This window comes from Rhipicephalus sanguineus, unplaced genomic scaffold (genome assembly GCF_013339695.2).
Source record: "Rhipicephalus sanguineus isolate Rsan-2018 unplaced genomic scaffold, BIME_Rsan_1.4 Seq358, whole genome shotgun sequence".
NCBI classification, from domain to species: Eukaryota; Metazoa; Arthropoda; class Arachnida; order Ixodida; family Ixodidae; genus Rhipicephalus; species Rhipicephalus sanguineus.
The window spans coordinates 16554-80001 of record NW_023615094.1 but is presented as its reverse complement, the minus strand read 5'-3'; the positions used below and the strand labels follow the sequence as shown (position 1 = coordinate 80001).

The window sequence follows — 63448 nt, the reverse complement described above, 5'->3', positions numbered from 1 at the left end:
GTGCAATAAATGCAGGCGGCATGGCTTCATTAACTTCACCACGTTTACTATGTGAAAAAGCGGCTGACTGCTGTCAGTCACTTGTTCATGTTCGTTGCAGGAAAAAACTTGGGGAGTGTCCATACGGTCTGTGTTACAGCTCTAAAGGGTACTTGTTTAATCGATTCCTGTACTACAGCATACCTGCAATATCCAATACCTGCAAAAATAACCTGCATACGATTCAAAACATTCAAGCCCAAGCTCTGAGGATAGGTCTTGGCTCACCACGCTACATGTCAACGGCTGAAACCATTCCCATTCTTCAGGCTACTCGATCACGACGCACATCACTGTTCAGGCGATGTGTTACTTACTTCAGGTAATATGTCATGACCCCTTCGCACCACGTTCTGAGCCTCGATGCTGAGAGGCCCCGTACGACATTTAGTGCAACTCTCTGTGCACATCGTGCATCATTGATTTCGGAGTATTCGCCTGCTGCCAAACCGGTGTTGCATCCGTGGTGCTTGAACCATCAACCAGATCTACTGCATCTGCACTAAAGTAATTGAGCCTACGCTTTATGTACGAAACCTACAGTATTCACGTGCACATCTACACCGATGGCTTGAGCATGGCGTCCAGTTCTGGTGGTGGGGTAGTGATGCCAGCAAGAGGAATAATACTGCGACTAAAGACATATCACATGTCACTACGTCTACCAAGGCAGAACTAGCGGCTCTGCGCAGTGCCTGCCCTAGAGTTCATCGACTATAATAGACCTAGCAAAGGGTCGTTGCTTTCCGACTCGAAAGAACATTCAGGATGGATCCCTGTGACAACTGAGATATTTTCTCTTTCGGCAATTCATGCGGATCTCAAAACTATGCCAGGACGCAAGGCCAGGGACTCAGTATATCACTGGGCGATCTTGAAGACAGATCCAGACCAGTGGCGCCACGAGGAAGTGGCACACCGGACCCGTCCCCCCCCCCCCCATCCCCAATTTTTTTTACCATGGCATACAGACCCCAAAATGGCGCTCAACCACATCTGCCTGCCCGGCCCCCACTTCAGATCAAGGAGGTGCCCCCCCCCCCCGAAATAAGTTTCTGCCTACGCCCGTGGTCCAGACGAGATTACTTATCGTTCTTTGGTATACTGGACCACCCTACTGAGATGTGGGTTCAGTCCGAAGAACTTGTTAGCGATGCATTGTCTCGTCACCTTAACCTACATATTTCTGACCCGGAAGCTTACCGAGCGCACAGGTTAGGCACATGCGCCGATAAAAATACTCCATCAATTATCAAAATTTCGCCGTCGAAGGCCAAGGATGCTCTCTTGGCGCAGAAACATAAGTTCAAAGGAACCGGTGTATCAGCTAGCGAATATTTTTTTACAGAAGTACGCGAAACTCAAGGAGGAAACTAACGGAATTCGCAAAGGCATCAGGGCAACCGTATTTGCCACGCATTAACAAACTGATCATGGACAAAGAAAAAACGTACGTTTGCTGCGCAGTAACTGACAGCATTAGCGAAATCAATTCACCGCGAGCACTGAATACACAGGACCATGCGGCCACTGTATCTGCACGTGCTGGCCCTTCTGGCGCTTCCTAGCTACGTGCGTCTCGCTCCTGTGCGAAAAACGCTTCTTTCTTTTTCTTTAACAATGTGTGAAGCATCCTGAATAAACGCGTCGAATTGTCTTCTGCTATTGATTCCTGCTCCGCTGATATCGTTGACTCCTGCTCCGCGATAAGTTGTTGGCCTGATGGAGACTTGGCTTTCTGCAAAAGTTAAAAAAGAAGAAATCCTGGATTGTGAGAAGTGCTCCCAGTTGTGACCGTGATTACCTGTCTCGCGCTGGTGTTCTGCTGGTGGTTGCCGATACTCTTGTTTCTCATATTATTCCTGTTCAAACTTCACATGAACTTGTGTGCGTACGCGTGCTCATTGATCCTCGCGAAATAATCTTTGGTATTTGCTATCGATCACCAACTACATCATCATCCTTCTGTAATGACCTACACGACGTTGCAAATCAGGTTTTCGTCAGATATCCAAAATCGCCTTTGTTCATCCTTGGCGGCTTCAACTTTCTTAACATCATGTGGGAAGAGACTCGGTTTCTTGCAAGCATAGCTGAGCTGAAAGTAAACAATTTTTTTACTTTCTCACGAATTTAACTTAACTCAGGTCGTTGAATTTCCCACTCACATTACTCCCACTTCCGCTAACATATTAGACCTATTATTACCACTGCACGTAACCTCGCTTCGCCCCTAACTCATCTACCGGGAATTAGCGACCACTCTATAATACTTTAAAAGCACGGGTTTCCGTCAAGAAAAAAAGAACTTGTTATCCAAGACTATAAAAGGCACAATAAAAAGAAGCTGGCAAGGCGGACTTTGCTGGAGTGAACAGGGAACTACAAGCTTTTGTTGACTTATTTTTTCGCTGGTTTTGAGCAGCGATCAGTTGAGCAGAACTGGTTAGAGTATAACAACAAACATTATCCATAATTGATCGCTTTGTACCTAAGAGAAAGGTTTCATCAAATCCTCGTTCTCCATAGTTTGAAACGCATTAAAACGTATTCGCAATAAAAAGAACCGGGTATTCCGACGCGCAGAATTAACAGCCAGAACTGACCATTTGCCATCCTATCAGATATTTAACCGTGAACTCTGTATTGCGCTTTCGAAAGTCAGAAATTTAACCACCTTAAGTTTTGGACCATTATTAAACTACTAAAACGCGACATATTCAATTATTCTAGTCTTGTGTCCCAGTTGCTCTTAGCGAGTGCTGCAATGATCTGAATGATGTCTGCTGCACACTTTCATAAGAGCACCTCCACAGTATTTCCGCGTTTAACAAAAATCAGTTTCTTGCAAATGGACCCCATCGTCATTGATGCAGTTGGTGTTAAAAGGTTGGTTGTCAACTTGAAAGTGCCTTCATCGGCCGGTCCGGACTGCATCTCATCAAAAATGTTGAAGTGTACGCAAGTCTATTATTTATTATTATTGCCAAAACTTTTCGAACAGCCATTACAGACGTTCACACTGCCATCTGACTGGTAGGCTGGCAAGGTGGTCCCTCTGCATAAATCTGGTGATGTTCATTAGCCTTATAACGGCCGTCCGATATCATTAGCATCCATCCCAGTAAGAACCCTAGAACATGTAATATACTCACACCTCGTTGAATACATTGAGTGCAATTCCTTCTTCAGCACTTACCAGCATGAATTCTGTTAAGCAGTTTCGCACGAAACAAAGATGCTGCGTTTTATGAACGACATACTTGTTAACGCAGAACTTGAACTTGATACTGCATAAAGTTGGATTTCGCTAGAGCATTTGACTCCGTCTCACATGAACTACTTGTTTTCAAACTTAGCCACTCAACAATGACTCCAGTGTACTTGCACAAATTAAGAAATTTTTCTCTTACCACCGCCAGTATGTGACAACTAAGCATTTTTGCTCGCCTAATTATGCTGTGACGTCTGGTGAACCACAATGGTCCGTTTTAGGCCCGCTAGTTTTCTTCATTTATATCATTGATCTTCGAATTTGTGTTTCTTCTTACACTGTCCGACTCTTTGTAGATTACTGCGTACTTTGCCAGAAAATTACTAGCTATGCCGATCATCTTAACCTGCAACGCGATCTAGATAGAGCATTCTAATGGTGCAACAAATTGCTTATGACACTTTTTTCAACTAAATATTGGAGCATGCTAGTTTGACGCCACACTACTGCCAGTTAATAATAATATCTGGGGTTTAACGTCCCAAAACCACGATATGATTATGAGAGACGCCGTAGTGGAAGGCTCCGGAAATTTCGACCACCTGGGGTTCTTTAACGTGCACCTAAAGCTAACTACACGGGCCTCAAACATTTTCGCCTCCATCGAAAATGCAGCCACCGCCGCCGGAATTCGATCCCGCGACCTTCGGGTCAGCCGTGGAGCGCCATAACCGCAAGACCACCGTGGCGGGGCACACTACTACCAGTTGTCCGCGTACTTAACTCCCTCAATAACATTTCATTACCATCTGTTGATAATTATTATATCTGGGTATTCACATCTCTTCTAATATTTCGTGGAACATGCATGCAGAATATGCGACTAACAACGCGAACCTCATGCACAGTTATCTGCGCCGAAACGCTTCCCGGCACACCTTCATTGAAGTTAACACTTTACGAAACATTGGCATTACCCAAATAAGAGCACGCGTGCACCGTATGGGATACAACTCATGCCATTTCATTCAAACTCTCGAAGCCATTCAGAATCATGTAGCACGTTTCATCTCATCCAGTTATTCACGTCATATCAGTGTCACGCCCATGAAGAGCACTCTCTTGGCCGCGAGACCGAGCGGAGTCACCACCTAGCGGCTTCTGGCTGAACCGCGCCTAGTGTGGATTGCTCCATGCGTCGTCTGCTAGCCCCGTTATATTTACATGTGCGCGTACGTCACGCAGATCCTCAAAAGGCGGTTTGTTTCGTTGCGTTAGTGCAGCTTTAACCGCTCGTACGTATGCCTAACACGATGTAAAGAAGCATTTGGCCTCGATCGGCTGTATATGTTCTGTAATAAGATCAGAGAGTGCACTTGGCGAGAGTGCTGTGTGTGGTCGTCGTACCCTCCGTTCACGAGAGCCATATCAGTGTAGGTGCCGCTCTGTGGTTCAAGCGCATTACAAAGTGCACTAGGCGTTGCCCTAAAGATGAGAAGTATTAAATCTCATGGGAATATAGCGTTTTAGCGGCGCGGTTTAAAAAAAAAGGCTCGCATGTACTCGAGCGTTGTGGTTAGGTGTTTATACGTTACGCGACGAGCTTTAGTTGTGTACGGTGCTGGTCTCACTAGAGAGAAATATTTCTGTTAAGTCACGCCTGACACTTCGGTACTTAAATTGTTCCCTAAAAAGAACAAAAAATGAAATGACAATTAAATCGCAAAATGAATGAATGAATGAATGTTTATATGATCTTGAGTACAAGTTCAAGAAAGGTACAGGGACAAAAGGCGAGCGACGCCTGACAGGGGCCCCTGCACCCAAAACATATTAGGACATCATGTTACATGGTAAAATGATAGTTCATTGGCAGTGTACAAAATACGCAAAATCGTTATACATTTACATACAGTACATTAAGACCACAGGACTTAAACAGTATTAATTTGACATAGTTTTTCGTGCAACTATTGATTCTGAGTTGCCTTGCGCAACTTGTGACGAAATTTATACAAAAACACCCGTGTACTTAGATTAAGGTGCACGTTAAAGAGCGCTGATGGTCAAAATTAATCCAAACGGCGTAGTTTACATTTATGCCGTAGTAATTTCACGCGAAGCCACATTTTTTTTCTTTACATTATCTTGAGCGTTTGTGTTGCGTTGTTTAGGTTGACGGAAGGCAGCGGACGTTATTCGTATGAAAAACCGTACTTTGGTCCCGTGAAATAACCGGACCTTCGTCCTGTTACTGGAATAAAAACAAGCGTTTTTGCTCCGACGTGAAGATCCTCGAGTTCGATGGAAACTGCACGGCGGCGAGTCGAGGAAGATGGGCTGTGGACGCGAGGACGTAGAGTCCTTAGTTTCTGTTAATTATATTCTTCAGAAATAAACACACCGCCAAAAGGAACCTTTATTTCGCAATAAGTCTTACAAGGCATGGAAAGCATTTTCAGTGATAAAATCGGTTACATATTGGTAAAATTGAGGAGAAGCGACAATGCTCACATTCTGTTGAGTGACATCGCATACCTTGGCTGCATAGCCGTGTGTAAGAGTCCAGTACAATTTCAACCATCAGGCTCTTGTGATGCCGGGGAATGCTTGTTCGGATGGTACACTTATGCAGCTCACCCACCATCAAAATTCTATAAATGGCTTTAGCTGGAAGCAATAACGTCGTAGATTTCATGGACATACCAATAGGGCAGCACTGCGTATTTATCACCAGGCTTGCACGAAATAATCCTTTTTCCTTGAATGTTCTCCTCGTTCAGGCGGTCGAAAATCAAGACTCTGAAGCAGGTCAAAACACAAGGGGTTGTAATTGGGTGCAACCTATTTCTGAACCGTCCTCAAATATATATAGCAGAATTACAAAAGCTTTTATAGCCATTTATTAAATGCTGTTCCAAAATTCAATTAGACCTGACAAGGTATAAGTTGACTTGTACCCCGGTATTCCGCACACTGCTTCTACAGCCATCTATGCAAATGCGCCTCACAGAAGCACGTAGCTAAAGCCAGAGTTGTAGCAACATTAAGTGAGCAACGCCGATGCGCTAATTATTTTCAATAGAAGGTGTGTCTTTGCAACGGTGATTCTTAATGATAACTTAGACACAGCGTTTTTTTTTGTCAGGCGTAAAATACTGCTCGGAAATTACAGCGATAGAGTTCGACAAAAGCCTGAAGGAGCAAATGCAGAGCATTGCTGGAAAAGCTTTTGTTTTTATGGAGATTACTAAAAGTATTTCCGACAGGATCATATCACTTTTCAGTGCCAACCAGTGCTTTAGAGCAGAGGTAGAAACTCTTCTAAAGAGCTTCGCTATATGGTCATATTTCTAATGCCTCATTTGTCCGCTGGCAACTTTAGCCAGGGAGAACGAAACCTTTTCGTGCTTATTAATGCGAAAGGATTATATGCCCTATGAACCGCAAATCCAGCGAGCATACGGCGTCCGGAGTGAACATCCGATGGCGAGAAAACTCATATGACCGAGATGACGTCACTTGCGTTTTGATCCCAATTAGAAAATTGAGTTAACCGACTTACAAAGCCGACTTGGCCTACTCCCAGAATGGTTTTCGCCCACGCGCCACATTTGCGTGGCCCACTCCAAGAATTCATTTAGCATCATTCGAAAATTGTGTCCAATGACTTGGCCAACTCCCAAGATTGCCTTTGCCCACCCCAAAAATTTGGTTGGTCCACCGTAAAAATTCGCATTGCTCAATTCAAGCCCATGACCAAGAGATGACATGATATGACAAGTTTCAACTACGTGAGACTGCAGCAGGACGTGTACGCCAATGTCATGCGGACCTGTCAGTCTGCTCCGTGCATGTATGTGCACTGCTTCCACATTCTATGCACCTAAAGATAATTCAGGGCTTCTAACTTTATTCGCAAATACATTGCAGCTCGAACAACGGCTTTGGTAACGGATTTGGTAACGGATTTACCAACAACGGATTTGGTAAGTGTGTATTCACAATGTTACTTTTCATATATAAAACGGCCCGTTAAAAATGAGGTAACTCTTCTTAGAGTATTGTTTTAGAAAACTTTACCGAAAACTTGTATTCGTTTTCTTCGGCTGTTGGCATTTATAATACAGGGAGAAATGGTAGAAAGGGTTAGATAAATGAGGTGCGAAAGGCGATTAGGTCAACGGGAAGGTAAATATCCAGTCTTCTAAAGTGCACTGTAGAAAGGTTGAAAAAAACGCAGAGAGTGTTGAAAAGAAAATCGAAAGGAGAGAAACCTGGAGCTCAATAAAATAAGAGCACACACAAAATATCCGAGAGTCTGGGTCGTTCAACGAGTTGATCCTATCATCCAGTATAGCAACATTGATTCGTAAGAAAGTGACTGGTCGTCAAGGCGTGCCAAGCCAACGCTTACGAGGGATACTGTTTCTGGTAGCTGTCGCGACGACCACGACGTAGGAAGAGTTAAGATGCTTTCCGTGCGGCTGCAGTGGACACAGGCAGCCTTATCAGTCACATTCCGACGGGGCAAGCAAAACATTTCCTGAATGACACTAAGTCAGGGGCTTGCGAAGTACAGTCATCTCTATTCAATACTGCACAAACGGTACGATTCATTTGGACTCTTCCGAGTCGAGACAAGTGTACTTCGCAAGCAACCCGTCAGAAAGACGGGTGGAGGATTTAGGTAAAGGTGGACATGTGGGAAACTGTGAATGTTCAACATGCAATCGACGCGCAGCCAACGACCGAGCAAAGCTTTCTCCACATGTCGCTCGTGTCAGAGCGGCGGGGTGCAGAAGCGCGGTACGAGGCACTGGCGAAGTCTTCCGAGTTCGGAGGACCTCCGAGCTTGGAGGTACCCACACACTACGCGACACCCGCGACAACTGCGCGGCCAAAACCGCCTCCCCATAGGGCCAACGCACCGTTTTGTAGTGCAGAGGACCAGTCTGTGAATTCAGTGCTATGTAGCGTTTCCCATGGGCAACATTACGTCACTTCGCGCGTGAAGAGCAGGACTGGACAGGCGCTGGAGAGGGGTGCGGGGTTTTTCGAAACGGACCTCTGTCTCTTCCCTCCTCCCGAAAGAGTAGGCAGGCGTCGTGCCCCTGTCGGTGGCAGTTGCGAGCTTGCGCTCTCCCTCTTTTATCTGTCTCCTTGTGTATATGTGTATGCAAATCAAATAAATAAATAAAATCTACTGCGCAGCGTGCATCGCTGTGATATTCGCAATATGTCAGAGCCTAGGCGTCCTGTACGAATCAGCGAGCTTGTTTGAGATGTGCAAAAAAGTCGGTTCCTGTTTACTAGCCCTTTAACTTTACCCTTTTTTCTCACATAGCGGGACACTTATTTCTCACATAGCGGGACAGGAGTAGAAAAAGCAAGAAGTAGTAGGTTACCACAGCTACACCCTCAAGCCATTTGAGGCTAACTACATCACTACTGAAAAGTAAGCACTCGCACTCTTTAAAGAAATTATGTACTTCCATACATAACAAGACGGCACGAAGTTCACTTTACCAGTTTCCAGGCCCTCACTTCTCTGGAATATGACCGAATCCAAAGGGCTGATCGCCAGATGGGTAAGCAACTTTCAGCTTTGTCCCCACCATCTCCCACCGACCTGAGCCTCTTTTAGACTGATGGAGATGCTTTGTCAAGGCTGGAGACGTAATCGAGCACAGAACAATGAGAATAAATAAATAAAATAAGATTGTGGGAAGCCAGAGCACAACCGATTTTTTATCGAAGGTTCGTATCAAGTCACCAAAAGCTTGACTGCAGGGTGCTTTCTTTGGACCATGATAATCCAGAACCTGTAGGACACGACAGATTTTAGCACACCTCCGGTAATCTAGTTTGGAGATTTACGCGGCCTCACGCGAAGTCAGTTCGTTCACGCCCTGTTTTTCATGACAAAAAAGTGAAATATAAGTAGCCTACGTACGCCATGGTATTACTTGCCACTCGAACCTGCCTTTTAAAGTTGTACACCTCGAGTTTGCCGAACTGAATAAGAAAGTAAGAGTCAGAAAAAGGCAAGCTTTTTTTTTTACTGAGCATATATGAATTTATAACGGAACTATGGCGGCACGAGCAGCAAAAGTAGATGTATTACACAAAAAGTCATCGCTTTTCTGAAAAGTAACATGTTTAGGACTACCCGGGAGATTGTGTGCAGAAACTGTCCATCTTTCAAGACAAAAATCAGTAAGATCACAATGTACCGATTATGTTTTGTGCGTCGTACCATACCACGGTGAATGGGCTTCCAGAGCGCGCTAAACGGGATGTCAAACGGTGCACAAGGATGTACCATCTCTCTACTGGTGGATGGAAATTATTTTTAGCTCTAAAACAACTCAATCGCTTCCACACCAGTGGATTTCGATGCAGCGCACAGTTCACTACTTCATGAGAAGCTCTCATAGTGCAAGTGGACCTTGTGTTGAGACTCTTAGAAAATGTAAAAATCGTTAAGTAGAAGGAACAAAAACCGCAGGAGGAGAGGTAACCTAAAGGAATAAAAAAAAATCGTCAAAATGCATCCCTCTGGCATCCCTGAGGTTTAGGTCACCGACCTCGTCCTAGTTAGGAAAGTAATAAGAATCCACCGCCAAACTTTGTCGTTCCATACATGACCATGACACATGAGACAGTGGATGAGCGACAAGCCGAGCCCCTAAAGTGCTACGCACTTATAATACGGCGGTTGCGACTCACGCACTGCCTGGACATGCGTAATAGATGTGGCCGAAGGTTACTGGTGGTGCTTCGCAAGAGCAACTTGAGCGACCCCTTCAACAAAGACAGTGCGGTGAATTTATGGCAAATTGAGTGAAGGCGAGCAAAAAGAAAGTTGGCAGCCAACTTCCTCGCACGCGAAGCCTGTTGTGCCTAAGCATTGAGGACTCATCGAAAATGATAGCAAAATTGGATAACGTCTTCATGCCCGACGTAGGCTGTGTAGTCAAAGCGTCATGTTTCTTCACCTTACCATTGCTCCGACGTGAAGTACTGCTTAGGGTCATCCTGAATGTGTCTTCATCGATGTAGTTCTGAATATGCTGGGTATTATGAGGTTCGGGCATACTGGCTCTAACGCGTTTAGAAACTTTATCGATGTTCTACCTCGTGGAAAATTCTGCAGTTTGCATTGCGCAGGCGAGCAAGCGCCGAAAAGCAGGTCGATCACTTCAGTGACGGACGTTTTGAATGAAAGTAGGTTATGTTGAGATGTGCCATCAGTTGTTATGGTTACAGAGGTAGGTCCGCCACTAAGGTAAAATGTGACGTTGGTAAACTTGGTAGAGTTATGAAACTTGTTATGGGCGCTCAACCGTTCGTACGCAAAAGATGATGATGATGATATGTGGTGTTTAATGGCGCAAGGGCCAATTGATGGCCAAAGAGCGCCAGTTCATGAGACAAAGGATGTGAGCAATGGTTGCGGTAAGTAGCTGTAAAGGGGCCTTAATATTCCTCGCGCTAAAGGCGGGTAAAACATATATATATATATTAAAATCATGACAGTGACGTGAAATATGTGTAGTGGAATGAATGGCAAGTGGTCGCAAGAATAAGACTATGAAGATATGACATCAGCACGAATGCCTCGTCAATGCCCTTGAGTCCAAGGGCCGCGAGGCAAGTGCTGTCTTTAACGTATTCACCGCAGCAGCGACCTCTGTTTAGAGGCCGTGCTACGGATCACCTTGATGTATGACATGAAAACTCTGTACGTCGTTTAAAAAAGCAGACAGTGACTGATATGTAAAAAGCGGGTCCCTACCGATGAACATTGAAGGATGAAATGGAAATTGCTGCCGGTAGGGTAATAAAAAGTGCTTTTTTCTGATAGCATCGAGTTCCTTGCACTGAATGAGGACGTGAAGGACAGTGAGTGGCTGACCACATCTATCACACAAAGGTGGCTCGCCACCGGACAGAAGGTGTGTGTGTGTACTGTATGTGTGACCGATCCTAAGTCTGCAGAGTGTAACTTCTGTGTGGCGTGATTTTGATACTGGCGGCCAGTTACCGAGATGCGGTTTGACAACGTGTAGCTTATTTCGTGTATGCATATCCCATGTGGTCTGCCAAAAGGCTCTGAGCTTTCTTTTCAGGAAGTGTTTTAGGTCTAGTGGGGGAATAGCTAAGGATGTATTGTGACTGTTTTCGTGGGCAGATGCTGCTAGCTGGTCCGCCAACACGTTGCCTTGAATCTCGCGGTGCCCTGGCACCCAGCACACTACGACATGTTGTTCGAGTGCGTATATCGTGCATAAAAGAGAATACAGCGAGACAAAGACGGTGTTTTTGTGTCTTTTCAGAGTTTTTAAAGCTTTTACCACGCTTAGAGAATCTGTGTAAATAACTGCCTTTTGTAGTTTTACTTTTTGAATGTGTTTAACGGCCGCAAGTATCGCGTAAGCTTCTGCCGTGAAGATACTTGATTCAGGGTGTAGAGTACCGGAATCTGTAAAGGATGGCCCCACGGCTGCGTAAGACGCAGAAGTATTGGACTTTGAGGCGTCCGTAAAGAATTCTGCACAAGTGTATTTGTGTTGTAGTTCAAGGAAGTATGTACGGATATGTGCAATAGGCGCGTGTTTCGTTACTTCCATGAAAGAAAGGTCGCAGTCTATAAGGTGCCACCGCCACGGCGGTAGTTGTGCAGCGGGAGCCAATAGACAGTGTTCTAAAAGTGGCACACCCGTTTCCTCAGCCAAGCCCCTCACACGAAGTGAGTAGGGCTGTCGCACCGAAGGACGGTGGTCGAAAAGGGCAGAACTAGATAAATCATTTATTGTGGGGTGTGAGGGGTGTTCTTTGTCTGCGTTCACTTTGAGATAGTATAGAAACGACATGTAGGATCGCTGCAGGTGGAGCGACCACTCGTTCGATTCGACGTAGAGGCTTTCCACGGGGCTGGTGCGAAAAGCGCCCGTAGAAAGACGAATACCCGAGTGGTGGACAGGGTCAAGCATCTTCAACGCGCTTGGTGTCGCAGACTGATATATTATCGCCCCATAATCCAGGCGCGTGCGTATGAGGCTTTTATAAAGATTCATCAGACACTTCTTGTCACTACCCCAAGTAGTGCGTGACAACACCTTTAGAATATTCATGGTTTTAAGCACTTGTTCTTTATATACTTTATGTGCGATATGAAGCTTAGTTTCGTGTCTAGAATTACGCCGAGGAATTTATGCTCCGTTTTCACAGGCAGCCGCTGACCATGCAGATTAATGTCCGGATCGGGATGGAGGCCTCTCTTTCTTGAGAATAATACGCAAGTACTTTTTTGCGGGTTAAGGCAGAACCCGTTCTCGTCTGCCCATTTGGTTACCTTGTTTAAACCAAGTTGCACCTGCCGCTCGCACATTGAAAGGTTGCAGGATTTATAACCGATCTGCACGTCGTCGACATATGTGCAATAAAACATATTCCGTGGAATACACAGACGTAGGGAATTCATTTTTATAATAAAAAGTGTGCAACTCAGGACACCACCTTGCGGCACTCCAGTTTCCTGGACAAATATTCGGGACAAGGCATTGCCCACTCGAACACGAAATGTTCGATTGGACAAGTAACTCTCTATTATATTTAACATTCTCCCGCGTACACCTAAGTGGGACAGGTCTCTTAATATTCCAAAGCGCCATGTGGTGTCGTAGGCCTTTTCCATATCGAGGAACACCGAAAGGAAGAATTGTTTGTGAACAAAAGCGTCGCGAATTTGTGCCTCGATACGGATAAGGTGGTCAGAGGTAGATCTACCCTCTCGAAAACCGCACTGGTATGGGTCAATTGATTTGTTTGCTTCGAGGAAATGTATAAGTCGGCGGTTTATCATCTTTTCAAAAAGTTTACACAGGCAGCTTGTTAGTGCAATGGGCCTGTAGCTCGCAACGGAGGATGGGTCCTTGCCCTGTTTTAAAATAGGAATAATAATGGCTTCTTTCCAGGCCGAGGGGATCTCACCGGAAAACCAAACAGCATTATATAGGGAAAGGAGGGTTTTTTGTGTTTCAAATGGCAGGTGTTTCAACATTTCATACACAACACGGTCGGAGCCTGGGGCGGAATTATTGCAGCAATTAAGCGATGCTTGTAGCTCAGCTATGCAGAAAGGTTCATTGTATGCTTCGTGTTTTGTGGATTTACGCTCTAGTTTCTCTTTTTCGATTCTTGTTTTGTATCGTTGGAAACCTTCCGTGTAGTGTGACAAGCTCGACACCTGTTCGAAGTGTGCACCTAGGAAGTTCGCCTGGTCTTCCAAGCTGTCACCTTGTGTGTTTACTAGGGCAAGTGAATGTGCTTGTCGGCCTGCTACTCTATTAACCATGTTCCAGACTTTAGCCTCCTGTGTATATGAGTTAATTCCCGATAAAAATTTCTGCCAACTTTGTCTTCTTGCCTGTCGGCGAGTTCTCCTGCCTTGTGACTTTATGTTTTTAAAACTGTCCAGATTCTCGGCTGTCGGCGAGTCCCGAAGCAGCCTCCATGCTTTATTTTGTTTTTTGCGCGCGTTTCGACACTCGGTGTTCCACCATGGCACACGTCGTTTGCCGGGCAGTCCAGCTGTTTGTGGGATACAGTTCATTGCGGCATTAATCAAAAAAGCTGTAAAGTAGTCGACAGCTTCATCTATGCTTAAAGCACGCATGTTGGTCCAACTTAAGAGAGCCATTTTACGAAACTGTTCCCAATCGGCTTTGTCAATTTGCCATTTGGGAACCTGTGGAGGACATTCATTAACTATTGGGATGCTCAGAACTATAGGAAAATGGTCACTTCCATAGGGATTATTAATGACTTTCCATGTTAGAAGGGGCAGAAGTGATGGAGATGTGATGCTGAGGTCTATGGACGAGTAGGTATTGTTCGCAAGGCTATAGTATGTTGGCTCTTTTTTATTCAAGAGACACGTGCCGGAAGAGAAAAGGAACTGTTCAATTAGACGGCCTCGCGCATCGCAGCGGGAGTCACCCCATAGACAGCTATGCGCATTAAAGTCCCCAAGTACAAGGTAAGGTTCAGGGAGCTCATCTATTAAAGACTGAAATTCATGTTTTTGCAGTTGGTAATGTGGAGGTATACAGAGAGAGCAAATGGTGACGAGTTTGTTCAAAAGAACCGCTCGAACAGCCACCGCCTCAAGGGAAGTTCGAAGTGGTAAATGTGTGCATGCTACTCCTTGATTAACTATAACGGCTACACCCCCGGATGGCGCGATGGCATCATCCCGGTCCTTCCGGAAAATAATGTAGCTGCGTAGAAAGTTCGTGTGTTTGGATTTTAGGTGTGTTTCTTGTACACACAGCACCTTTGGTGTATGTTTGTGTAAGAGTTCTTGGACATCGTCGAGATTTCTAAGCAGTCCTCTCACGTTCCATTGTATAATTTGTGCTTCCATATTGGATGTCAGGTAATGCTGTGTGTACGAGAAGGAAGTGGGTGTTGTTTAGGTCGAGATTTAGAGCTCAAGTAGCAGGGCCGTCGTCGGGCCCCATTATCGGCTTTTTGGTTTTCTTAGCGCGCTCCAGGGAGCTACGCCGCTCTTTCGGTACCAGAGGCACCGGAGTTGTGTCCATTGCCTCGTTTGAGGCACTGGACGCCCGCGTATGCGAGCTGCTGGCTTGTTTGTCCGACCTCGCCTGGCGAGGCGTGGTCGTGAGACCCGACGACCCTGGAGTCGCCGGCATCTCTGGCTTGGCAGGTGGGGACTTCGCCTGGTGTGACGAAGTCTTGGACGCCACCGAGCCGGAGGGCGATGTGCTCTCCTTGGCCTCTACGGTGCCGGAGCTTGTAGTGGCCGCCGGTGTGGTCAGATTCAGAGTAGGCGGGGCAGCCTTCGCTGCTCCCACCATGGGGGCGGGTGGCGTTTGCCTCGGCACGCTGCGCGTGGTCCGGGCAACCGCGATAGGCCGTTGTGGTGCCGCCCCCTGTCGCACCACTTCGGCAAAAGACGTTTTGAAAGCGAAGGACGATGAAAGACGTTGTCGCGCTTCACGGAACGTTATGTTCTCTTTGACTTTTAGCGTTATTATTTCTTTTTCTTTCTTCCAAGTTGGACAAGCTCTGGAGTATGCAGGGTGGTCTCCATCGCAGTTCGCGCAGTGTGTCTCATCTTGAGTGCATTCTTCGGCAGAATGGCCCGTTGTTCCGCATTTAGGACAAGTAAGCTGCCCTCGGCAGCTCTGTGACGCATGACCGAACCGTTGGCATTTAAAGCAACGTCGCGGGTTTGGAATGTATGGTCTAACATGAAGTTTCACATAGCCGGTTTCTAGAGTCTCAGGTAGGGTAGTAGAATTAAAAGTGAGTATTAAATGTTTCGTCGGGATTTCGTTGTTGTTTCGCCTGATTGTGATGCGCTGGACATTTACTACATCTTGATCTTTCCATCCATCTAAGAGTTCTGCTTCAGTGAGTTCTACTAGGTCTTCGTCGGACACTACGCCCTTCACAGTGTTCATTGTGCGATGTGCTGTCACAGAGATCGGAAAACTGCCAAAAGCCACAAGGTGTCCTAGTTTATCGTACTGTTCTTTGTCGCGGACTTCAAGAAGAAGGTCTCCGCTTCCCATCTTCGTAGCTTTATAGCCTGGGCCAATTGCATCCGTCAGCGACTTTGAGACAAGAAATGGTGACATAGTTCGGACTGTTTTGGTTTCATGATTACTGTGCACAACGTGGAACTTGGGGAAAGCCTGCTTCTGTTTAGCGAAAAGTGATGTATCTTCGGTGCGCCACCTTTTGAGGGAGCGATCAGGATGTGAGGGCAGACAGTTTGCCATGAGGGACTAGTAAAGTTCGGCGGCGATGGTGGCCACCCACCACCGAGCCCAACAAGGGGACGCTACAAGGTTGAATAACACTTGGAGACGTCAGCCATGCATCGCCGCTATAACCAAATATACCTATCCGAGGTTGGATAACTACACAAGGTTAACCCTCGCCGCCTGGAAAATTGGGAAGTAAACGGAAGAAAGAAGATGACAGGATAGATTTAAAGTAAGAGCGAAAGACGAAGATGTAGGAAGAGAGACATAGGAAAAGGCGACTGCCAAATTCCCCTGGGTGGGTCAGCCCAGGGGTGCCGTCTACGTGAAGCCGGGGCCAAAGGGGTGTGTTGCCTCTTCCGGGGGGCCTTAAAGGTCCAAACACCCGGCGTCGGCTCAACCCGCAGGATCCCCTTTTCCCCGGACACGGCACAGCCACGCACGGCTAGGCGTGGGAGGGGTCGAAGCCCCCCGTTAGCTCGGGTCCGTGGTGTCGCTACACACCAAACGCCTGTTTCCAGACGCCCCTGCGGGGTCGTACGCAAAAGAATCACTACGATTACGATACCCCCTGATGCGCTTTGTGAGCGCAGCTGTAAGCGTGTTCTCATTTGGCGATATATTCAGGCAAAGGATTTTAGAGAGACACGTGCGTGGGTAAAGTTACACACTACTCTTATTTTTCATTTTTTGTAATATTTACTTTTGTTTATGTTACACTTTTTTTCACTTTTTCTTCCCTTTATTTTCGGCTTCGGTGGCACAAACAACAGTTACAGGAAACTCGTCATTGTTATTTTTCCTATCTATATTTTTTGTTATCTTAGTGTGGTATTTCTTTTATTCAGCTTTTATTTGTATTTTCTGTTCCGGCTGCGAAGGTTCCAGACTAATCCAACCTGCCTCGGCAAAAGAAGACCGTCGCACGGCTCGAGGCGCGCGAATCAGGGGATTTTTCCTTGCGATCACTCGATATCTTCTTTTCTTTCTCTTTCTTTTTTTTTTAGCGCAGGTTCTAGGTAATCCAACCGTCCTCGGAAAAAAAGCAAGTGTCGCGCGGCTCAAGGCGTGCGGGCCAGGATATCTTTCGCTGTGCTCGTTCGTTCGGTTTCGGCGATTGTCGACGAGGGGTGAAGCTCATCCCAAAACGGGCGTCAAAGAGCCGCGCTCTAAACAAGGCGTTGCTGCCATTATTTTCTTTACCGCTGAAGGATTTCGGATCGTGTTCCCCAAGTAACCTCGGTGCAGATAACGGACTCGGGCAAAAGCGCTTGTGAGTCTCCTTTTACGGCCACGATATGCAAAAGCGTGCGCGTTCAAAGCTCGAGGGCTCAAATGATGGTGAAGTGCACCAACTTCTACGTACTGTCACAACGCTTATTGACAGTGAGATCAAACAAGGACGCTCTGTTCTGGAGCGCTATGCAGTGTCACGAAAAGGCACCAGAGGCCAACCGCGCCTGTGGACTGCTAGACGGACGTGCGTCTCCACACGTAAAAATTGGTAAAAAACAGTATTGAATACAACTTTATTTATTGACAGAAAGTAACACTGCACTGCATGAACAGTCACGCAGGATTAACTATTTGTGGTGATCGCGCTCATATTGAGCATGGTATTACTCTAAAATAATCGCCCTGTACCAATATATAACGATTAGCATTTATAACCTGAGAGAATATGTAATTCTGTCTATAGACTGGTGTTCCAGAATCATCATTCATTGCGTCACCCATTCTCCATGTCTATATGATTTCTCTCAATGTTGTGTCATTTCTTATTATTTCCCTGGTATGTACGTGTTGATGCTATATTCATTATATTTTCCACACCGCCGTATGCTCGCTCTAGACATTGATGTGAATATATTTTACCTAATGATTCTATCATAACGATATGCGTGCGTGTTCACTGCTGATGGGACTTGCTCTGGCTCATAACTGCTGAACAAGAACGTCACACAGAATCTCCGGACAAAACACAACGAAAACAATCGTTAACGGCATTGTGGTCGTTGTTGCCGCTGCTGCATCAACCCTTGTTTCCCCATGGGGGACACACGCACACATGAAACTAAAATGAGATAGTACTACCACTTGCTTATGTCAGTCTCCAAGTGTGTCATATAAGACATGTTTGACAATCTGTCAGTGGCAAGCTTAACAATGTAACGACACAAATATGGCTAGGAACAATAATATAGTTTAGGATTGTCACTAACCTTTCATCATTATTTTGGAGTTGTTTCTTTACAAAGGAGAGAACTTGGTCGCAGAATCGGAAGCACTTGTTTTCGGACCAGTGATGCTAGAAGGAAGAAGCAGGGTTGAAAATGTGAGCTGTGCACTTAATAAAAAAAGTGCGCTAGTGTCTTCTCAGTTAGCATCACAAGACAGGTACAGCGTCAGAAACTACGCCAGAATAAAACTAAAGGCAGTCACCAGAATAAAACTAAAGCCAGTGACATTATTTTATCTTTCCGCCAGAGCTTTCCAGCGAGGATAAGCTATGAGGTCTCAGCGTCCCTATTGGTGGATCAGACTCAGGTGGTGGCACTTGTGTCGTCTCGGTAAAAAAGCGCGCGAAGGTTAAGGCCCAGCGGGGACCCTTTTGTTTTCTCGTTTCTTTTTTCTTTTTAGTTGTGTGAGTGCCATGACACCTGGCACTTAGCCATTGGTCTGTGCCGCGTGCTGCAATGCATGCGGCGTCTTTCTGAACATGTGACCTCCTGGTTTGAAAGATTGCGAAATCCAATGCGAGCGCTCGAGCACAAGCGTCCTTAACTGCTTCAGTTTTCTATGTGAAAATCTCTGAATCCGTGCCTCCGAAAGGGGCGACCAGAAATATAATGTGGATACGTGTTGAAAACGAGTTGTTTGAGAACTTGCAATTATTAAACTTAGTAAACCCCTTCCCTCTCCCCCCGCTCTCAACATGTCCACGACTCAAAATTTCTGGGGAGAACCCTGACCCTCTCGTTACACAATTCACATTGTGTGACTCCTGCTGAGATTTTGCTCTTCTACCACACAATATCACATCTCTTAAAGGGACACTAAAGGCAAAAGGATTTTTCTCATATTAGTAAAGTACTCTTTCACGATACGAAAAACACCATGCTTGCTGCAAGAAGACGCTTAGCAAGTGAGAAAACGCGCAAAAACAAAGTGCAGGTGGCGACGCCACCTTGAAGTTTCTGCACCATCGCCGTGACGTCACATGCTTTGACGGCGCCTACTAGGGACTACGTAGTTTTTAATCGGTAAAAATGAAGTATATTGTCCTCTGAGGGGGGCCATAAACTTAACATACCAAGTTTGGAGTAATGTTGTTGAGACAATGGCACCAAAACACGATAAATACACTTCGATATTCGTGACGTCACGCGGGGAGATTTCTGCTTGAAATTTAAAAATGAAACTCTGAACTTGATTTTCTCCTCTATTAATGCACCTATGTTAGAGAAATTAACGACGTTAGAGTCCTCAGAGCACAATTAATCAATCTAAACTGACTCATTGTTTCTCTTTAGTGTCCCTTTAACGGGATTCCTCGTCCGACAAGACACCTGTATAGGGTCTCCTTACGAAAAATATTGCGAAGCTTTCACTCAGTCGCGAAAGGCTTCAAACAGCGAAACTGGACGATTCTAAAGTCTAATCTCGTTGCTTCTAGGTTTTTGTTAGGCTTCAGGTAGGTGATGCTTGGCTGTTTCTACATTGCCTCTCAGCGCAGAGATGGTTGAGTTAAACCACAGACAATCACAGATATGACACGGATGTCCAAACTCCAGAGACAAAGACTCGCGTTGAAACCGAGTGTTCGCACCTCCCATAGATCAGCGGGCTTGTCGTCGTTGGCGTAGGGGTTCCATCGCTTCGGGGCCTTCTCGCAACCGCAGTTACCTTTCCCGTTGCCTAGTATTATCTCGTCGTACGTACCGCTGAAGCACTCCGCAAAGGTGTTTCAGCGAAGCTGAGACATGCGGCCACCGTGTTTATCACTGGGTTGATCCCGACGTTTTATTAAAGCTTTTGTCAATTACTGGTTACGTCTGTTCAGAAATCCTAATTGCCGTTTGCCGCCGGTCTGTTGGCTTCTACATTTTTAGTGGACCAGCGGCGAGTAGTGGGATTTGCCCAATTTCTGTGGCACATACCCGTTGATGATGATGATAGTTTTTTGTGCACACCAGTGTTTTTACGGCCAGCTTAAACAGTTTCGTGAAACTCCTTCCCACAGTCACATCCCTTATACCCGCATACCGCGATCCATGGTATGCGGGCATGTGTCACGGGCGATTCACAGTGTATATGAAGTCAGGACAACGAATACAGACATTGAAAACATTATTAGACACTTTTGATAAATTTAGCAAGAGAAAGACATACCACTTTTTAAAGTTATCGATTTTATTGCAGCACACAAACGCCTACATATCTGACTTAAGCTATAGTCTGGAGTTGATCGTCCCCGCAGGAACACGCCCACGAATGCCATAGTTGCACTTAGCTTCTTTGAAAATCATGTGTGTGGTGCAACGTGAGTGCCCACGTAACGTAGCACCAATGCTACGCTTTTCAGCGTTACATGCTAATGTAGTTCATTTTCCAAACATCCAATGTAATTAGTGCTAGTCACACCTCTGTATTCCGTATAATAAGACACCTGTGCTTCCTCTGAAGCATACCGGAGTGATTATTAGCTTCGGCACTCAAATGCGAGGCATAATAAACGTCATGCTTCCTGTGCGCAACACTTTAGAAGTCATACCGCGAGTCGCTGGACACCGCTGCCTATGAACCTATAGTCGGATACAACTTAAGTCCGGAGATGCTCCGCTCAGATGGCCGAAATGCGGTGGCCGATCGCCTCCGCGGCTAAAAAAATAGTCCCCCTCATGTGCACAGCCATTTTCTCCGAAGGCGGTGTCACCAGACGTCCGGCTCATGACGTCAGTCTGGAGTGAGCGCCTATAGGCTCGTGTGCGTCCGCCTTTGTGGAAGAAATGCCGCAGACTTATGCTGTGCCCAAACATAGGTTCATTGTTTTCTTTTGAAAATGGAGGGAAAACACGCTTTTGGGATAACCGATGGCGATAGATCATTCTGGGGAAGTCTGAATGAAATCGGAGGTACGTGTTTTTTAAGTCGCATGCAGCTCATTGCCAACGCACTAATAGCAGGTGCGTCCGAAAAAAGCGAGCCACTGACCCTATGCATTGTTGGAATCTCCGAGACATCGAGCTTCGTAACGTACTCGAAGACATCTTTTTCGTTGTAAGAGCCGACCAGTATGTATGGAACGCCGGCGAGCCGGCTGTGAGTCCACCACTTTTGGAGTTTGTACCTGCGATAGGAACGCTACTTTGAAATAGGTGCACATCAAGAAGGCAGCAAACGTATTTTTTCTGGTGTGAATATTTTGCGAGAAACCACAAATGCCATATGCCTGTCATAGATATATTAACGGAAAGAGGTGCATGCAAACACTCCGTGTCAGAACACCTGTAAAGGCAACTAGCTGCTCAAAAAATTGATAATTCCTTTCGTGTGCCCAATTCCGAAGTTGCGGTAGAATACTTTCAGAGGTGTGGATGTAAAGATATATTCTACTCACTAACCGCATGTCGATCTCGTAACAAGTGCTAGAATATGCATATGTGATTTCACTGGTGGAAACACCTCTTATTACCAACTGTCAAGCGCCTTTGGAACTTTTTTTACAATTGTCTTTTTCCTTTAAATACGCTTTCATTCACCATGAAAAAAATTACATTCCGAAAAAAAAAAACAATATGCATTGTGTTAGAGTGCCGCAGGCACTTTGTGACATTTTGGTGTTTTTTCAGCAGGAGGTGAGCTGAAGTACCCGAGGGAAGAATGAAGCATGTATTAACGCGGTAGCGTTAAAAAGCTCGTTCCGCAGAAATTCTGGTGTCAGCTTCGGCATCGGTTTCGTTAGCTGTGAGCGAAGAATCGAGAAATTGCAAATAAAATAAATAATAAAAATCTTTGGTTCGAGTGAGAATCGAACCCAGGCCTTCTCCGTGGCAAACACGTGTTCTAGCACGTAGAATACGCCACTGCTTTAAACTGCTTCGGAAAAAAAAAACACTATACGAATGTCATAAATGGGAGGAGTCTCCTTAACGGGTGTTATATTGCGCGGCAGAAGCGTAGAATAGCGTGACACGTCAAAACATGTGAATTGCGCAAGGAGCGGCGTTTTAAAGGCCCACCTATTACAAAGCACTCAGACACATTTATCATCATCAGCACAAAAGCATTAACAAAGTGAGAAGCTACGTACGTTCGCGTGTTGCCTCACGGACGTGTAGTGGTCCCTTCGCTGATTCGCAAAAGGAAGAATTATGGCGTAGTGGGCACTTCGCAACTGTGCTTGCGTAGGCATTCTAGGATAGTTTGAAATGGCAAATTTATGCGCACATACGTTCCTTTCCTTGTGGCACGGATGAGGCATCCACCGAGAACTGAAGCGAGGCTAGCAATTGAGAAGGCGATTCGCATGGGGCCCGATTACGCTATCGCGTTCTACTCTTGAAGGCAAAGCTCAAGCATCTTCCACGTTTTTTTTTTTTTTTCAATATCTGGCGGAATATTTGTTGCTCTTTGACTTTGATGATTAGTGCAGAAGTTGAGGGAATGTTCTAATAGCATTTCACAAAAGCGGACGCAAGCTGAACCTCGCCGTTGAACTGATGACGTAAAGTACTTTGCAGTTTGTAGTCCTGCAATTGGAATATTTGTCAAAGTATGTTTGTTAGGGCAGGCTATGAACGTTTGCGAGTATACATTGCTTCAGTTCGCATTTAACAATTTGCACATAATAAAGACATTGCCTTTTCGTGAATTATCTCGTAACAAAAGTTAGTGAAAAAAGGGCTTCACTTAAGTTTTAAACAACAAGATGAGATATTTGCCCAAGCGAGGTTTTAAAGCGCACATTATTCCGCAAGCTTGTTAACAGATGCCCAGTTGTGCAGACTAAATAAAAACAAGCTTGAAAAATGAACAATCTGGCAAATCAAGAAGATGCAATATCGTGCCGCATGTAGAACGATCGGCACGCAGTACAAAAAAACAAACAAAGAAAACAACGGACCGAATAGTTACGGTGTGAATGTGGCCATTTCAGCACTACAGAACCTTGCGGCAATGAGCGCAAACGTACAATCTAGCATCAATTAACAGGCGAAAGGTGGTGGTGGTGGTTGACACAGGATGAGGCGTGAATCGGGCATTCAAATTTGCATAAGGGAGGAAACTGTATCGTATACCGCTAGTATAGGTTTAAATAATCGCATCCGAGAGCGGAAAAGGCGCAGTCGTAACGGAAATGTGTGCTTTAGGCTGCCGTCCATTGTGCAAAGTAACGATTAGTTTAAACTCTTAAGTCGCAGGGTCCTCATATGTGGACGTAAGTTGTTGTTGCCAGTTATTTCGTTTAGTGCCGAAGAACGAGCTAGACACATTGCGCATACGATAAATTGAACCTCCTGTATATTGAATGTGTGTTGACTCGGACTAAATATGCTGCGTATTACTGTAGCAATGTTCGACGGGTCGTTCGACTTTGCGCGTTCCAGAACTAACGTCAAAGTATGTTTCTTGCTCGCATTGAAAAAAACGCCAGGCCTGCGCTGAAACCACAACACAATCACAGCAAAAGCTGGAAGAGCGGCGTTTCTAGAGCCCGTTGTAAGCTCTCTTGCGGCTACTAATACAAGTACACCTAGCAAGGTACCCACTACGCCATAAATCACAATTTTTGTGAAGTTGGGAAGCACCTACTAAGCCAATCTTCGTCATTCTGCGGAGAAGCCAGGCGCCAGCTACATGTCTGTAAGGCATTATGTGCGCTTTGTTGACGCGACGACTGATGACGATGAAGAATTACGGCTCAGCCCTTTGTAATGGGTTGGAAGCATTAAACGGCCCACCTGTTATGTAATTTGCATTGGGTGACGCCCGGTCGTTATTTCCCTCTCCCGCCATGCTTTATACCATACGTTGACGTGGGAGAGAGAGGGGGGGGGGGGCGAGGAACTTTACTGAGACCCCAAGGAAATGAATCATGCGCTTATGGGCTTCCTTGGCAACCAATACAAGTGCCCTTAGGAGGAACCCACTACGCTATAAATCACTAATTTTTGAGTAGTAGGGAAGCAGGCACTATGCCATTTTTCGTGATTCTACGGAGAGCCGTTGTACCTGCTAAACGCATGTAAGCCTTTATGCGCACTTTGTTGATGTTGTGCCTGATAACGACGAAGAATTATGGCGGAGCCCTTTGTAATGGGTTGGAAGCATTCAACAACCTCCTCGTTGCGCAATTCGCATTGTGTAACGCCTGGTTACAGAATTTGCGATGTGCGACGCTTGGTGTTTATTTTACTCTTCTACCACGCTATATTGCATATGTTAATGTGGTTCCTTCTCGACATGAAGCCTGTATAGGACCTTCTTGCAACGCAGTTTCAAGCACCGGCATGGCTCAGAGGTTGAATACTGGGCTCGCACGCAGAGGACCCAGGTTCGAACCTCGTTCCATCCTGGAATTTTTTCTTTATTTCGTTTTTTTTTTATTTCGAGCGATAGTGGTTACGGACACCGGCGGCGGCGGCGGCGGACAACTACGGCGCCAAAAACGGCCGCTGAAATGATCTCATAACAGCTTTCGCTGTAAAACCCGAAAGCAAATTGGGCATGCATTTTGAGCCTGAGAATGAATTATTTTCATGGAAGCATGGAACGTGACTGACATCAGAATAATGATATATTTAATTACACGCTAATTACGACAATTACTAAATCTCTCACATAAGAACCTACTACATCCGTTCCTTTTTCGTGGAATGTAATATCGAGTGCCTAGGAAGTATCTAGCGTGATAATGACACATTTGCAGACAGTCCATAATTCGCGCATGAAGGAGTCACGTTCTTCAAAAGCAGATGTAAATATCGCAACCGCGGCGTGACAGATGTGGATTTTTGTACAACGTCTCTTTTGTAAGCTCCCGATTTTTCGCTGATGCTTTCGCTAATACCTAATGGACGAAGTTAGAAACTGTCTAATTGGACGTTGCGCGCAAACCGATCTACAAGTTTCTCATTCGAACTTTTTCATCGGTTTCCTTGCTTCATAGGTTTATTAATTAATCTTGCTTAATTAACCAATTCAGCAACACACAAAAAAATCATGCAATATACTTCGTGCAATAGTCAGCATCGTGCATTTCGTCACGCCGTCATAAAGTACGTCGGCATATTTTTTTAAACTCTGGCTAGAGTTTAAGCACTGGCTAGAGTTGGCTAGAGGCACCTGTATATACCGAACAATGTTTCAGTGGAGCCAGTGCCGTGATTTTTACTTTGCGGCCGGTGTTCGGCCTTAGTCAGGGTATATATATTCACAGGTCGTTTCAGCTAAGCACTGCCAAACGTGCGCTCCGAACATATTACGACCAACAAGGTGTGTCGATCGCTGTTTACTTGGGCAAATGACATTAGCTAATACTTAACCATCGTTAAAACATCCCATTTTCAAGCGAGCAGTTGTACAGCCTATTCAAAGTCACTCGACCGTTTTGTCCGTAAACATAGCTGTTATTTTAAAAAGTCACATGATCCCTTATAAGCATTCGCCTAAGGCGTGAAGAAGACGAAAGCCATGTTCTGTTGCTTCTTCATTTCGGTCAATTTTAATTATCCGTCCTCCCTTCCCCGCAAGCTTTCAGCTCCTCGTGTGCTTTTGCAGCCCAGCCTCCCAGACTGACCAACGCTTTATTAAGCGACTATGTCGTGTGAGGACGTCTGCATATGACGTCACGTTATCTGATGTGTTAGGTAAGCCACAATGATGTCATAATGATGTCATAGTGATGTCATAACGACGTAACAAATTTTGCAACCTCTGACTTCATGATGACCTCATTGCATGATGGTTTTTCGGGTCACTGTGTTGAGGCCTACGCCGCCGACGGTCAGTTTTCGTGTTTGATTAAGGCATATAAGGCTTTCGCCTTAATAATGCAAGGTTATGAAAAGTACCGCTTGGCTGGGCACTTGCGCCGAAATACCAGCGTACATTAATCGGGCATAACTTAATACATTCAAACCAGAAGACTGAATTAGTAGAAGAGGTCACCGAAACTCACCTGTAGAAGTTCTCTTTCTTTAAACTGCCGTCGAAGTCTTGTCGTGCTCTGAATTCCACGTACTGATATAGTGGGCCTTCCTTGGATTCAGGGGAGGGGCAGACGGCCATCACTTCGGCCTCGAAGACAATCCTGTGCGACCCAAGGTTCGCACGAAGGACGGTATGGAAAGTTTGCGTTTCGTCGATGGGTCCTTCTTGGGGAGCAGCCCCTTGTTCGTCTATATATATACATACGCGAACATAAGTACGTCATGAAGAATAGCTTTTGACATCTTAACTACTTGTTATCTGCAGAAGTATCCTAAAGTGCAAGAAATGAAAGGTACACACCAATTGACAAAGCGCAGCAAGGATTCAGTACGTCGAGTAGCATCTTAAAATTTGCTGCGTGTGTTTGTGCAGCGTTCGTGGTGAATCAATGAATCAACTACTTATTTACGTCTGTGGGTAATGCTCAAACCATTTCCACTTTCATGGTGCGTTGAGTTTGCATCAAGCGGCCGCGCCGCATTGTGCTTTGCTGCTACATTTTGTTGTGGATTATGTGAACTCCTGCAAGCGAACTGTACATTACCACGTTATTTTCGCTTGTTTCAGTGAGCTAAAGGCTTCTTTCTTTAGTTGTTCATTTTCTTTTTATTCTTGGTAACACTTTTTTTTTTAGCTGCAGAACATATAGAAATGGAGTAGCCGAGGTCTTAAAAACATCAACCTCTCCGCAGGACAATAGTTAAAACAGAACAGAACAGGAATTCAGTGTGAACCAAGAAAATCGGTGTGAACCTTTTTTTCTGCAATTCTTGCTTCTCTTTTTTATTTATTTCTAATTAATCAAGACATGAATCAAGGCACCAAGCAATGAATCATAAATGATACAGGTAGGTCGCCATGCCTCTTTCCCCATCGTTTGCGGCATGATCGTATAATCGAAGAAGTGACGTGAGTAACGAAGGTATTAGAATGATTAATAACCACTGAACTCAAATACGTAAGTACTAATTTAAGTACTTCGTAGTATTCCACTCTGGTATACCTAGACGTGTCTTTTCTACTCATCATCTCGCCAAGCGTAATGCTTCGCGATGACGTAGCTTCGTGTCCCTGTCATCTATTCCTTCCACCAGGCTCGTCCAGACGAAAGGAGAGAGAAAGCGCTCGTCGCAAGCGGCAGGTACAGATGGAATCACACTTGTCTAGAGCGGCGGAGCGTGTCGCTGTGGACGCTGTTGTTGTTCGCATCTGCTGTCTCACGTTAGCTACAAGCTTACGTTCATGCTTGAATTATAGAACAAGGACCTCGCATGCAGTTTGAAAATGTTAGGTATCATTACGACGTCGATCATTGTTAGGTATCATTACGACGTCCGCGGAAAACGGCAGCTGAAGCGCACGCCAGGGCGCTCTAGACAAGTGTAATTCCGCCTGCACCTTTAACTACGCTTATGCTATCTTATACTACACTTATCGTGGTTTTGGGACGTTAAACCCCAACAATTGTATTTTTACGCTTATACTACAGGGATTCGAAAAACGTGAGGCAGTGAAACTTCTATAACCGACGTCACTACGTGATTACCTTGGTAAGGTGTTGCACAGAACCTTTAACAGCAGCTTAGCCGTAATACAGACCCGCAAAAGATGGTTGAGACCGGACTGTTGAAACATTAGGATATCTCAAACATTTATTTTGTTCATCATCAGCATGTTACAACACCGAAAGGTAGCAATAATTATTGAAGTGTTGAGGTTGTATTCTATTGTTGTATCGTATTTTACAGCTGTATTGAAGTGTTGACTTCGTTGTCTTCTCTCGCTGCAGTTCTTCATGCAAGACAAACCGGCGGTAGTATAGAATCTATTTAACAATGCGGTCTGTTATTCGACTGCCGGTTAGAGAACATACTTGCGCGTTTTAAGGAGCACCAAAAAATCATTATCAAAATGATGCTCGTGAGCTGAAAAACTAGTAACTTTCCTCGTCCCTATTCTCCTTATTTAGCTTCTAGTTAGGCCATATCATTACATTATTAATTACCAAACTGCAATGATATCCCTGCGGTTTTGTACAACCTCCACCTCGATCGCCAGCATAACGAAACACCAAGAGGCCGTCTTAAATCAGCATAGATGACATTGTGACCGTATACCTCTCACTCTAAAGAAACTTTAGGGCCCGTGGTCAAAGAGCAGCATAGACTACGGCAGAAAAGCGGAGAAAACTGACGAGGGCACACATGTCCCATGCTTTGTCCTGTGTGCTCTTCGCCCGTTTTCTGCGCTGTTCTGCCACAATGTTCATCAAACCAACTAGGCCGCCTGAGAACCGTTAACTTGTAGAAGTACGCTTTGAAAGTGTTGAAACTTTTTCTTTAAACAGCGGCATGTTGGCCTGTATTAAGATATTTGAATTCCTTTCATTTCGACGCTACTGATTATTATCGTCGTTGTTTTATTTTTTGCGTTGTCTAATATGACATTGATAGTGTTATGTTACGTCATAATTCCTTCGTGATCTATGCGGCATCCGCTGACTAGAGATTTTATCAGGTGGTATCGCGTTCTCGGACTGTTTTGCAGTCACCAGGCAGTATTTAAATCATACGTATGTTACACGCATTATTTATTAGCTGGTGCCATTGCGAGAACGCTATTTGATGTTATTATTTCAAACCCTGTATATTGTGTCGACCCATTCAAGTTCAAAGGAGTGGCCAGCGCCTTATTTGGGCGCCGATATATGTCATAACAAAAAAGTCACACCTGATTAACACCTTATCTTTCTGCCGAATTCATTGTAAAGACACCTCAGAAACAATCTTATAGTTGTGTAGGTGCGTAGTGTGGAGATAATATCTTGGTATGAAGGAATAAAACACTGCTGCCTGCTTACGTGAGAAGTCTTCTGTATTGTATATGCTTATAAACAATGACACTTGCAGCGAAGCAAGCGCGGTACATTCCTAATACTTTCTGCATTTGATATCACTGCACATGCTATATATCGTGAAATAGTCTTATGTATCGAGGTTTCTTTTGAGCGCCTCTGTTTCCGCGCTATCAATACGGGTAGAATATTTTGAAAGAAAGCATTCTGTACGTTCTCTTTTTTTTTTTTTTGGTGGCAAAGGTTAAGTGAAAACTCGTTCCCACGGAGGCGGAGCAGCAAAAGCGGCGAAGCTGGTTTTCAACCCGGCGAAACGGCGAGCACGCGTGCCTGTTCAGACCGCACGGCTCGCCTGGCTGCCCGTGCGGCCGAGGAAACGGGGCATTTCGTGCTTTTGCGGACGTGTCGCCATCACGTGGCACTGCTGGTCCACCCCCGCCACCCGAGCTGTCTACGCATACTTCGTCATTTTCGGCTCATGCAGTTGTTTCAACATCACCACGGCCACGTGGCGTTCTGATTTATTCTAAAAAGACAGGGCGTGCAAACACGGAGACAAGAAAGAATCAGGACACCACAAACGCCAACTAACAACTGAAGAGCGCACACGGCTTAAAAGAAAGAAGGCACGAAAACTTATCTGCGCATGCCCATGCAACAGGCGAACCTATCAATCCGGCACGCGTGGCGGTCTGTTAAGACATTTGTTTCCATCTTTATGCAAGTTAATCGACGGTTGGCTCACGCATGCGCTACTACTATTCTCGATATGCCATGCTTCAATCATCAGGCGTGTTTCTCTTCATTTCTATGACGGTACAACACTGCGCACTCATCGTATTTTGGCGTGCACTTACAATCTCGGCAATGTAAAGGTAGATTAGAAGGTGAGCCTCCTGTTGCGATCTCTTATGTTCCCACAATCTGGTTAATGCACCGTCGATTAACTTGCATAAAGATGAAATCAAATGCCTTAACAGTTATCTTCCACGTAGACCGCCACGCGTGCCCGATTGATAGGTTCGCCTGTTGCATGGGCATGCGCAGATAGTTTTCGTGCCTTCTTTCTTTCAGCCGTTGTGCGTCTCTTCAGTTGTTAGTCGGCGTTTGTGGTGTCCTGACTTCTTTCTTGTGTCCGTGCTTGCACGCCCTGTCTTTTTAGAATGAATACTTACCAACTAGCTCAGCTCTCTGTTATTCTAAGGTTCTAATTGACTGCTGCAAAGTGGAGACCGTTGGCGGGCGGAAAAAAAATTGGTCGTCGAGCGATCCGGCTCGCCGCCTCGTTTTCCGCCTTCTTCAGCCGCCTGGAGAGGAGGTTTCCTCCGCCTTCCGCTCGTGCGCTTTGGCCGCACCGCCTTCGGTGTCAACGAGCCTTAAGTGGCACAATTATTGAACACCAGGCAATCTATGATTTGCGATTGCATATAGTGGAAGAAAAAGCCACAGTTTCACCACAATGGCGAAGAATTGAATCCGACAGCAACGCACTTGAATGTATACGCAGTGAGGTTAGCACAGAATTCTTATCTCCCAACTTGGCGTAAGTAAAAAAATTGCCGGCGTAACGAAGTCGCAGTCGATGTGCCAAGCGAAGCAACCTTCGTGCTGTGTACAACTTCATCGCAAACCGGCCGATGAGTACAGCCCGCAGAAAGCTATGAGCCGTCTTATGATAACTGTAAAGATAAAGCGCACGCGTGATCGCGCCCGATCGAACAAAGTGTGGCGTGTGCCGGAGCCGTCCTCCCTGCCAACCCCTCTCACCCCTCATGGGCATTCCGCGCGATGAATGACGGTTGGCTCGTTTTCTCGCCGCTAAATAAGCGTTGGTTAGCTGCGCTCCCACGCTTTCACTCGCCAAGGAACCTACGACGCGCGGGGTGATGTTATCGATTTGGACATTTTGCGGAACATAAGGGCAACGGCAAAGGCTCGGCGGGAGTGTGAAGTAATAGTCATATTGAATAATGGACATTGTGAACATTATGAGCATGTAACCACCTACACTACCTTTGTAGCGAATGTGTCCATTCGTTGGTGGGAAGAAGGGAGGCGGAGTGTAGTTATGTCACACTGCAAGGTGGATCGTCCACCAATACGGCATTCCCAATATTAGCGAAAAATGTATTTCCATTTAATACCGCAATATTTCATTCGGCAATAAGATGCAAGCTTGCAATATCTAAAATAAAAGATCACACAAAGCACTAGCTGCATAGACGCGTCTTCCATTCACACTACTACAGTTGCATTGAATCTTAGCAGTGTCATAAGTACCATACGGGCACGAATCAAGAGCTACTGGCATGGCGTGAGATCGCCCTTGCGAAAGCTCGTTCACCTGTGGCATTGCGAAGATTATGTTGCCACGCGACCTTTATTTTGATGTGGTCGGGTTTCACCCACAAAAATTGTTAGCCTCGCTCTGCGCAGGCGATGCCGCAATGCTTAACAAGCATCGCGATTGTGTCAGATTGCTCTATTAAGACTACGCACAGGACGCGAGTATTCATGTTTGTACGGGAGCTTACGTGCGCAACAGCGATAACGCTGAAATTTTCGGTCACTCGCCTATAAGATATGACGTGTTGCGACGACCGTCCGATTAATATCTTTCAATATGACCATTTCAATGCAGGTAATCGTAGTGTTGAAGATCTGTGGCATTGTTTTAAGACTATAATACAATATTGTGTGCAGCGCTTCATCTCTTTAATTAATAAGAAAACAGAAAATCACAATCCCCGGATAACAAGGGAGACATTACAGCTGAGGCGAATGTTGAAACGGTTAAAAAAAAGTCGAACAAGAAGAGCAGTCGTAGTTTAAAAACAATGATCGGCAATATACGCGAAGAAATTAAAGAAAAAGCCTTTCGTCACGAAGAAAAGTATTTTAAGAAAAACCATCATTTATTAACGGCTCCAAAAAAATTTTGGAAAGAGGTCACTCCAGGCCCGTGCTCTACCGACGTACTTGTTTTAGAGGGAAAGTCAGAGAGTGACGCAAAGCTACCTGTACGACCTTTAATACCTATTTCAACAGTGTGTACACAAAAGATAATCATCTTCCACCTTTCGATGCGAACCTACCTCCAATATCAGATGTCGTCATTTCTGAAGAAGGTATCTTTAAGTTAGGGTTGAATCTGGATGTAAAAAAAGATCTGTTGGACCAGATGAGATACCGAATGCCCTCTTGAAACGGTATGCAGAGTGGATTGCAAAATTTGTGTGTATTGTATACTAGGTCTCTGAACGAAGGTGTGTTACCTGAGGGCTGGAAGATTGCCCGAATTAAGCCTCTACACAAAGCAGGCGACAAACACACAAAAAAAAAAATATCGACCAGTTTCGTTAACCTCAACAGCTTGTAAAATATTACAGCACATAATTCATAAACACGCAGTTACATTTCTTGACGAACACCGAGTACTAACAAGAGCACAGCATGGGTTTCGAAGTGTATATTCAACCACTACGCAACTGGTTGAAGCCATCCACGATTTTGCTACCGCACTAAATAAAGGAGAACATGTAGGTGCCATTTTTATGGACTTTCAAAATGCATTTGATAAAGTTTCGCATAGAAAATTACTTCATAAATTGCAATATATCTTAGAGAATTCAAAACTGATATTATGGATACAAACATACCTTCATAAGAGACAACAATTTGTTTCACTCAATGACACCTGCTCCGGTAAACTTCCTGTTTACTCTGGCGTACCTCACGGCTCGTTCCTCGGACCTCTGTTATTTATAAAGGACATAATCGCCGACCTTTCTGTAAATGTAAAGCCTTATGCAGATGATTGTGAGTTATACACGAAAATATCATCAGTCCGGGTCCGGGATCAAATAAGGCTGAATAATCAATTCAACTAAGTCGTTTTTTGGTGCAAGGAATGGCAAACGGAAATTACCTCAAAACAGTCTATATGAAAATAACACTAAAGGAAATCATTTATCAGTACGTCACTAATAGCGTCGCTCTAACAGAAGTTTCAGAATTCAAATACATTGGATTATGCATAACTAATGATCTAACCTGGAACAAACACACCGACATAATTAGAGGTAACAGTCCTTGTAACCTTTTTCTGAAACGATCCTCAAAGCATTCTACCCCACCTGTAAGCATGCTAGCATATAACACTAATTCGTCCAATGTTGAAATATGCTGTGATAATACGGCATCCATTCACTAAACGCAATATTAATCACTCGAAAAAGTGCCAAAGAAAGGCTTCCGTTTTATTTATAGCTCGAACGGTCGAGCACCACTATCTAAGCTAATGAAAGTGGCCTGTATACTATCCGTTGTGTACAGAAACTACATTTGCCGCCTAAAGTCTTGCTCTCAATAAATGGCCATTTAATGTTAACACTTGAGGTATCCTTCCGTACTCTTCCGCTTACGCCACTCACAAGCGACACATTAAAATGATAACTCCTGTTATTTCGCGGATTAAATGCTTCAAGTATTCATTTTTCCCTAGAATTATTTATGATTGGAATAACCTCGCAAATGATGTATCACATAACAGACTGTTATTGTTTGAAAGCAGCCTCACTTAAACACTCACATTTTAATTAGGTGTATACAATCCGTTTTATTGTAAATATTGTGATATGTTATTCTGTAAATTTACTGTAATAAAATTTTGAACCACTCTTGGATATCACATTGTACTTATTCATTCATTGTACCTTGACTGTGTTTTGATGCATGTACCTATTATTATAGCACACATTCCCCACCCTGCCATGATCTTTCAAATCAAAGATCGCAGTATTTATAATTAACTAAATCAATAAATAACGACGACTGTGATGGCCACTATCAATGTGCAGCATGCATTGCTCGACTGCCGCCTTTTCATCGTCACGACTATGTGACATTATCGACCATTCCTTGTGTTTGCTGGAGGAAAGAGTACCAGTGTCTTTAATCGTAATAATTGCTGGGGTTTTTTAAGTCCCAAAACCATGATGTGATTATGAGGTACGTCGTAGTGGAGCGCTCTAAAAATTTTGACCATCTGGTGTTCTTTAACGTGCACCTAAATCTAGCTACACGGGCCTGGAGCACTTCGCCTCCATCGAAGTGCGGCCGGCGCGGCCGCGATTCGATCCCGCGACCGTCGGGTCAGCAGTCGAGCGCCTTAACCTCTAGACCACCGTGGCGGCACCAGTGGCTTTGAAAAAACATCCAAATTATTGAAAGATAAGGTGCAGGATACACGTACTTGTGGTCATGCGCCGGTGGAAACTGCCATTCCAGCCTGGCGGCTTACTTCCTTGGAGCTCTTTGCTAAATCTTTCTTTCTCGGTCTCCAACACAATGTTGCGAAGGTAGACCACGCCTTTATGGAGACGCGCTGCCACACGCCATTCATCGGTGGGACAGAAAGGAGTGCACATAAACGCCTTGAGAACTTCACGGCTGCAGATGAAATCCGGTGTCGAGCTGCACAGATCAAAGTGTAGTTTGTTACATTAATCCGAAGCATTTCTTAGCGAACCAACGGTACTCTGAGCGCTTCTATCTCTTGGTCTATCTATTATCTATCTAGCCGCCTACCTGCAGCGCCCGTCGTCGTCTCCTTGCATAGGAGAGTATGGACCTATGCCGAACGGTGACGGACAGTTCATGACGACATGCCTGTCGCGTACGTCATGAACCATTTCCCTCAATTACTTGTGGCTAATACCCACATACCACTGTGAACGATGTGCGGATATGTGCCACAGGTGATTCGCAGCGCACATCAAGACAGTCACGAAAATAGACAGTGAAAATCTAATAGGCACTAAGGTGGTTTAGACCAGAGGAACACATACAGTTTGTTATAGTTGGCGGTTTTTAATATCGCACAAAACGCTAACATTGTGCTCGTAAACTCAATCGGCTATAGTCTGCGTTCTTCACCCCTGCATGAATATGCCAAAGAACGACGCTTACACTTCGTTTCGATAAACGTGACCTGTGCTGTACCGTGGTGCCGGCGTTACGTCACAGAATAAGCCGCCCTCTACCACCAGTGTAGTAAACGTTTTCTACAGGTCACGATATGCACACAGCTAGTCAAATTGCATAAGACGTCGATTCACATCGTAAAAGTTGCCTCAAAGCCGACAATAGGGCATACGCAGCTAGTCACCGAGTGCTTCCCCTAAAATCGATTACCACAATGCCTGAGACCGAAAGTTTTACACCATAGCTGCATATGGCTACGTTCCGGCGGATCTCGTCCGCGGACAGAATAATGTGTCGAACAACAATTTTCGACTGCAGATATGTATCGGTTAAGTATGATGTACCTCACCACAGGTGACTTGACTCTCGCCTCTCCTCCGCCGGTTGAGTCAGACATGACAATGCAGAAGGTCATTTCGTCTAATGAGCCATGTTCTTGCTCGGTTTTATCCAAAAGTTGACACAACTAGCATAAACAAGTAGCGTACACCAAACATAGCTACCACCGCGTAAGGGCTATCTATCTATATATATATATCTATCTATATCTATCTATCTATATCTATCTATTATCTATCTATATCTATCTATCTATTCTATCTATATCTATCTATCTATCTCTTATCTATCTATATATCTATCTATATCTATCTCTCTAATATCTATCTATCTATATATATATATATATATATATATATATATCGTCTTTTGCCGCAGTTCGGCAGACAGCCTCCGGTCCTGTACTTTGATTATAGGGGCGGTTACTCGTAATTTGCACGCTAAGCTCTTGTGGGGTGTTGAACAAATGGCTCACGCCTTCGCACGTGCTGCGCTTTGATTGCAAAGTTTCGCCTGAAGCCATACACCGTACGAAGGTCGTTTCGTTGGCCGTAGCAGCAGTGTTTGCAAATGGAGTGAGATGCTAGCCTTTCTTCGTATGACATTTTGATCTTGCTATCGCATTCATTGCGTCACCCATGGGGATAACTCTGTTTTTAATTTATATAGCTGTACGCCTTTTAAGAATTGCTATTTACTTTTTGTAGCCTGTTTGGATCTCGCTGCCTTATCCAAGCAGACTACAAAAAGTAAATGGCTGCGGTGGATCTGGTAGCCTTATAAGGCTTCGCGCTCCTTCCGCTCTGACAAGACACTCTCTCACCAAGATACTCTCTCTCTCTCTCTGCTGTCATCTTACTTCCCCCTTCCTCCTAAAGGCGTGTCATGCCACCAGAGGGATGCAAAAAATAGTGACGTTTTCATTTCTTCTTTCCCAACCGCTCTCTCTGTTTGTAATATAGTGACTATCTTGCATGTTTCACTTCGGTACACCGAATTGCTTTTCACTGAATATATTAACAATTTTTTTATTGAATGTACAACTTCAAGCCGTTTCTATTAGAGTAACTTTTTAACACGAAAATGGTTTATGCCGGGGTCCACAGGTTCCACTGACGCATTTCCGTCACGGATATGACGTTCTAAATATAGAGACATATGGCAAGAAAAAAAGTCACAGTTTCGCCGCAACGGCGAAGCAGTGAATGCGATAGCAATAAATTGAAATGAACGCGAAGAACGGAAAGCAGCTCGAAATTGCCAGCGCGTCGCTCGAGCCCAAAGGACGCACGAAAGAACGCACACAGGACGAGCGCGAACTATCATGCGTCACAGCTCGACACTGGAAGCGCACTGCTCAAACATAAAGCAGGACGCACGAAACGAACGAACAGGTACACACAGGACGAGCGCGAACGAACTGTACCAGTCGTTACTTGTTTCCGTTTGAACAGCGCGCCTCTTTCGCAAACGCGGCCGCTGCAGCGTCGAAGCGACCTTCATACGCTCTGTCACTTCAGCGCAGACATCGCCGGGAGAGCACAAGACTACAACCCCCCGCTCCCCCGCCAGCCGCCCCCTTCTTTCCTCAAGATAAGCGCACGAAGGCGACCACGTTCGCAGGAACGGGGTCACGATCTTTAAAGCGCGCCACGCGCGGACATCGCGCCATCTACGTGGTAACTCAGAAAGGATACTGATGTAAGAGGTGTCTATAAACAAGACGAGCGCGAACTAATTGTGACAGTTGTTACCTATTTCTTTTGAACAGCGCGCTCCTTTCGCAAACGCGGCCGCTGCAGCGAGCGAAGCGAAGCACCCCACCGGCCGCCCCTTCTTTCCTTGAGATAAGCGCACGAAAGCGACGACGTCCTGTAGAGCGAACAGCAACGGCATTCGCAGGGGCGGGGGACGATCTTTAAAGCGCGCGCGCACGTCGCGCCATCTATGTGGCCACTAAGAAGCATCCTGAATTACAGGTGTATTAAATAGCTCGCCGTTAGCAGGCTGACTGTGCTGTCGTGGCCTACACTCTTAAAAAAATGGAGTGACCCTCTCTCCTCTAAGGGAGAAACGGCGATGTCCCCAATGTTCGTCTTCAAATGGAGAAACCGTTCCTCCTTTTCAATGGAGAAACCGTCAAAATCAAGATGGCTGACGCCAAGCCAGTGAAGCGAGCAATAGATTTAGGCCTAGCGAGCGCATCGATTCTTGACTGATAAAGAGTATGCGGCACTGGCAGTCACAAAAAATGGTCCCGCTGAGCTTAATATCGAACGCTATGACAATAAAATCAAGCGACAAACCTGTAGTGATGAAAACCTCGCGAAATGGAACGACGGAACTCGTACGTTTCGCTCGGCCAGCGAGACGGCGTTGCGGATACTGCAAAGGGCTCTCACCCGGAGACTGTACGTTACGCTTGCTGTCTTTATTTGTCGAAGCGTCACACGGTGTTTGTGCCTCCAAAATACGCGTTTGTGCCTCCAAAATGTACATTCTGTCGCATCAAAACAATCCGGCGCGCGCAGCAGAGCATAGTTTCGAATAGATGTTCAACTTCATATAGTAGGTGGAGCTATGAGAGCGCCTCGGCCGCGAAGTAGGTGGTAGCTGGCGCCATCTAGAGGGATTAAACAATACTAAAAAAAAAAGTTGTTTCTGACTGAGGCGGCGTACGTCGATACTGCACACGGCATTTCGGGGAGGTGGGCCCATTCATGGATTACTCAAGGACACCGGAAAGTTGATACGCACATGTTCACTAGGCAGACACATAGTACGCACATTCAATTCATACATACACATTTCATTCGCATGTATAAACCTACAACACAAACAATTCGCTACAGACGCATACGTATGACGTTTACACACCCCTCTAAGAAGCGCTGGCCCTTATATAGTCACTGAATTATAGTGGACCATAGTGGCACAAAGATGCGTCATTTTTCTTCAACTCTTTACGATTTCATGGCTGCGTCACAATATACGCCGACATTATTAAATGTTAGCTATGGCTTAGCCAAGCGCACCGTTAATCTAAAGCCGCATGATAATGAACAATATAATTACAGAGAGTTGATTAAGTTGGTGCGAAAACGACCACATTGTGAACCGTTCATACCATTCCGGCGACATTTTGAAGTAGCGCCATCTTCCGACAGCGGCCACAGATGAAATTATTCTTCTTATTTCTTTATTTTCAATAGTTACTGTGTGAGGGCGCAACTCGGCAACATAGTTCAGATTCCGTCGCCTTCGTCGCGTCGACTTCGTTGAGTGGTTTGGCGTTAACATCTGTTCACATTCTGTTCATGCGTTGACCACAAGTATGACGATGGGCCATGGATTCTTTCAACTGCTAGCCCTTCAGTGACAATGCTTCTGATGCGGTACGGCCGTCTCATTTGTGATACGTACGTTACAACGCGGGTCGTGCGAGAACGAAGAAACAAGACAAGATGGCCTCGCACCGGACGGTGGTCTTTCGAGAGCGATGTCAGTGGCTCTTGGCGTCGCGGCAGCTCGATTACTTGAGTAGAGAAACTGGCGCTACACCTCACGAATTATGGAAAGAACGCTACCCACACTACGTGTTCTGTAATATTTCAGTACGCTGTACCTACATGCTGCTCTGCTACTGTTACGTCACGGTATTCGCCTGGCGTGTGAAATTGTGGTCATTGTGCGACAACTGTGTAGTTGTCGTTGTGGCGGTGGTTGTCTTGCGTTAGATTTGGAATGCTCTTTTCACAAAGGTGAGTGAGAGTGTTAGTGATTACCTACTGTGCACAGCTGTCATTAGAAGCGCATTTTGTGTTGAGTTTCGCACGCCAAAGCAAAATCCTGAGAACGAGAGATACATACTGCACGCGTGCATAAGTCGGTCCTAATTCTCAGTGATGGCATGCGTATTCCAAAACGCATGTGATTGAGAATTTTGGCTTAATTGACAGAAGTCATTGGCTTATTTTTCAGATATGTGCAATTATGATGCAGGTTAACGTTAAAATGCAGCCACGGCGGCCACATTTCAATGGGGGCGAAAGGCAAAGAACACCCATGTGCTTATGTTCGGGTGCACGTTAAAGAACCCCAGTTGATCGAAGTTAATCCGTAGTCCCACACTACGGCGTGCCTCATAATCATACGGTGGTTTCTACACGTCAACTCCAGCATATGTTATCGTACTTTCACGCATGCACTGCCGGTATCACGTTTGCTAAAATGTTGTAAAATTAACCTTCATGCTTCTTTATATTGCTTGTTGCATTGATAAGGCTATAAGTGCTGTGTAAAACTAAAAACGCGTGCTCTAGCCAAGTATGTTAACGCCGAAAAAAGTTGAATTATTGGTGTACCGTCGAAGGTGTTCATTAAAACAAGACTGTTTTGTGAAGCGGGACTTACTGTATTTATGACAAGCAGATCGTGCGCAAGCGTATACAAACAACACGAGACCACGGAAGTATGCGGCGCATCGCGCACACGCCGAGCCTATAAAAAAAAAAAGAACTCCACACACGTTACTCAACACATAGAACAAAAACAATGAAGGTCACTCGTGTGTTGCTCGCATCAATCCTAGGTACAAGTAATTGCACGCGACTGGCCGAGATCGGTAGCACTGGATAGTTCGGTCTGAGGCTGCCGAGTGACCGCGAAAGGGCAGCCGCTCTCCGCAGCACGGAATCACGATTGAACTCGGCGTGCGCATGCGCGCGCGCGCAAGTCACGTGGTTGAGGAGAAAAGTTTCTCCCTTGGCGCTTGCCGCAAGAGGGCGCGACGAGTAAATCGTCCGCAAAGGAGAAAGTCGCGGCTCCGAAGGAGGAACGGAGCCCGTTGCTCCATTCTCGCTCCTTTTTTTTTTAGAGTGTAACGTCTAACGCGGCGGCCTGCAAAGCGAGAGGTCGCCCGTCCGATTCCGCGCGTCGGGAAGAATTTCTGAATTATTTTTCTTTGTGGCTTTTCTCTAATATATACACTACATATACGGTGAATGACGGCGGCCACCGACGGCAAAAATCAGCCGAGACTGTCCATATAATTGCTATCGCAATAAAACTAGAAGAAAAAGTTCCGTCCCCGGGAGTCGAACTTACGACCCCTCGATCCCCAGCGCGCAGCGCGAAACGACTCCGCCACAGACGGTACGTTCTTCGACATCCTAACGGCGTGCTATTTATATACACCATTTGCCGGTGACTGTACTCAGAGATCGCGGTACATCAGCGTGTTTTCGTTATCACTAGCGAGATGGCGCGAAGGGCTCGAACGGCGTAAAGCCCCTTGATCGTGAGAAAGTACCGCCATTCAGTGTACTCGCTGCCGCGCGCGCGTCGTCCTCTCTCCCTCCTCGCCCCTTTCGCGTCCTCCAGTTCTCCGCCGCTTTTCCGCGCCGACGATTGGTCTCCTTTGCTGTTGCCCTTGGAGACGCGTGGATCTTGCTTTTGCTGATATTTTTCTTTTTCGCTCGCGCCATTTTACGCCGGGGCTCCGCGTAGCGAACGTTGCGCGCGCTTTGTTTTCTGTGCTTTGTGCGGGCGCTCTGCCGTGTTGTTGCGCCTATCACTGCAACAACGAGAGTGCAAACGGTTATGCACTTTTTACGACTCCCCAAGGTAAGCGTGATGGCTTACGCAAGAAGCAGTGGCTGCGAAACATCGGCCAAAGAAACTTTGTTCCGACAAAGAACAGCGTTCTTTGCGAGGTAAGGCGCCTGTCCTATTGCTCGTATCAAAGCATCACTGAATGCTACATTTCAAATTCGTTCCGGCCTGCTCATCGACGTCTTTTTTTCCTAGGCTATTTGCCCGTTGCTTAAAAATGGGGTTGTCCTCAATATGCTGAATATTCAGCTGAGAGTCCATCACCTCGCACGTCGGCAACCGTTATTCAGCCTAAAGTGCACAACTATAGGATTTGCTTTCCGCTGCGAACAATTACGCGCGATGATACAGCTTCTTGATCGCGCTTGTGATTGTTAGATTCCGTTTATAGTGAATGTTTGGTGTAAAACACAAACGAATGGACGAATAGAGATGACACTTTACTGGCGCTGGTTCCCAAATGAGGGTATTTTTTTTTGGGGGGGGGGGGGGAGGAGGAGAATTCACGCATAAAAATTGTTACACAAATGCGATCAGTCGCAAGAACAAAAGAAACGCACACGAGCACAGCGCACAAAAAATAACATTCTGATAGCGGTATTGTAGTTGAGCAGCGCCAGCTAGCTAACATTGTTTTTTTTTTCAGTTCGTCAGTTTGCTTTTGAATTTGGATGCCACGCACGCGTAACTGGCAGACGATTATAATTTGGTATTCTCGCAGAGACGACGTGCAGGGGGTGTTCTACTGATCGCGCTCGCTTGCTGTCATTATCGGCTTCGAGGCGAGGCCGAAAATTCTCGCTCTGATAGCAAATGCTTTAAAATCACCATTCTGAGGTTTTTTGGAGAGCTTCTTCTGTTCTGTAACGCGAGCCAAAATGATCGCATCGATGTGTTTTGACATTCGTACGGAATGTCTCCTCTCACAGGTAAACCGAGTGCTAGTTTCTTTGACACGAATGCCAAAATACAATTCTGAAAAATCTTTCTCCGGCGCTTCTCTTATTGAGATAGATGAGTTACTCTTGGACCCACTTGACCGTACTGACACTGTTCAATCATCTTGTTCAGTTTGGAGACCACCGCGCAAACCTACTTTCACGTCAGATAACACATGGATGGACAATGTATTATCCACGAAGTCATTTCAAGATACGACGCTGTAAGTACCTGAGTTGCACATGCGCGCACAGGAAAGAGTAAAAAAATTCAGACACAGGCGGACATGACGCAAGCTAAACTATATCAGATGTAAATGTAAAGCATGTTATCATGTGGCAGAAAAACGTCTGCATGATGGAACCCTGCATAAAGCTCCTTTTAAATTAGCGTGCCCCATTCACACGGCTTTCGAAAGAAACTAATTTTTAATCAACGTTCATTTCAGTGTTCTCGAACTTGTTATCCCCATTTTTCAGTTTTCTACAGCACCGAGGCGCGACAGTGGCCCGACATCACGCGCCTCCATTGATCTCAACGGCGCGCCCGCGGGAGCGCCGGCGAAAAATGGTGGATGGATGGATGGATGTTATGAGCGTCCCTTTAAAACGGGGCGGTGACATGTCTGCCACCAGGCTCGAAAAAAAAAAGAAAAAGAAAAAAAACTTCCTTGTTTCATGTTGGCCTAATACCTTATCTACATTGATTAAATCTATGTTATTATACCAAAAAAATAAATTCACGGTCCATCTCTCTGCCTCTTAAGGCACAATGACCTTATTTTTCCCCCATTATTTATTTTTGTTCTTTATCTCTACTTTTCTGCCACCAATACTCTAACCGTCTCTTATTTCTATCGCGGACGTGTGCAGCTTTCCATTGTTGTCCCTAAAACCCAAGGTTTCATGTAGACTCGTGCCCACACGTATACCTGGGTGAATATCGCCACATTCAATCAGTACATGTTCCATCGTTTCCTTAGTTCCCCCGCAGCATGTACATTGTTCTTCATTACTGAATCTCGCTTTATAACTACGCGTTCTAAGGCAGCCCGACCTTGCTTCAAACAGTAAAGCACTTCCCCTTGAATTATCATAAAACCTTTCCCTCCTTATTTCGTTTTTTCCCTTTCGGTAGTTACTCAGACCCGGCTTCTTTTCAATCGCTGCCATCCAATAAGTCCTCTCCGCCTCTCTGACCTTCCACTTAATGCTCCTTGTTGCCATATCGCCCGCACTGCTAGCCGTATATTTACTGGTGAGCCTCCTAGTTCTTTTTCTCCACTGCGTGTCAACGCTTTTTCTATACGAATACCTGAAAACCTTCTCTGCCCATCTAATCTTCTTCATTTTCCTCAGCCTCTCTTCGAATCTCATTTTGCTCTGAGCTTCCCTCACTTCAAAGCCTGTTCATGCCATATCACCCTTTACAGCCTCATTTGTCGTCTTCCCGTGTGCGCCCAACGCGAGGCGGCCCACCGTCCTTTGATTTACATCCATTCCTGATTGTACCTCTGACTTCATGCACACTACTGAGTTCCCAAATGTAAGCCCGGGACCATCACACCCTTCCACAGCCCTCGAAGCACCTCGTACCTATTGTATCCCCATAAAGCTCTGTGCTTCATAATTGCAGCATTCCTCTTTCCCTTTGCTACCGATGCTTTCTCTTGTACCTCCATATATCTATCCCCCTCATTTACCCATACTCCGAGGTACTTGTACTCACTTACCCTCGGTATTTTTTGGCCCTGTATAAAGACCTCATGGTCTTCGTGATCATTGAATACCATCAATCCACATTTTGTTGCACTAAATCCTAGTCCTAGAGCCTCACATTCCCTTCCGCATATATCTGCCAGTCGCTGTATATCATCTTGACTGTCCGCAAATAAGACAATATCATCAGCATAAATAGACCTGGAAGCTTCTGCTCAACCATCGTGCCGACCTGCTTGTGTGACAAATTAAATCCAATGTTGCAACCTTCTAGCGCTTTTTCCATCCTCACCATGTACGCATGAATAACAGCGGGGACAAAGGATATCCCTGTCTGAGCCCCTGCCAATTTCAACGCTGTCCTTGCTACTTATTCCTTCCCATTCTATACAAACTGTGCCGTGCGCCGCGCACGCCGGCGGCGGGCGAGGAGCATCGAGGAGGAAACGCGCGCGTGGAGGAGAGTGTCGTTACTTTCCTAGATCAAGGGGCTTTAGAACGGCGGAACGGCGCGCGTCGCCTCACGCGTTGAGATGAGCGGGCGCCTCTACAGGGCGTGGTCGCTCCTGCGCGCGCGCTTATCTTGTACGTCTTGCTCTGTCACCGCAAGTTTGCGCTGAAGTTACAGAGAGCACGAAAGTCGCTTCGCTCGCTGCAGCGGCCGCTTTTGGGAAAGGAGCGCGCTGCTCACCAGCAAATAAGTTACAACTGTGACAGTTCGCGCTCATCCTGTGTATACTTGTGCGTTCGTTTCGTGCGTCCTCCTTTGTATATGACCAGCGCGCTTAACTGTCGAGCTGTGACAGTTGTTAGTTCGCGCTTATACTGTGTATGTTCGTTCCGTGCGTCCTTTCGGCTTGAGCAGCGCGTTGCAACTTTCGAGCGGCTTGCCGCTTTTCACGTGACATTACAACTTGCTATAGCATTCATTCCTTCGCCCTCGGGGCGAAACAATCCACAACAAACGCTCAACTACGTCTGTGAAGACACGTTTTACTTTCGTGTTATACCGATTCCTATGACAGAGGGATCAACCATGTTTTTTTTTTATTATCCCCTCACGCAATGCCAGCGCCTCATCTATCTTTCCGTGCCTGGGCGCAGGAGCGGAGCGCAATGGGAACTGACCGTCGGTGTTAGGGTGGCTTTTAGCCGCCGGCGCAGCCACCGTAGTAGACCCGCCGTCGCGTCGTCGCTCGCGGAAACGAATGCCGTGGCTGCATTCGAAGCTTCTATACGGTTCAGCTTTCGACTGTATTCGCGTTGTGTAAAGTGTAATGAAAACTTGTAAACGGGAATCATGAAGCACTTGTCGTTCTGGGCAACCAACCCATTTCGAGGGCATGCGTCTTTCGCGGCTATTGATCGAGACGCTCGCGCGTCATCTGCTAGCCTGATACCAGAGAGCGCACGCCAGCGATGCGCGGAAAATTGTTTTGTCACCGTTACGTTCGCTTGACTGAGAGTCGGCTTTTGAGTGTCTGAAAGTCGATTTTGGAAAGCAGCATTTGCCAATAGCTAACACTGAAAACTTGGGCGCTTAATGTTCCCCGAGGCGTGCTACCGCCTGCTGGTGTAGCACACTATACGCAAGCCTGGAGTTCATGCGCTAAATATCACGAAATGCCACTAGACTGCTTCCAGGAACATACGTGATCGCCCGTTCCCTTCGTAAAGCTTTTGAGAATTAGATTTGTTGCCACCAGGAAAGCAACAGCTGGTGCCAGAAAAAAGGAACTATGCCCAGTGATTGCACCATTTCCGAGCTTAAACCAGTTAAATCGTGGAGGTACGAAAAACAAACAAAAACAGCTGCATATGCCGTGCGCTTCCTGCAACACTGACCGATGTGTGTGAACAGACGCTGTCGTTCGAGTATGAAGTCGTAGTGCCGGCTCTCAACTTGAGCCAATGTGAAAGGCGTGAAAAATGGCGAAGCCTGTTAGTTGCTTGAGCTCGTCGTTGTATTTGTCGACTGATTGTTGTAGCCTCAGTATCTGGCTCATCATGTATCTTTCTTTTCTCTTCCATTTGGCCTTTTCGGTAGTGAGCAAAGTAGAGGCCGAATGGCTGTCTACCTGGACGCTTTTGTCGCATGGAGCAGCCTGCTCAGCCTTGTGCACTCACTTATTGTGACACTGCACATTATTGTCGGTGTTTCGCCAGTAGCGCATGGGTGTTCATGGGCTCCGATTCTTCAGCTTCGGGACCCTAGCGTCAGCGCTGCATGCGCATGGCGGGGCGATCGCGAGGCAGCGTTGCTACTGGTACTACATGCATTTGTTGACTGTTCGGACGCAACCGCGTGACGTTTAGGGATACTTGCCAGCTTGGTTCAGTTATTACCTTGGGCTGCAAACGTGAAGGTAGCTCTGCAAAGAGTGACGCTACTGCATCCTTCTTAAGCCGACGCTTCTTATATTCTATGAAATCTTCGGGTCGTAAACGACGGCTGCATATTCTAGTGTAGCTTGAAGATGTATTAGAAGACCAATTATCCCGCCTAATTACTGCAAGCCACCTCTACCGAACATCAGCGGTAGCTGGAATTTCATGGAACGAGAGCCGAACAGTGTGTTAAGGGGAAAGCCTTAGATGCCTCATCAAACGCGAAAATTGACCGTCGGTGGCGTCAGCAAGAGTGACGCAAAAAATATATGTTATGACGTCATCTTATGACGTCACACATCGTAAAATTTTGTGACATCATCGTGAAGTCACATAACATGACGTCGTCATGTTACATCTTCGCTTTGTCAAAATGGAGGCAGTGCACGCCTCCCCTGAGGGGCAGAAAGCTTACACTGCCTCCGATCCTTGAGGCTGTAAGAAAACCGCGTTAGGCGCAGAAATATCTCGGAGGGAGGCAGGGAATGTTCAATACATTGACTGGACGAAAAGAAGGTGATGGCTTTCGCCTTTCAGTCGTCTTAAGTGAATGCATAAGGGATGTCTCTCTAAGACACGAGCAGGAAGACATATCCTAGAGCGCCTAGGCATAGTCTGTCGCACAAGGTGGACATCCCAAGAGAGGCGAGGGAAAGAATGATAATACCCCCCATACCAAGAACATGCATCCAGAACACAATACAGACCGACGAGAGAAAAGAGCAAGGGAAATACAGCAGAAGTTCGGCCATGACAAGGAGGCAGTATTCGTAGACGCTGCTCGATACAAGCGCAGACGGGGGTTTACGGCAGCCGCTGTAAGACGTGTGCGACAAACGCTGTAAGACGTGTGCGACGATACGCACCACAAGTAACATGACAGCGGAAGAGGTAGCCATAGCGCTCGCGGTAGCTCAGACAAACGCAACTGTGATAGTCAGCGACTCTCAGACGGCTGTAAGGAACTTTGCCAACGGCCGCATCTCCCTGGAGGCACTACGCCTGGAGGCACTACTCCCTGGAGGTCAAGCGTGCAAAAGAGATACATTCATTACATTGACACCTGCTCACGCTCTCGCGGAGGACAGCAACAACGGGGCAGTACACGACGCGGCTCGAGGCTTATGGACCGAGCTGCGATCTCAAGTGCCGCCGCAGCACCCTCCGGACGCGACAGCGCGGTAGACGAATGGGAGTGGGAAGACCGAATGACCAGATACAACGACATCACAAAACATTATAGGTTACAGAGGGGCATATTTCCGCCCACCTCACCCAAAATTGACAAAGAAGCAGTCTGTCGAATGGCGGCGGTTACAAACTAGGACGTATCCGAATCCCGCGCTCTCGCACATCATATATCCGGATATACGAAACGGACCAATGTAAGCAATGCGATCCAGCGCCACTCTGGAGCATATGTTATGGAAATGCCGAGGGATTAGTCACAATACCGAGAACGCGGCCTCTAGTGACAGCCTTCGCGCACGCTAGAAAGCCACGCTTCTCAGCTCCGCCCTCGAGGATCAGTTCTGGGCCGTCCAGCGGCCCGAGGAAGCCGCCAGGGTTCGAGGACTCCTGGCCATCTCCTAGGCAGGGCCATCGGCCCACCCCACCAACTCGCAGGACTCGGAATAAAGTTATTTCCTCCTCCTTATCAATAAAGGGAAAATTAAAACAGATAATCGTGAGTTCTTTCAGTTCCATTTGCAGAGCGGAACACAACAGTATGACTTATTTGACATTGGCGTAGTTGCAATAGCCTGAAATAGAAAATAAAACGCGAATGCTATCAAACTCGAGTGCATGTATCGAACCGGCAGCACGGCCTGAAAGACTGCCTGCGGAATATATACGTACAGCGGGGATGGAAAGACACACGAACATGCGGCATCTGCATTCTTTGCTGTTTCGCATTTATTTTCAAGTGGTTATAGCCTGGGATTGATGAAAATACGACGTTATCCATGACACAATAAAACACCATCTAGCATCTTTTTATTGTCACCACGGTTAGAGCGTGATGAAAACATCGCGCCGCTATGTTCGCGTTTCTTTCCATCCCCCCTGTACCCGTGAAAGCCTGCGAGAAGCACGGATCCAAATAAACTCGGATGCAAACACGAATTCGCGAGCTTCGTAATACGCGCGGCCGTTCAGCGCCAGCTTCCGGTAGTCTACTTTCACAGCGCCATCAAGCGGCAGCGGCGAGCGGACGCGGAGTGCGCGCTCGACGGCCCGAGGAGAGCGTTCGCCCAGGCATTGAAAAAATAGAGGAGGCGCTGGCAATGCCCATTTTGGGCCTGTAAGACATTTTAAATAAATAAATAGTCACTCTCCCCGCAAGGGCGTAGCAATGAATGAGATAGCAACGAATTGTAATGTTACATCAGGCCCCGGAAACTCAAGTTCCAGCGATCGCCGCAAAGAGCTAGAAACAACCGCGGCCAGTTCCATCGAGATGGGCGTATAGTGGAGCTACTGACTTCTCGTTTGGCGGCAGTAGGCCTATAAGTTAGTTCTCACTTTTCCTGCTAGGGCGCTCAGCGCGGCCTAAAAAATTACTTCCGAATGTATCCAAAGAGTGTTAGAAGCTGAGTTACCGCGTCATTTCTTATAAAGCAAGCAGTGACCGGTTTTTCGTTAGTTCTCGTATTAATACAAGAGCATGACTGTTCGTCCACTTCTTCGTCACAGAAATATCTTCGTCCACCTGCCAGTCCTACCCGATTAGTACAATCGCCACCTTCTATCGGTACAACATCGTTAGGAATGAAGCTTAGAATAACAGAGAGCTGAGCTAGTTGGTAAGTATTCATTCCAAAAAGACAGGACATGCAAACCCGGACACAAGAATGAAGTCACGACCAGAAACGCCGACTAACAACTGAAGAGACGCACAACGGCGGAAAAGAAAGAAGGCACGAAACATAAGTGCGCATGCCCATGCAATAGGCGAACCTATCAATCCGGCACGCGTGGGGGTCTACGTGAAAGATAACTGTTAAGGGATTTGAGTTCATCTTATGCAAGTTAATCGACGGTTCGCTCACGCATGAGCTACCACTATTCTCGATATGTTATGCCTCAGTCATCAGGCGCGTTTCTTCATTCATATGCCGGTACAAAAACTGCGCATTCATCGAATTTTGGCGTGCACTTACACTCTCGACAATATAAAGATAGATTAGAAGGTGAACCTCGGTTAGCGATCTTTATGTTGCAATAATATCTGGTAAATGCAGCCGCCCGTCTGTCCTACGTAGAAGCGGCCGCACCTAAAAGGGACCTTGTACACCACACTTGTACGGCAATCAATGAATTTGTTAGTGTGCTATACGAAACGAATATCGGTCCTCCTCTTGTCTGACTCGCTCATTCTTCCTCTGCACAGCAGCACAAATCTTGCCTAGCTTATTGGCAGCCGTGAAAACAACATTTACACCGTATCTATTTCCTACTTTCTTTAGCCTGTGAGATATGCAATGAATGTACGGTAGTGGCCGCGAGATCGAACGGAGTCGGCACCTAGCGGCGAATGGACGAAGCCCCAAACTGTGGATGCCGGTGGCCCGTCGCCATAGAGGAGGAATGCTAAGGAGGGGCCCTGACGTCACATTCGTGAAGCCTCCGCAATCGCAAACATCTGCATCGCCTCCTAGAGAAGGAGCAGCCAAACATTTCGCGATTTCCGTCGCGTCGTTTGCAAGCGCATGCGTGCATCAAGCGAGTCGCGAAACTTTGCCAGTTTTTTCTTTTTTCGCCATGCAAGCGGCGCAGTTGATTCGCGCGTGCTGCTCCTTCTGTGTGTGCCTTAGAAAAGCTACGCAATGTCCCAGCTGTTGCGTATACCCGGTGCAGATCGCATGCACTGCGGAAAGTGCCAGGTGTCACTTTTCATGTGTACGCATACGTTCGCTTAATTGCTGGCCACTAATGCATGGTATTTGCATGCGAAGCTCTCAGATGTGCGCTCTGTTCCTTTTTACTCATGTGTCAACTCGAAACAGACGTGAACTTTTGTTTTCGGCGTCTGACGCGCCGTACTAACATGCGCCGAAGGCATCGTAACGCGTCTTTTAGAAGCTGTGTCGTTCATACGGGAAGAGCAATAAACTTTTGCTGATATCGGACTACGTGATGTATGCATTGTGCGGTGTGCGCTCGCAGCGTGCTAGCAGCTGTGTGCGCACTGTAATTACAACTATACGTGCACGGTCGCGTATACAACTAGCGGTGTCCTCTTTTCGACGTGCAGTTACATAAACTACTACGTTGGCGTCGTGTCGAATAGCTACTACGCTCACTCGATATATACGAGCAAAGAACCGCTAATCGGCCAGTAGATTGGGAAATCGGGCTACGAGAAAGGAAAAGAAAGGCTAACGCTCAGCAGAACGCGTAAGTCACTGCCAGGTGAGTTCGAGTACGATGATGAAGGGGCTGAATGTTTTTGATATCGGCACGTACCGGTACTTTCTGCAATGTTGCACAAAAACGCTCCACGAAGAATTTTAGCACGCAGCGCTCGGGCCTGCCACGAAAACCGCCTGGTAAACGTCTTCTTGCAACATTTTACTGCATGCAAACCTCACAATGCGCTCGAAGTTTACGCCGGGACTACAAATCTGCGCAGAAGCGAACCAGCGGAGAGCACGCCGCGGGGCGTCTGCTGTTTTGATTGCCTCATACCGGCTTGTTTGCCCCATAAAGTTGACGTCACTTCCGCCACACTTTTCGAAACGCATTGGGATACGATAGGGCCCTCCTGAGTTTTGCTTCCTCCATGCCCGTCGCCGCTCCAGCAACAGTGTTTGTTGTTTTGTTGTTGGAGAATTAGCGATGGAATTTGACGGGAACGATTTGGGCGACGTTGAGTAACTCATTCTTTCATTTTTCTAATGGAAGTTCGTAAAGCCAGTCGCTTTTCTTTTATTAGCGATGCGAAAAGTATTTGTTTAATGCGACCGCACCACACATACGCTTGTCGCTTTTCAACGTGTTGTGAGACTAACATTTGTAATTCCGTGTCATATTACCATTACCTTTGAGCACAATTCCGACTCATGTTGGGGGCTGTGTCACGTTTATCGTCGATGACGACAAAGTTGTTGCGGGGGCCACATTACTGAATTCAATGTCGTCTCTGCTACGTGCTGCTCTGATGATGCCGTACACGTTATCGCATTCGTGCTCTAGCCTTCCGAGCTTAGCAAAGGCCCAAAAGTATATGTCAAGTTGACTGACGAGAAAACAATAGCGAATTGAACTACTCATGCCCTGCAGGATGTTAGTAAAACATCAAGCTGTTCGGATGTGGTTGATCGCGGCGCGTACCACAACTCTTGTATCGCACCTTGCGAGGCAACTTCCACTGATCACATATACGCTACGGTAACTTCAATTTTGGTACTGTATCAGGCCTCAATCATGTCTAGAAGATTCCTTTAAAAGATTTAGAGAACAAATATATCAGCATGAGCAGTGGCTGTCAACTCGCTCGCGCATGTTCGTTGATCGCTTACATGGTCCATCCGTTTTGGCTCGCGAAACAACATTTCTTGCTCTGTACCAGATCATGCACAAATTGGGGGAGTTTCCGCGCTTATATTATACTTCGGAACACTCAGAACGTTTCTCGTAGTTGAGTAAGCGCGACCTAAAACGCGCTAACTGCAGTAAGACTCGGTGACGCTCGCTTAAAATGACTCGCAGCTAGCGCGAACAACCTTGCAATCACTGCGAAGGTGGCGCACAAAGGATGTAGAACGATTTGCACACTTGGGCACTCGAATCATTTACTTGCGTAAGTATGCAAAAGCGTAAGCAAACGACGACTGGCAGCCGAGGCCAAGCTGTCACGATCTTTCGCGAACAACTTAGGTGTTCACCCAAGTAGTGCGCAAAGGCATGCAACAAACATGAATGCACAGATTGCAGAATAAGAGTGAGAAACGTGTTAGCGTATTTGACTAAGCATCAACACTTTTCGTCAGCGAACGCTTCAACCCACAATGATCGAAGTGCTTGCTGCGCACCATCGGAAAACGCCTTGCCGTTCCGACACTCTCAAGCCAATATTGGTGATGTTGCACGACGCCGGGATAAGAATGAAAGCTTATAGGGAACCCAAGCTCAAGTTTGCGGCGCGACGACAGCGCCGCGCCAGCCGCGCCGCGGCTCTGTCGGAAAGCTCTGGAACGTGGCGCGGCCGACTCAGCCCATTTCACGGTAGCGGTAGCGCACGTGCGCACGCGTTCTTCTCTCGGTGCAGATAACTGGGAGGCCGTCAGCTGGGTACGTTGAACCGAGAGGCTTGCTGTGCGAAGCTGCGCACTTCCACGATGGCAGAAGCGACCCCGCGGAAGCGCAAGCGTGGTCCGAAGTATTGCGGTTTAGTGGCCAGCCACAACAGTGCAGACAAGGCACACGATTCACGTGTCAAACTGTATCGGCTCCCGGGGTGTCGCACGAGAAATAAAGGCGGCAAGCGTGGATAGCTGACAGCGCTGTCTCGCCTTCTATTTTGGCTGTCTGAGTTCATCGCTTTCGTTCGTTCCGATACCTGAATCGGTAAGTAACGGGTCGCATGCACGCAGCGACTACAGTAATGATTACTCGCTGTCTTCTCGCATTGTTAAAGACCAGTTACGGTTGTAGGTGAAGCAACTTTGTGTTTTGATTCCCCGTGCTCGTGAGACCTACCCGTCGTTGTTGAACGTTCACATTCGCGTTATACCGTTAGCGTTGCGCGGTTGGTTGAATTCAACTGAACTCCGCACATTGTCAGAAGTTCGGCGCCTGCATTTCACGCGTCGGGAAGGCTGCTTTATCACGCCGGAACGGACGTCTGTGCATTTTCAGCAAGCTTTGACATCGTTCTGCAGGTTTGCTTTGTTTTTGTTTATTGGGGTGATATATATTTAAGCCGCTAAATATAACTGGCACTTAATACATGCTTTGCAATTGCAACCTTGAATTAACCACCTTCTGACTTTGTGCGATTTTCTAGCCGCGTTCACGCAACAGGTTTATACGCCGTCAAGTCGATATCATAAAAAGAGACTGCAAGCATGACGCGAGAGCCGAAAAAACGAGGCGAGCCGTTCATCTTGCTTCACAGTGGTTGAAGCTCAGCTAGCTGCCTCGCGTCTTAATCGGCGGGTGATTCTCCAGCGGCACGGAGGACTTGACTCAAACCTTCTCAAGAAGCAGTGCCATGGCCGTATAATTTTTTTTCGCACGCCGCAAACGTTTGTTCACGAAAGTACACGGCTGCTACTGTAAGCATGCCATATCAAAACAACAACCATATGATTCGTAGTCCACGCCGCAGAACATCGATAGCGTGTACGGCTTCATTTCGGAGTGCATGTGGACCATTATTCATCTTTAACATGACAGAATGAGACTTACCTCGAGATATACGTCCTACACGTGTAATCGCGACTTGGGAAATGCATTATACAATGTCGTTCATTGTATAACTTTGTCTCCTGCCTGTACTTTATGTTATACTATAGTTGCATGGATCCAAACTAGCATTCTGCTAAGGATCCAGATGTTGCTAACATGTTTTTGTTTTACTGTATTTCGTTTAATGATAATAAAGTTCAAAGTTCATTTCGCTTTGAGTCGGGCGTGGTTGTCGTCGATCGTCTGCTCTTCACCGTTAACGTGATAGCCTTTCTCATTTTATCAAGTTCGCTTTTCGGAAGCGCAGTCAAGCTTGAAGATCCTTTTGAAGCCGCACTGCACGTGGTACATTGTGAGACGCCACAAGTGCACCGGGAGAGCTCTGCACGTGCACGGAAGCGAGCGGCAACGCGGTGGAGAGAAGGAAAAACCCTCGCTGATCACGCCCAGTTTCTCTTTTTTGCCAGAGATGGCGCTGCCTGTCAAGAGCAGCAGCGCCGCTAAGCGTTGTGGGAAGCCTATATCTATATCTAGCTCTGTGCAACACGTGCGGCATTGAGGAACCGTACAATACGTCCCTTGGAAATTGAAACGTTTTTGACACCTACGGAGTGCATAATGACGATATAAAACAGCAGCGCCGTACACTTTCACACACCGCACGGGCGACGATCCACACTAACACAGCGGTGGTGCTGCCACCTTTAGGTCGCTCGCGGCCAATACCTACGACACGTTTCTTCCTATCGCTTTCTGTAATCATGCTCGTATTTTACATAATGAACTTCTTTAAACGTTCAGCGACAGTGGCTACTGGATCACGAGGATAACCTACATCTAAAAGACGCTGTAACCTGTGCGATAAAGCTATCACTCATTTGTGCTCACACGACTTGGTGAGGGCAAACTTAAGGCAAGGCATGGCTATACCGTTTTTACAACTTTCCAGTGCTTTGACGCAAAATTTACCAGCGGTTTTGAAGATCAAGGAGAACACAGCCAGCATACGTGGTTCTTCTGAAACGTTAAAGTAATGTCTAGAAATTGTATTCTATTATTCTGGGACAGCTCTTTAGTAAAGATGAGCCCTCTCCATTTAATTCAAATTTTTCGCTCACTGAGGTTACCACGGTTTCAAAGTCATTACCACTACAAAGAACCAAGTAATCGTCCACATAACGAAAAACCTTAATAATAGAATTACCTAAGGCGCTTTCCAAAGCTTGTCAATCTTGCTAAGGTATATATCACTAAGAACCGGAGCAACCTTAGAACCATACATATCCCCGATTTCTGCACCTAAACACCTTCCTTCCAACCTACCAGCGTCAACTTTAAAGACATGGAAAGAATTTCTAGAAAAGCCCCCCTTAGAAACACCAACATTTATCGGTGAAAAACGTCTCGTGCCCTCGTTCGTTAATACAGTCATTAACACATTTTAAGAAGTCCTCATGTGGCAAGGAGTAACAAAGGTCTTCAATATCCATACTAAAAGCTTTACAACAGCCGGGGTTCTCCTCTGAGAGAAACTGAACTAGCGCCTGAATTACGCATACGAAAAGGGTCTGAAAAAAAGGTTAAGCAGCTCTGCAGAGAGCTAGGTACAGCGACTTGCCAGGTGCCTTTCTCTGAAGCAAGTGCTCGAAATTGAATCTCGTTCTTATGTGTTTTCGCCGAAAAAAACAATTCTAAAGTAAGTGATTTAGCCTTTTTGACATTACAAGCTATTCTCTCATAGCTACTTCTTAGCCAGGGCTGGGCAAAGATACTTTGAAATTGTATCGCGATACGATACAAGATACTCAGGCAAAATAACTGTATCCGATACGATACTTGCCAATTGTATCTTAAGATACTTCGATACATTAGCAAATTTGTTTTTATAGACCCCCATAACGTAGTAGCGACCGCCTATGCACGAAAAGGTTTTCTTGAAAATTTCTTTCATGTGACCAATTTGTTTGTTAGTATCAATTTTGTTAGTATCAAAAGTTTTGTCCTTGATCAAAGTGCATTAGTTTACTTCAGACAGAACTATTGGGGTTTCTTTTGACTGCTTAACAGGATAGCTCTTCACTGACAGCTGCTCTTGCTTCGCATTTTTGTAATTGATGGGAGTCACTGCTCAGCTTGCCGACCAGCTAGCGGGTCGCCATCTAATCACAATAACTTCAATAGAAGCCTTCGCACGATGGCGCAAACACCGGTGTGGAGTTTTACCTTTGCTGTTAAATACCGTTCACGCAACGCCGAATCCGGTGTACAGCAGCAACAACGCTGCTAGCGACATTGTGACGCATTATGTATATGTATAGCTCATAAAACTGCAGTGACTTTTCATATTCTACTTATACTGGCGTAAAACGTTCGTTATCGATATACTCATTAACGTGTCATTTTAACAATTTTCTTTAACGAGAGAACATGTGTACCCCAGAAATGCCTATACCTATTGTATTGTCACGTGGTGGTGACGATGAAGAAGGCGGCAGTCACTCTGGTAGAGACTAAACTGCTCATTGGGAAAGCTTGTGCCCAGAAAACCAAGTAACTCAAAGTACAAGCAAAGCACGCTGTACATTGATAGCGACAAGTAGCCGGCCTTCGGTATTGTGGTCGTCGGCGGAACGCGTATTCTTTTATACTCAGCGATCGAACCTTCCAGCGTTAATAATATATCTGGGGTTTAACGTCCCAACTTCCAGCGTTACCGCTGGTGCTCGCATAAGCTCCCGAATGAACTAGAGTGGGTCGCGTCCGCGCATAATCTTAATAATAATTGTTGCGGTTTCGCATCACAAACCACGATATGATTAAGATGGACGCCGTAGCGGAGGGCTCCGGAAATTTCGACCACCTGGCGTTCTTTAACGTGCACCTAAATCTAAGTACACCGGCCTCTAGCATTTGGCCTTCATCGAAATATGGCCGCCGCGGCTGGGATTTGCGCGCAATCTTAACGGAACAAAATGATAACCGCAAAATTTCGAAACATCGCGGCGCGGCTTGAGCCGAGCGCTGCTAATATTTCTTTGCGGTTTAAACCCGATCACACCAAAATAAAGAAATAAGAGCGCGTGGAATTATAGTTGCACAAATCGTCGCAGCACACCGCTGCTATTCACGCTATTACCACCTGTAGCTCCGATTATCTGGCGATTAGTAATAGCAAAAAATATTAGGGAGGCCTGAAAACGAAAAACAAATATACGTAAATAAAACAGAAAAGCCGTTTTGTATCAAACATTCATTGTGAATAAGTATTGAAACACGATAGAGGCGGTACCCTAATAGCTATGGCAATTAAGCATGAAGTATCGTCAACTTGTTAATGTAAGACAATAAAAAGATTTACTGCCTATGAAAATTGACTGAAACGGCTCGTTGGGGCGCTCATGAAAAAAGCGGATAATTTAGTATAGTAATGTTTTTCGAACCCCCTTCCTAATGACTTTAGGATGGCTCCTAATTATTTATTATTATAGTGCAAACTCAATTTTACTGTTTTACTAAGCAGTAAGCAGGATGTTTGGTACTGTACAATACCAATATTTTCGGCAGCGGCGGCGGCACCCTGCGAGCACTGCTAACCTCGGAACTGATTTTACGTTGTCGCAGGAACCTACGCTATAGCGGTGCTGCCCTGCGGGCCCGTGGAGGGACCGCCATCGTACTCAGCTGCTAAAAAGGATCGTCTGTGCGCGCATTTGACAGCTCCGTTGACTTCGTCCAGCCTGATTTGCATCGCTGTGCGCTTCGGTACCACTGCGCAGGCGCCACTCTGACGAAACGAAGGAAGATAAAAAGCGTCTTTCCTGCGGTGGTGTCATTTCGGCAGCGGCGGCGGCACCCTGCGAGCACTGCTAACCTCGGAACTGATTTTACGTTGTCGCAGGTCAGTCATTAGGTTCAACCACTTTCTTGTTGTTTCCTGTATAGTGCCGCCGCTGCCATAGGCCTCTTGTTTTTTGCAATGTCGACATTGTGTTCATCATGCCATCTGCCTATATCTGCTGAGTGTGTTTCTGTGGGGTGTAGCGAGTGCAGTGGCATGTATCATCTCGGAAAGTGTGCAGGAATTGCAGAAAAGTCTTTCAAGGCGAAAAATGCTGCCCAGAAGGAAGCATGGCGGTGTCCACCTTGCCGTAATGGGGGTTCAGCTTCAGCCCAGAATAACAGCCTAGAGGTATCAGATATGAAAGCTATTCTTGCTTCCATTAGTGAAAAACTTGCAAGTCTTCCGCTGTTGACAGAAAAGGTTGATGGGATGGAGCAGAGCCTGAGGTTCATGTCGAACAAGTTTGATGATTTTGAAAAAACAATCAGTCGCCAAGACAACGAACTTAAAGAACTACGAAAGCAGGTGGCGGAACTGGAGGAAAGAGAGGCTTCTCGCCAAACCACACACAGTGAGCTAGAGCGACAGATAAATGAATTGGAGTACAGAAACAGAAGGCTGAACTTGGAAATTCACGGAGTCCCTGCAGGGCCAAATGAGAATCTGATAGAATCGCTAAACACAGTCGCTGACAAGCTCAGAGTCCCTCACCTGGAGGCATCAGAGGTAGTGTCTGTCCACAGACTTCCAGCCAAACCGGAGAAAATACCAGGAATAATTGTTCGCTTTGCTCAACAGCAGACTAGAGATTCATGGTTAGCAAAGAAAAGAAACTTGAAGCAGTCTGACTCAGCTGTTTTTGTCCAAGAAAATCTGACTCGGCACTGCAGGGAACTGCTCAAGGAATCGAAGAACGTAGCTAGGGATAAGAGCTACGAATATGTTTGGTACAGTCACGGTAAAGTTCTTGTGCGGAAGACGACGGGGGCACGTGCGGTTCAAATTCGGAGCTATGATGACCTTCATCGACTTTAGATTACCTAATCCCGGTTGTGCTACTTTGTAAAAATAATCAGCATGAGTTCTCACCGCTATTACCTACCAAATGACCTGAATGATGTTGTATGTCAGCTACCTCGTAATTCATGTACATGTGTGCACTTAAATGCTAGGTCGATAAGAAATAAGGTATCGTGCCTGGAAGAGTTTTTCACCGAGTTTTCATTCAAATACTCGGCCATAATGCTCACTGAAACGTGGAGCAGTAATGAAATGGATATATTTAAGCTCTCTGGTTACAGGACATTTTATTTAAACCGCCAGAGTGGTCGTGGTGGGGGCGTTGCTCTGTTAATATCTGATACCATTCAATGTGAATTGTTGGATTGCTTTACTCGGACTACCCCTGATTATGAAGTGCTTTGTGTTCGTGCCAACAACACCGTGTTTTCAGTTTGCTATCGACCACCACATGGTGATAATGCCGCGTTTCTCGGTTTTTATGATCAATTCCTGGCATATATGACGGAAAATAAGCATATACTTATTGCTGGAGGAGATTTCAACATTGACGTTGGATCTACCAGCTCTATTTCTCGTGACCTTAATGCTGTCATTACGTCTAATGGCTTCGAACACAATTACAGTACCCACCAGAGTGACCCTTGAATGCGAGTCAGTTCTTGATCTTTTTATCACAAATTTGCTCGAGATAATATTAGGTCGGTGTTCTGTCGTGTTGTATCAGTGACCATCTTCCGATATTTTTATGTGCAGCGCTAATGACACAATATACAACAAAGCCCGGACAATCATGTTTCAATCAATTACGGAAGAGGCGCTAGGTGCATTTCGTGAAAGTCTATTGCAGATAGACTGGACCGATATAACAAAAATTTTAGATGCAGATGACGCTTACGATAAATTCTCGCAATTTTCAAACGAACATATCATGTGCATTTTCCGCTAAAAGAACGCAGATTAAACCGTAAATACGAAACCTTGGATAACGCCTGAGTTGCGTGATCAAATGAAAAAAAGATAACTTTACCAAACCTTTCGCGAACACGTTTACCGAGGACCTAGCGGCCTTCAAGAGCTATCGCAACAAACTTACAAAATGTTTACGGTCCGCGAGAACACACTATCAATCTACGTATCTTGACGTTCCTGGGAATCGTTCCGACGTTTTATGGGCTAGATTAAACACCCTCCCTACATCGTGGTCACACTACCGCCCCTGTTTCCGAGCTGAAAGTAAACGGCAAAGATGTAGATGGGTCAGAATTGGCGACGCATTTAATAATTTTTTCACTCATATGACTACAACCGGAAGTGCGGATGATGCTTGCGAGTACGTTAAAAATCGAAACATTCAGTCACTGTACTTGTCTCCTATCACCGCCCACGAAGTCTCGTCAACAATAAAAGGCATAAAAAAATAGTACCAGTATGATGTGATGGAATTAAAATACGCCCGTTAAGGAAGTTTCTGATATTATCGCTCCTATTTTAGCACACATTTTAATGTCTGTTTAACGAAGTACGTTTTTCCTGTCAATATGCAAGTGGCAAAAGTGACTGTACTTTATAAAAAAGGCGATCGAAATGATTTAGGTAATTATAGACCGGTTTCGATTTTACCTGTGTTCTCAAAGGCCTTTGAAAACTTCTACATACTCGAATTTCAAGTTTTATTGAAAAGCACAATTTACTTACGCCTGTTCAGTATGGATTTAAAGAAAAATAAATCTGCTGAATTAGCGCTTCTGGACCAAAAAGTGTACATACTTACAAAACTCGAAGAAAAGGCACTCGTTCTTCGCGTTTTTGTCGATTTTTCCAAGGCCTTTGATTTAGTAAATCATAAAATACTGCTAAATAAATTACATTGCTATGGTATTCGAGGCCAGGCCCTATCGCTTATGGACTCTTACCTATCAAGCAGACGACAAGTTGTATGCATAAACAACTCTTTCTCCAGTGTGCAACCTGTGCTATGTGGTGTGCCGCAAGGCAGTATATTGGGGCCACTATTATTTAACCTATATCTTAACGATATCATAAATATTTCCAACGAGGCTAAATATATCATATATGCCGATGATACCAGTAATTCTTTCAGGGCATGACATTAACGAGCTTATAAAAACTTGTAACAAAACATGAAAACGCTAGAAAGATGGTCAGAAGCAAATGCTATGCGTATTAACGAAAACAAACAAAGCTGTTATATTTCGAGCGAAGAACAAAATATTCCATCTCACCAAGATATATACTGAGTACTCGCAAATTGAGATTGTTGACAATTTTAAATGTCTTGGCACAATTTTTTTGAGAACATGACCTGGGATTATCATGTGGATATGTCTTGCAAAAATTAGCTCAGGTAACAGGTGTAATAGGTCGAATTCGGTATTTGCTTCCAAAAAAATTAAGCTTTTGCTATATCATTCACTTTTTAACTCTCGTTTAAACTATTGTCAATTGGTGTGGGGTACAACGACGGCTACTAATGTTGATAAAATATACATGCTTCAGAAAAAATGTATTAGGCATATATTCAATGCTCATTTTGTGGCATCCACTAGACCCTTATTTTGTAGCTCAGGAATAAGGTGCACCAGCTATATAATTATGCATTAAGCCGAAAATTCAGATCAGAACTATTAGGCACACAAAAAATCTACGCAGTCTAGCCAACCTGCGTGCAAGGAATCAAACTACCCCACCCGTCATGGAGAGAGTGGGAGGTTGATAAAACACGGTTAAACTCCGGCAAACAGCGTTTATCTTACACTCTTCCAGCTCTTCTGAATTATTGTGACCTAAAAGGTTTTGACTTATTCAACTGCTCATACCACGACATCCATGAATTATTTGCAATATAATACTTGATCTTTAAATCAATAGTACATTCAGTTACATATTTTTTCTCTCAGTCCCAAATCAAAAGTCTTAGATATATATTTGCTTTTTTCACTTGCATGTAGATACTTCTAGGGTTGTAATCTATATAATGTATAATGTTGTAATCTATATAATGTCTTTTTATGCAGTGTATATGTCTTATATTTTTGTTTCTGGATGACGCATTATCATGTTTATCTTTTCTACACAGTGTAATAATTTCGTTTTTCAATCTGTGGTTCGTATATGTATTAAAATCACAACTGCAATGTGTACGCCCTGTTGTGGGGCACTGCCCGTGAGGTGCCATATCGCCATGTTTACCACGGTGCTACCGCTCCGACTTTTTACTTTATTTTTTTCTGCTTTCTTTTTGTATGGGGCTGTGACTAGTCAAGCTGTTTAACACAGCTTTTTTTTCACAGTCCTTCTTTCTGTACGACAGAATGGAAAATAAACTTTGACTTTGACTTTGACTTTGACTTTGTATATATACTCAGTGCGCGCCCACATAATTACATATTTGTTTCAAAATTGCCTTGGCAGAACAGTAAACTCAAGTGATATATAAATGTGTAAACAGTAGCAGACATAAAGCAGACAGTTCAAAGTAAGAATAAAACAGATCTTATTTTGGCAGCACGTTACAAGAGACACGCTGCTGTGACCAGACCAAAAAAAAACATTTCAGAGCCCTATATATAATTTACGGGATGCAAGAGAAGGACAACCAAAGAAAGCACTTGTGCTAACAATCAAATTATGAGTTCAAAAACTCTTTGAATAAAGATAGCAGGAAGATAATAATAATTGTTAGGGTGTAACGTCCCAAAACCACGATACGATTATGAAGAACGCCGTAGTGGAGGGCTCCAGAAATTTCGGCCACCTGGAGTTCTTTAACGTGCACCTAAATCGAAACACACGGGCCTCAAGTATTTTCGCCTCAATCGAAAAGGCGACCGCCGCGGCCGGGACTCAGTCGACAGCAGGCAGAAAAAGATAGGGTACACGAAGATATCTTCTGTTCGGTAAACGCTTGCTCTATTAGATCTAGCATCGGTACTAGTGGTGCTATAGTTAGGATCTTATTTGCCCATTAGTCAATCGCATGTAATTCGAGCTACATCCACAAAATCCTTCAATCGCTGATGTGTGAAAGCCACGAGAGGCAAAGCAACGCTATGCTTCAGATTCGTAACTAAGCACCGCGCAGAGAGTGGCATCAGAATTTGCGCGATAATCGCCGCACGCGTTGTGGTACGCGGCGCTGGACAGTGGATAAGGGTAAGTATCATGGCACTGGCAGAAGTAAAAAGAAAAAAAAATAGAGAAAACGAAGGCACGTGAGCTAAACATAGACGTTCGCGCGCTTGCTCTGTCGAGATGCGCGAGTGCTGTCATGTTACTCTGCTCAACGAAACGGACGCGCACTCCTCATCGCCTGCCCTCACTGGTGGGCTCTTCGAGAAAGATAAAATATGTCACTGCCCTTAGTTTTATTCAGATGGTTTAGTGGCACCAGTACCAGTCTGAGAAGCGGAGTTGAGCCAGCGATTATTGTTCGTAGGATGGTGTTCCTATAGGAGTATCTTGTATCTTAAGATACAAGATACATTATTGAATGTATCGGAAATACAGATACAGACACTCAGCTTGCGAGACGTTCGCGATACAGATACAATATACCCAAAGTGTATCGAAGATAGTATCAAGATACATGTATCTTCGATACTGCCCAGCACTGGACTCTTCACAAAAGGTCGACAGCACGTTGACTAACTACCGACTGTTTTAGTTTTACCGTCATAAATGCTTTTTATGGGCATGCGCAGGTAAGTTCTTGTGCCTTCTTTTTTTTTCGCCGTTGTGCGTATCTTCAGTTTGTCGGCGTTTGTGGTGTCGTGACTTCTTTCTGTGTCCGTGTTTGCACGCCCTGTCTTTTTAGAATCTTTATAGGAAGGCATACACCGCTATATTATGGAATAAAAAAGAGCATGTTACAAGTCGCGTAGGACATGCACTGCTGAAACGTGCAATGAGAAACCCTCAAGAGGAGCTTATAGATTATATTGAAGATTGGCACGACGTTCGGGAACGAGAGAAGTTAAGGGATGAGCTGGACAGCTATGTTCATTCTGCAGAGGTGCGCAGAGACGTCCGAAATTTGCTCCA

The 63448-nt window shown here is 45.6% G+C and overlaps 1 protein-coding gene across 1 annotated transcript; it reads right to left on the bottom strand.

Annotated features, from left to right (window-relative positions):
- Window positions 1–5639: 5639 nt before the first annotated feature.
- On the bottom strand, window positions 5640–34593 carry LOC119377124 (decapping and exoribonuclease protein-like). The gene is made up of 5 exons (XM_037646722.2): window positions 34380–34593; window positions 26240–26459; window positions 21271–21406; window positions 18279–18364; window positions 5640–6055 (listed from the first exon to the last, which is right to left on the bottom strand). The coding sequence occupies exons 1-5, from the start codon at window positions 34552–34554 to the stop codon at window positions 5920–5922; spliced, it is 753 nt and encodes a 250-aa protein (XP_037502650.1). The 5' UTR covers window positions 34555–34593; the 3' UTR covers window positions 5640–5919.
- Window positions 34594–63448: the final 28855 nt, after the last annotated feature.

Bases quoted from the DNA above. Each gene is read 5' to 3' on its own strand.
- LOC119377124 (XM_037646722.2), bottom strand. From the start codon at position 34,554: ATGTGCACTCCTTTCTGTCCCACCGATGAATGGCGTGTGGCAGCGCGT. The intron at 18,365-21,270 runs GTCAGTGGCTCG...TCTTCCTTCTAG, and splicing joins AGATTCCAACAATGCATAGG to CATCACTGGTCCGAAAACAA. The intron at 6,056-18,278 runs GTTAGTGACAAT...GACCTGCTTCAG, and splicing joins CTCCAAAATAATGATGAAAG to AGTCTTGATTTTCGACCGCC.